Raw genomic sequence first — 63,762 nt, 5'->3', positions numbered from 1 at the left:
GTACTCTATGGGGCTCTGCATAAAAGCCCCTGATTTCTTTCAGTACAGGTTTGTCTCTGTGTCCTTTTCAAAGCTCTGCTCAAGGCATTCTTTTTCTATGGTAAATTCTTGTCCCACTGTGCAGAAACCTCCCAAGGGTAAGAAAATTCCTGATTTCACCCTTTCCTCAAATTCTAGTTTCGTTCTGTGTCCACACATTTTCATGTGTTTTTTCTGCTCCTTGCTGTCTAGCAAGAGTAAAACTGATGAAATTATTTCTGGTTTCATCCTTGAAGCTGGAGCTTGAGGGTTTTCTTTTAACTATGGAATGTGATTAATTCTGTCCTTGAGCCACAGTTTTCTAGGCTATGTCACACTGCCTTTATCTAGAGCATGGCCTGCCCACCTGAGTGCAAATGGGAGCGTGCAGAATTATGTTGGTTTTTAGAGGTGTTGCTTCACTCTTTACCTTTTCTCCCACTACCTGCTGATTCCCTGATAAAGTAAATATTTATGCAAAGTACCTGGAGAAAAGCCCCGTGTGTCACCCATGAGAGTTCATTGTGATCATATAACCTCAGCGTAACTTGATTGAATCGTCCTTTTACATGTTTAAATTTCTGTTTGTTAATCAGACTTGAACTGAAATGCTGCAATTTTACTTTTCACTCGATGCTGAGGGTTCTCCTGTTTACCTGGTTTTTAGTGGATGACTAGTGGTTTTTACTGTCAGATAATGGGTCAGGTTTTTCTGGCATTTTTATAAGTTAAGAGGAATTCTGTAACTTTATAATATAGCAGTAGATGGCGATTGACATTTTGTCAAGTGCTCTTGTCAGCTCAGCAGAAACATGACTCTATTCCTAGCTTGATTTGTGTCCACTTCATGCTACTGAACACTGGGAGGATCTCATAGAGAGAATCTGGAATTTGCTGTTGGGAAAGAGACATGTTCCTGGCAGCAAAAATGGAAGAAGTAATTCATTTTGAAGGTAGCATTACTGCATTAAGGAAGAAATCTTTTTTTTTTTTTTTTTTTTTTTTTTTTTTTTTTTTTTTTTTTTTTTTTTGCATGTCCATGTCTGAACTAAAGGCGTTTGGGAGGAGATGAGTGGGAATCTTAACACTGTCCCAAGGGATCAACAGTTGTGTTTATACTGTGTATGAATCTTTGGAGCACATTTTCATCCACGTCAGTGTTCAAGGCAATGCCCTGGAGCCAGTTTTTGCTGTGCACTGGAAAATGGAGGGCTCTATAAGAACAACATGGTAAGTTCCACAGAGACTCCCCTTCCCCTAAAAAAGGCAAATTCAATGCTTTGCCCTGCTTTCTTTCTGCCTTTTGTGCCACCTGAATCAAGATTCTTAATGGGAGGCATCTTTCTCTGAACAGGGAAGGAGGGTCCTAACTCTGAATGCCTTGTTTGTACCATCCACACCCTGGGGCTTGCCCAGCTCTTTGTCTGTGTCCTGTGTTGGGAGCTGGCAATGAAAAGAGCATTTGAAGGGCTCAAATGGGGCAGAAGGGAGACAATAAAAATATTTCCATGGAAGTTTCAAAGATGATTGAAGGGTAGAGTAATGAGAAACAAGCCAGAGGTCATCTATGCAAGAGGTTTTTAATTGAAAGCTCTAGTCAACAAATTATCTGTTTCAGCTTCTGAACCATGAAGAACAAAACTCTTGAAAGAAGAGATGTCAGGGAAGAACAGTATCAGGGTTGGCTTTGGGCAGCAGCTCTGAAGGCTGGATCTTGGTTCAAGAAATGTAGGATTTTCCGAGCTGTCCATTGCCATGGCAGTACTTCAGCTCCACAAGTCTCAAGACGTTGAGTGCAGTGCATGAGGGTTGATTGTATTGGGGTACTTTAAAAAAACAAAGAAAATATTACAATTAGTTCAGGGGGAAGATATTCTTAGGTAATCAATAAGAGCTCATTTTTGTTGCTTGAAGGGAACTAGGTTGTCCATAGGTGCTGTATAAGAAATCATTGAATGGACAAAGAATCTCTTTGAAGTCATGAAACAACACTGGGTCTATAATACAGAAATGAGAGAACAATGGTGCTTAGAGCTACCCTTTCTCTTAGTGTAGGCATTGCAGAGGATATCAGTGTGTAAAATCCTACACAATAACTGAAGCCACCTTAAACTTCACAGAAAGGGGTAGTAGCGGTTTAGATCAGGTCATTTAAGGAGGCTGAGACTCTGCCCTTGTTTCAGTCCTGAGCTTTGGAGATGTCAAACCCTTTGTGCAAGTGCAGAAGCCCTTGGTTTCGGTGCAGCTCAAAGTGGAAGAGCAGCAATTGTGCATTATTCATTCCCCAAGGGAAAATAAGGCCAGGTCACTTAGAGACAGAATTCCTTTGTTTGCACTCACCGTGAACTTCATAAGTCATGTAGGTGGTGAGTCCACTGCACATAGCAAAGACATCTGCTCCGTAAGAACTGAGGTTGCTGACCAATCCATTGGTGACAAAGGTGATCTCCTTGGTAGGTCTTCCAAAACCGCCAATCATGTTCTAAACATCAAACACCAGCATTCAGCAAGCTCTCGGGAGCTGGGTCCCTTCTAGGCCTAGCACTGCAGTGATGACTCAGGGCTGGGTGTTTGAGTCCAAACTGCCTTTAGGAACACCTTTTAATCCCCTGGGGGCCTGTGGGACCACTGGCAAGCCTTGAAGGCAGCTGCAAAAGCAGAGCTTGTTCTAAGGGAGTCAAGCCTTGAGGCAAGCCATGATCTATAGCTAAAGCTGAATCTTTTAGCTTGCCTTTACTAATAACACTCTGCTGGTTTTCTTCTGCACCCCAGTTGTTCTTGTTCTTTAAAGCCTTGATTTTTTTAAGGACTCAGTTCCGAATCTTCAGTGGAAGCCAGTGCCTACCAAAGGTGAGTATGCTAAATGCTGATACTATTTTTAAAATGTCTGTTAATTTAGTGGGTGGAGCTCATGCTAACATGGTAGTTATTTGCTAACATTTTGAGAAATTATTTAAATTTTCCAGTTTATTGGGATATTTGTTCTTAATCAACTACACGTAAACCAAAGAAATTAAGTTTTTTACCATGCAAGGAGTGGAAGATTATAAAGGGTAACTTACCACACGTCTACATTCTTGGGTCATAAGAGAGTATTAAAAAGAGGTCTGTATAAAAACTCATTGCAAACTATGTGAAAATTACCCAGGATATCTACAACATTAATTAAAAATGAGAAATCTTCACCTTAAAGAGCTTGTTCTTATTGTTAAACCTTTTAAAATAAAATGTAATTCAAAATAAATTGAACTACATAATTAAGTGTGATAGAAATCACTTCTAAACACCTAATGGTTTAAAAGGCTTCAAAAATAGTAGGCTTCCACATCTGTTTACTTTCAAATACTGAGCAACATTCCAAGTAACTCCTCCATTAAATTCTTACCCTCCTCTCTGCAGCCACTCTGACAAGTGCAGCAAAGGTAGGCATCTCACTCCTGTTCATGGTGGAAATGTAGCATGTTCTCTCTGGCATCACTTTTGTTACAATGATACCCTGTAAAATAAAATTGTTCAGTGCTCGCAATTCAGTTTTTTTCCAGCTGTTTAATATTTGAATTAAGTTTGTATTGACACAATAGGAAATGCTGAGAGTTTCTACCCAGTATCATGGACTCAGAAGTGTAGCATAAAGGTGACAATCACAGTCACTGGGCCAGCTGTATGAGCAGCCAGTCTCACTGTACATTTTTTGAAGCCCCCTCTGTGCCACTCACCGTGTTGTAGTTCCAGATGGTTTTCCAGGACAAATGGTTGCTCTTTTGCTCCATAATTGCCTTCTGTGTTTGGCTATTGATGCTTATGCTTTGTGAGACACCAGAGATGGAGATATGGGAGCCCCCACCAGAGATGGAGATGTGGGAACCTCCATCAGTGATGATTTGTTGGTTGTTATCTGACTGTTGAGATAAGAAAGCCACACAAAATATTTTAAGACTATGCAAGTACCTAGGTCTCACAACATATATTTACAAAAAATCCCTGCAAGAAAAGAATAAGTGCTCTGGTATAGGGAGGGATGGCAGTAGAGATGTATTTTAAAATGAGGAAGAGATATTTAAAATGAAAAACAAAAAACAAGGCTGTGGCATTCGGCAGAGGCCAAAAGAATTCGTTTCATGGATTCAGTGGAGCATTGCTACATCTGACAGCTGTCATCTGCTGCCTTTAGAGTTTGATGCATGCTAGAGCACTGGCCAGAGGAAATTTACACTCAAGGGCTTGGATGGAAAGCTCTGCTCTCTCATTGATCTCTTTCAGCATCTGCACCCTCTCAAAAGAGGAGAGGCCTGGCAAGAAGGGCATCATGTTTGGCTTTGGGCAGAAGCTCAGGATCCCCCCATTTGGTTCAAGAAATCTAAGGGCTAAGGTTTTCTCACCGGGAAATTGCCATTCCAATTGCCATTCCAGTTGCCGTTGCCATTCCAAATGCCATTCCAGCTGCCATTGCCGTTCCACTGGTTGTTCCACTGGTTGTTCCAGTTATTGTTGCCGATGCCATTCCAATTGTCGTTCCAGATGCCATTGCCATTCCAATTGTTGTTCCAGTTGTTGTTGCCGATGCCATTCCAATTGTCATTCCAGATGCCATTGCCAATGCCATTCCAGTTGTTGTTCCAGTTGCCATTCCAATTGCCATTCCACTGGTTGTTCCAGTTGCCATTCCACTGGTTGTTCCACTGGTTGTTCCAGTTGCCATTCCACTGGTTGTTCCACTGGTTGTTCCAGTTGCCATTCCACTGGTTGTTCCAGTTGTTGTTCCAGTTGCCATTCCACTGGTTGTTCCACTGGTTGTTCCAGTTGTTGTTCCAGTTGCCATTCCACTGGTTGTTCCACTGGTTGTTCCAGTTGTTGTTCCAGTTGCCATTCCACTGGTTGTTCCACTGGTTGTTCCAGTTGCCATTGCTACTGCAGTACTGCAGCTCTACAACTCTCAGGACATCCAGGGTAATGCATGATCCCAGATTCACCTGGAGGTCTTGGAAAGCTGGAAAAGAAGAGGCAAAATCCCATGAGCTGATGCCTACGACCTTGGCTGGCGTTCTGCAGGGAGGTTTCTTTGGGTTTTGAGGTGGAAGAGCAGCATCTGTGCCTGAGTCACACCCCATGGAAAATAAGGCCAGGTCAGTAACACTCAGAATTGCCATGCTTGCACTCACTGTGAACTTCGTAAGCCATGTAGGTGGTGACTCCGCTGCACATCGCCGCAATCTCAGTTCCATAGGAGTAGAGGTTGTTGACCAGTCCATTGGTGACAAAGGTGATCTTCTTGGTGTGTCTTCCAAACATGCCAATCAGGTTCTAAACATAGAATAACAGCAGTCAGCAAGCTCATTGCTGGGGCCTGGTTCCTGCTAGGCCTATTCGGAGCTTGGGGAGGAGGACTCTGGGCTTGTGTTTGATTCCCAACTGTTTGACTGCCAACTGGGACATCTTTTAATCCCCTGGGGGGGCCTGTGGGACCACTAGCAAGCCTTGAAGATAGCTTCAAAGGCAGAGCTTGTTCTACAGGACTCAAGGTCTAGGGCACTTGAGGGGAAGGGGCAGCACAACAAAGGCACTGAAGGGCTCTACAGAGAACAGGTGTGCCCAGCAAATTGCACAGCTCATCATCCTCCGGATAAGTGGGGGAGAGAATAATGCCAACCCGTTCTTTTGGCAAACCATTCCTACAATAAATTCCTAACCAGCATTACTGTTCAGTGAAAGGAAAGTCTGCCACTAGTGACTACTTGATCTTCTCCAGAAAGAAGAAGCATATGAAGAAATGGGTGAGTGATCTCTGGGGCCAGGAATCTGCTCCTCCTCCTGAACCTTACCCTGCTCTCTTGTGCCAGGCGGGCCAGGTTATCAAAGCGGGGCATCTCGCTTCTGTTCATGATGGAAATGAAGCAGGCGTTCTGTTGCCTGACTTTGGTTGCAATGACACCCTGTAAAAGAAAAGTATTCAGCACTCACAATTCTGGTTTTTCTGATTGTTAAGGTTGGGATAAATTCATCAGGGAAATCATAATGAATTCTGAGTGTTAGTGTCCCAGAATGTGGACTCCTAACACTCAGAATGAAGGAAAAATCGCCATCCCTGGGCCAGCTGTACCAGCAGCCAGACTCCTTAGATGCTTTGGAAGGAGCCCCCTCCGTGCCACTCACCGTGTTGTAGTTCCAGATGGTTTTCCAGGACCCGCTGATGTTCCTTTGCTCAATGACGGCCACACGCCATTGCCTGTTGATGGTCACAATTTGGGAGTGGCCACCAATGATGACCTGAGTGTGATTGAAGATGCCGCTGGGAATCTGCTGAGTCTGAAAAGCCAAGGGAAAGCAGAGGTTTTGCCTTTGAAGGAAGACTGTGATGTACCCACATTTTCTGAAAAATCCCTGCTGCAATAGAAGAAGTGGTGCCTCCCTTGAGCGTGCCAGCACTGCACTCAGTTTTATCCAACGGACCCAGAATCAGGGCTGTGGCAGTGGGGAGAGACCAGAAGAATTCTTTTCATGGATTCAGTGAATCATTGCTGCATCTGAGAGCTGCCATCTGCTGCCTTTAGAGGCTGATGCATGCTAGAGCACTGGCCAGAGGAAATCCCCGCTCAAGGGCTTGCTTGGAAACTCCTGCTCACCCATTGCTCTTTCAAGGCATCTGAACCTTCAGGCAGGAAGCTCTCAATCAGGAGATGCCAGGCAAGAAGGGCATCAGGTCTGGCTTTGGGCAGCTGATCAGGTTTCCCCCCATTTGGTTCAAGAAGTCTAAGGGCTAAGGTTTGCTCACCGGGAAATTGACACTGCCATTGCTATTGCAGTACTTCAGCTCGACAGCACTCAGGACATCCAGGGTAATGCAAGATCCCAGAGTCACCTGGGGTCCTTGGAAAGCTGGAAAAGAAAAGACAAAACCCCATGAGCTGATGCTTGGCTGAAAACCTTGGCTGACCTTCTACAGGAGGGATTCTTTGCGTTTTGAGGTGGAAGAGCAGCATCTGTGCCTGAGTCTCGCCCCAAGGAATAATAAGGCCAGGTCAGTAACACTCAGAATTGCCATGCTTGCACTCACTGTGAACTTCATAAGCCATGTAGGTGGTGAGTCCACTGCACATAGCCGTGATGTCTATTCCATAGGAGTTGAGGTTGCTGACCAATCCATTGGTGACAAAGGTGATCCTCTTGTTCGGTCTTCCAAAACCACCGATCAGGTTCTAAACATCAAAAACCAGCATTCAGCAAGCTCAGGGCAGAGAGGTGGCTCCTGCTAGGCCTGTTCCTCTGCAATGATGACTCAGGGCTGGGTCTTTGATTCCCAACTGCATTTCAGAAGGCCTTTAAATACCCTGGAGGGCCTGTGGGACCACCACCAAGCCTTGAAGGGCAGCTCTAAAGGCAGAGCTCATTCTAAGGGCATCAAGGTGAATGGAACTTGAGGGGAAATGGCAGCGCAAAGAATGCCTTTAAGGACTCCACAAAGAACGGGTTTGCCCAGCAACCTGGACAGCTCAACATCCTCTGGGAAAGTGGAGGAGGGAATAATGCAGCCCCTTTATTTTGGAAAAGCATTCCTACAACAAACTCCTAATCTGCATTACTTTTGAGAGAAAGGAAACTCTGCCACAAGACACAACCTGATCCTGCCCACAAAGAAGCAGCACATGAAGAAATAGCACAATGATTTCCAGGGCCAGGAACCTGCTGCTCCTTTGGAACCTTACCCTGCTCTCTTCTGCCAGACGGGCCAGGTTATCAAAGCGAGGCATCTCATTTCTGTTCATGATGGAAATGTAGCAGGCGTTCTGTTGCCTGACTTTGGTTGCAATGACACCCTGTAAAGAAAGGATTTAGCACTCAAAATTCAGATTCTTCCAAGTATTCATGTTGCATAATATCAGGGTGGAATCCATAATGAACCCTGAGTTCCACTGCCACACACTGTGGACTCCAAACGTTGTGGATAAAGGGAAAATCGCCATCTCTGGGCCAGCTGTACCAGCAGCCAGACTCCATGGATGCATTTTGCTCCATGCCACTCACAGTGTTGTAGTTCCAGATGGTTTTCCAGGACCCGCTGAAGCTCCTTTGCTCAATGACGGCCACACGCCATTGCCTGTTGATGGTCACAATTTGGGAGTGGCCGCCAATGATGACTTGAGTGTTGTTGAAGATGCCACTGGGAATCTGCTGAGACTAAAATGCCAAGAAACAAAAGATATTTTGTCTTTGAAGGAAGACAGTGATGTCACCGAAGCTTCCAAAAAACCCTTGCTACAATGGAAGAAGTGCTGGCCCTGAGGTCATTCCCATTGGTTCCCCCACTCTTTTCTAAAGGACCCCGAATCAAAGCAGTGGCAGTGGGCAGAGGCCATAAGAATTCTTTTCATGGATTCAGTGAATCATTGCTGCATCTGCAGCTGTCATCTGCTGCCTTTACAGTTAGATTCCTACTAGAGCACTGGCCTGAGGAAATTGATGCTCAAGGGCCTAGATGGAAAGCTCTGCTCTCTCACTGCTCTCTTTCAGTGTCTGCACCTTCTCAAAAGCGGAGGTGCCTGGCAAGAAGGCCATCATGTTTGGCTTTGGGCAGAAGCTCAGGATGGGCACATTTGGTTCAAGAAATCTAAGGGTTAAGGTTTTCTCACCGGGAAATTGCCGTTCCAATTGCCGTTCCAGTTGCCATTCCAATTTCCATTGCCATTCCAATTGTTGTTCCAGTTGTTGTTGCCAATGCCATTCCAGTTGTTGTTCCATTGGCCATTGCCGTTCCACTGGTTGTTCCAGTTGTTGTTCCACTGGTTGTTCCAGTTGCCGTTCCACTGGTTGTTCCAGTTGTTGTTCCAGTTGCCATTCCACTGGTGGTCCCACTGGTTGTTCCACTGGTTGTTCCACTGGTTGTTCCAGTTGCCGTTCCACTGGTTGTTCCAATGGTGGTTCCAGTTGCCATTCCACTGGTTGTTCCACTGGTTGTTCCAGTTGTTGTTCCAGTTGCCATTCCACTGGTTGTTCCACTGGTTGTTCCAGTTGCCATTGCTACTGCAGTACTGCAGCTCTACAACTCTCAGGACATCCAGGGTAATGCATGATCCCAGATTCACCTGGAGGTCTTGGAAAGCTGGAAAAGAAGAGGCAAAATCCCATGAGCTAATGCCTACGACCTTGGCTGACGTTCTGCAGGAAGGTTTCATTGGGTTTTGTGGTGGAAGAGCAGCATCTGTGCCTGAGTCACACCCCATGGAAAATAAGGCCAGGTCAGTAACACTCAGAACTGCCATGCTTGCACTCACTGTGAACTTCGTAAGCCATGTAGGTGGTGACTCCGCTGCACATCGCCGCAATCTCCGTTCCATAGGAGTAGAGGTTGTTGACCAGTCCATTGGTGACAAAGGTGATCTTCTTGGTGTGTCTTCCAAACATGCCAATCAGGTTCTAAACATAGAATAACAGCAGTCAGCAAGCTCATTGCTGGGGCCTGGTTCCTGCTAGGCCTATTCGGAGCTTGGGGAGGAGGACTCTGGGCTTGTGTTTGATTCCCAACTGTTTGATTGCCAACTGGGACATCTTTTAATCCCCTGGGGGGGCCTGTGGGACCACTAGCAAGCCTTGAAGATAGCTTCAAAGGCAGAGCTTGTTCTACAGGACTCAAGGTCTAGAAGACTTGAGGGGAAGGGGCAGCACAACAAAAGCTCTGAAGGGCTGTACAGAGAACAGGTGTGCCCAGCAAATTGCACAGCTCATCATCCTCCGGATAAGTGGGGGAGAGAATAATGCCAACCCGTTCTTTTGGCAAACCATTCCTACACTAAATTCTTAACCAGCATTACTGTTCAGTGAAAATCTGCCACTAGTGACTACTTGATCTTCTCCAGAAAGAAGAAGCACATGAAGAAATGGGTGAGTGATCTCTGGGGCCAGGAATCTGCTCCTCCTCCTGAACCTTACCCTGCTCTCTTGTGCCAGGCGGGCCAGGTTATCAAAGCGGGGCATCTCGCTTCTGTTCATGATGGAAATGAAGCAGGCGTTCTGTTGCCTGACTTTGGTTGCAATGACACCCTGTAAAAGAAAAGTATTCCGCACTCACAATTCTGTTTTTTCTGATTGTTAAGGTTGGGATAAATTCATCATGGAAATCATAATGAATTCTGAGTGTTAGTGTCCCAAAATGTGGACTCATAACACTCAGAATGAAGGAAAAATCGCCATCCCTGGGCCAGCTGTACCAGCAGCCAGACTCCTTAGATGCTTTGGAAGGAGCCCCCTCCGTGCCACTCACCGTGTTGTAGTTCCAGATGGTTTTCCAGGACCCGCTGATGTTCCTTTGCTCAATGACGGCCACACGCCATTGCCTGTTGATGGTCACAATTTGGGAGTGGCCACCAATGATGACCTGAGTGTGATTGAAGATGCCGCTGGGAATCTGCTGAGTCTGAAAAGCCAAGGGAAAGCAGAGGTTTTGCCTTTGAAGGAAGACAGTGATGTACCCACATTTTCTGAAAAATCCCTGCTGCAATAGAAGAAGTGGTGCCTCCCTTGAGAGTGTCAGCACTGCACTCAGTTTTATCCAACAGACTCAGAATCAAGGCTGTGGCAGTGGGGAGAGACCAGAAGAATTCTTTTCATGGATTCAGTGAATCATTGCTGCATCTGAGAGCTGCCATCTGCTGCCTTTAGAGGTTGATGCATGCTAGAGCACTGGCCAGAGGAAATCCCCGCTCAAGGGCTTGCTTGGAAACTCCTGCTCACCCATTGCTCTTTCAAGGCATCTGAACCTTCAGGCAGGAAGCTCTCAATCAGGAGATGCCAGGCAAGAAGGGCATCAGGTCTGGCTTTGGGCAGCTGATCAGGTTTCCCCCATTTGGTTTAAGAAGGCTAAGGGCTAAGGTTTGCTCACCGGGAAATTGACACTGCCATTGCTATTGCAGTACTTCAGCTCGACAGCACTCAGGACATCCAGGGTAATGCAAGATCCCAGAGTCACCTGGGGTCCTTGGAAAGCTGGAAAAGAAAAGACAAAACCCCATGAGCTGATGCTTGGCTGAAAACCTTGGCTGACCTTCTACAGGAGGGATTCTTTGCGTTTTGAGGTGGAAGAGCAGCATCTGTGCCTGAGTCTCGCCCCAAGGGAAAATAAGGCCAGGTCAGTAACACTCAGAATTGCCATGCTTGCACTCACTGTGAACTTCGTAAGCCATGTAGGTGGTGAGTCCGCTGCACATAGCCGTGATGTCTATTCCATAGGAGTTGAGGTTGCTGACCAATCCATTGGTGACAAAGGTGATCCTCTTGTTCGGTCTTCCAAAACCACCGATCAGGTTCTAAACATCAAAAACCAGCATTCAGCAAGCTCAGGGCTTGAGGCATGTTCCTCTGCAATGATGACTCAGGGCTGGGTCTTTGATTCCCAACTGCATTTCAGAAGGCCTTTAAATACCCTGGAGGGCCTGTGGGACCACCACCAAGCCTTGAAGGGCAGCTCTAAAGGCAGAGCTCATTCTAAGGGCATCAAGGTGAATGGAACTTGAGGGGAAATGGCAGCGCAAAGAATGCCTTTAAGGACTCCACAAAGAACGGGTTTGCCCAGCAACCTGGACAGCTCAACATCCTCTGGGAAAGTGGAGGAGGGAATAATGCAGCCCCTTTATTTTGGAAAAGCATTCCTACAACAAACTCCTAATCTGCATTACTTTTGAGAGAAAGGAAACTCTGCCACAAGACACAACCTGATCCTGCCCACAAAGAAGCAGCACATGAAGAAATAGCACAATGATTTCCAGGGCCAGGAACCTGCTGCTCCTTTGGAACCTTACCCTGCTCTCTTCTGCCAGACGGGCCAGGTTATCAAAGCGAGGCATCTCATTTCTGTTCATGATGGAAATGTAGCAGGCGTTCTGTTGCCTGACTTTGGTTGCAATGACACCCTGTAAAGAAAGGATTTAGCACTCAAAATTCAGATTCTTCCAAGTATTCATGTTGCATAATATCAGGGTGGAATCCATAATGAACCCTGAGTTCCACTGCCACACACTGTGGACTCCAAACGTTGTGGATAAAGGGAAAATCGCCATCTCTGGGCCAGCTGTACCAGCAGCCAGACTCCATGGATGCATTTTGCTCCATGCCACTCACAGTGTTGTAATTCCAGATGGTTTTCCAGGACCCGCTGAAGCTCCTTTGCTCAATGACAGCCACACGCCATTGCCTGTTGATGGTCACAATTTGGGAGTGGCCGCCAATGATGACTTGAGTGTTGTTGAAGATGCCACTGGGAATCTGCTGAGACTAAAATGCCAAGAAACAAAAGATATTTTGTCTTTGAAGGAAGACAGTGATGTCACCGAAGCTTCCAAAAAACCCTTGCTACAATGGAAGAAGTGCTGGCCCTGAGGTCATTCCCATTGGTTCCCCCACTCTTTTCTAAAGGACCCCGAATCAAAGCAGTGGCAGTGGGCAGAGGCCATAAGAATTCTTTTCATGGATTCAGTGAATCATTGCTGCATCTGCAGCTGTCATCTGCTGCCTTTACAGTTAGATTCCTACTAGAGCACTGGCCTGAGGAAATTGATGCTCAAGGGCCTAGATAGAAAGCTCTGCTCTCTCACTGCTCTCTTTCAGTGTCTGCACCTTCTCAAAAGCGGAGGTGCCTGGCAAGAAGGCCATCATGTTTGGCTTTGGGCAGAAGCTCAGGATGGGCACATTTGGTTCAAGAAATCTAAGGGTTAAGGTTTTCTCACCGGGAAATTGCCGTTCCAATTGCCGTTCCAGTTGCCATTCCAATTTCCATTGCCATTCCAATTGTTGTTCCAGTTGTTGTTGCCAATGCCATTCCAGTTGTTGTTCCATTGGCCATTGCCGTTCCACTGGTTGTTCCAGTTGTTGTTCCACTGGTTGTTCCAGTTGCCGTTCCACTGGTTGTTCCAGTTGTTGTTCCAGTTGCCATTCCACTGGTGGTCCCACTGGTTGTTCCACTGGTTGTTCCACTGGTTGTTCCAGTTGCCGTTCCACTGGTTGTTCCAATGGTGGTTCCAGTTGCCATTCCACTGGTTGTTCCACTGGTTGTTCCAGTTGTTGTTCCAGTTGCCATTCCACTGGTTGTTCCACTGGTTGTTCCAGTTGCCATTGCTACTGCAGTACTGCAGCTCTACAACTCTCAGGACATCCAGGGTAATGCATGATCCCAGATTCACCTGGAGGTCTTGGAAAGCTGGAAAAGAAGAGGCAAAATCCCATGAGCTAATGCCTACGACCTTGGCTGACGTTCTGCAGGAAGGTTTCATTGGGTTTTGTGGTGGAAGAGCAGCATCTGTGCCTGAGTCACACCCCATGGAAAATAAGGCCAGGTCAGTAACACTCAGAACTGCCATGCTTGCACTCACTGTGAACTTCGTAAGCCATGTAGGTGGTGACTCCGCTGCACATCGCCGCAATCTCCGTTCCATAGGAGTAGAGGTTGTTGACCAGTCCATTGGTGACAAAGGTGATCTTCTTGGTGTGTCTTCCAAACATGCCAATCAGGTTCTAAACATAGAATAACAGCAGTCAGCAAGCTCATTGCTGGGGCCTGGTTCCTGCTAGGCCTATTCGGAGCTTGGGGAGGAGGACTCTGGGCTTGTGTTTGATTCCCAACTGTTTGATTGCCAACTGGGACATCTTTTAATCCCCTGGGGGAGCCTGTGGGACCACTAGCAAGCCTTGAAGATAGCTTCAAAGGCAGAGCTTGTTCTACAGGACTCAAGGTCTAGAAGACTTGAGGGGAAGGGGCAGCACAACAAAAGCTCTGAAGGGCTGTACAGAGAACAGGTGTGCCCAGCAAATTGCACAGCTCATCATCCTCCGGATAAGTGGGGGAGAGAATAATGCCAACCCGTTCTTTTGGCAAACCATTCCTACACTAAATTCTTAACCAGCATTACTGTTCAGTGAAAATCTGCCACTAGTGACTACTTGATCTTCTCCAGAAAGAAGAAGCACATGAAGAAATGGGTGAGTGATCTCTGGGGCCAGGAATCTGCTCCTCCTCCTGAACCTTACCCTGCTCTCTTGTGCCAGGCGGGCCAGGTTATCAAAGCGGGGCATCTCGCTTCTGTTCATGATGGAAATGAAGCAGGCGTTCTGTTGCCTGACTTTGGTTGCAATGACACCCTGTAAAAGAAAAGTATTCCGCACTCACAATTCTGTTTTTTCTGATTGTTAAGGTTGGGATAAATTCATCATGGAAATCATAATGAATTCTGAGTGTTAGTGTCCCAAAATGTGGACTCATAACACTCAGAATGAAGGAAAAATCGCCATCCCTGGGCCAGCTGTACCAGCAGCCAGACTCCTTAGATGCTTTGGAAGGAGCCCCCTCCGTGCCACTCACCGTGTTGTAGTTCCAGATGGTTTTCCAGGACCCGCTGATGTTCCTTTGCTCAATGACGGCCACACGCCATTGCCTGTTGATGGTCACAATTTGGGAGTGGCCACCAATGATGACCTGAGTGTGATTGAAGATGCCGCTGGGAATCTGCTGAGTCTGAAAAGCCAAGGGAAAGCAGAGGTTTTGCCTTTGAAGGAAGACAGTGATGTACCCACATTTTCTGAAAAATCCCTGCTGCAATAGAAGAAGTGGTGCCTCCCTTGAGAGTGTCAGCACTGCACTCAGTTTTATCCAACAGACTCAGAATCAAGGCTGTGGCAGTGGGGAGAGACCAGAAGAATTCTTTTCATGGATTCAGTGAATCATTGCTGCATCTGAGAGCTGCCATCTGCTGCCTTTAGAGGTTGATGCATGCTAGAGCACTGGCCAGAGGAAATCCCCGCTCAAGGGCTTGCTTGGAAACTCCTGCTCACCCATTGCTCTTTCAAGGCATCTGAACCTTCAGGCAGGAAGCTCTCAATCAGGAGATGCCAGGCAAGAAGGGCATCAGGTCTGGCTTTGGGCAGCTGATCAGGTTTCCCCCATTTGGTTTAAGAAGGCTAAGGGCTAAGGTTTGCTCACCGGGAAATTGACACTGCCATTGCTATTGCAGTACTTCAGCTCGACAGCACTCAGGACATCCAGGGTAATGCAAGATCCCAGAGTCACCTGGGGTCCTTGGAAAGCTGGAAAAGAAAAGACAAAACCCCATGAGCTGATGCTTGGCTGAAAACCTTGGCTGACCTTCTACAGGAGGGATTCTTTGCGTTTTGAGGTGGAAGAGCAGCATCTGTGCCTGAGTCTCGCCCCAAGGGAAAATAAGGCCAGGTCAGTAACACTCAGAATTGCCATGCTTGCACTCACTGTGAACTTCGTAAGCCATGTAGGTGGTGAGTCCGCTGCACATAGCCGTGATGTCTATTCCATAGGAGTTGAGGTTGCTGACCAATCCATTGGTGACAAAGGTGATCCTCTTGTTCGGTCTTCCAAAACCACCGATCAGGTTCTAAACATCAAAAACCAGCATTCAGCAAGCTCAGGGCTTGAGGCATGTTCCTCTGCAATGATGACTCAGGGCTGGGTCTTTGATTCCCAACTGCATTTCAGAAGGCCTTTAAATACCCTGGAGGGCCTGTGGGACCACCACCAAGCCTTGAAGGGCAGCTCTAAAGGCAGAGCTCATTCTAAGGGCATCAAGGTGAATGGAACTTGAGGGGAAATGGCAGCGCAAAGAATGCCTTTAAGGACTCCACAAAGAACGGGTTTGCCCAGCAACCTGGACAGCTCAACATCCTCTGGGAAAGTGGAGGAGGGAATAATGCAGCCCCTTTATTTTGGAAAAGCATTCCTACAACAAACTCCTAATCTGCATTACTTTTGAGAGAAAGGAAACTCTGCCACAAGACACAACCTGATCCTGCCCACAAAGAAGCAGCACATGAAGAAATAGCACAATGATTTCCAGGGCCAGGAACCTGCTGCTCCTTTGGAACCTTACCCTGCTCTCTTCTGCCAGACGGGCCAGGTTATCAAAGCGAGGCATCTCATTTCTGTTCATGATGGAAATGTAGCAGGCATTCTGTTGCCTGACTTTGGTTGCAATGACACCCTGTAAAAGAAAAGGATTCAGCACTCAAAATTCAGTTTCTTCCAAGTATTCATGTTGCATAATATCAGGGTGGAATCCATAATGAACCCTGAGTTCCACTGCCACACACTGTGGACTCCAAACGTTGTGGATAAAGGGAAAATCGCCATCTCTGGGCCAGCTGTACCAGCAGTCAGACTCCATGGATGCATTTTGCTCCATGCCACTCACAGTGTTGTAATTCCAGATGGTTTTCCAGGACCCGCTGAAGCTCCTTTGCTCAATGACAGCCACACGCCATTGCCTGTTGATGGTCACAATTTGGGAGTGGCCGCCAATGATGACTTGAGTGTTGTTGAAGATGCCACTGGGAATCTGCTGAGACTAAAATGCCAAGAAACAAAAGATATTTTGTCTTTGAAGGAAGACAGTGATGTCACCGAAGCTTCCAAAAAACCCTTGCTACAATGGAAGAAGTGCTGGCCCTGAGGTCATTCCCATTGGTTCCCCCACTCTTTTCTAAAGGACCCCGAATCAAAGCAGTGGCAGTGGGCAGAGGCCATAAGAATTCTTTTCATGGATTCAGTGAATCATTGCTGCATCTGCAGCTGTCATCTGCTGCCTTTACAGTTAGATTCCTACTAGAGCACTGGCCTGAGGAAATTGATGCTCAAGGGCCTAGATAGAAAGCTCTGCTCTCTCACTGCTCTCTTTCAGTGTCTGCACCTTCTCAAAAGCGGAGGTGCCTGGCAAGAAGGCCATCATGTTTGGCTTTGGGCAGAAGCTCAGGATGGGCACATTTGGTTCAAGAAATCTAAGGGTTAAGGTTTTCTCACCGGGAAATTGCCGTTCCAATTGCCGTTCCAGTTGCCATTCCAATTTCCATTGCCATTCCAATTGTTGTTCCAGTTGTTGTTGCCAATGCCATTCCAGTTGTTGTTCCATTGGCCATTGCCGTTCCACTGGTTGTTCCAGTTGTTGTTCCACTGGTTGTTCCAGTTGCCGTTCCACTGGTTGTTCCAGTTGTTGTTCCAGTTGCCATTCCACTGGTTGTCCCACTGGTTGTTCCACTGGTTGTTCCACTGGTTGGTCCAGTTGCCATTCCACTGGTTGTTCCAGTTGTTGTTCCACTGGTTGTTCCAGTTGCCGTTCCACTGGTTGTTCCAGTTGCCATTCCACTGGTTGTTCCACTGGTTGTTCCACTGGTTGTTCCAGTTGCCATTGCTACTGCAGTACTGCAGCTCTACAACTCTCAGGACATCCAGGGTAATGCATGATCCCAGATTCACCTGGGGGATTTGGAAATCTGGAAAAGAGAAAACCCCATGAGTTGATGCCTCCGACCTTGGCTGACGTGCTGCAGGAGGTCTCATTGGGTTTTGAGGTGGAAGAGCAGCATCTGTGCCTGAGTCACACCCCATGGAAAATAAGGCCAGGTCAGTAACACTCAGAATTGCCATGCTTGCACTCACTGTGAACTTCGTAAGCCATGTAGGTGGTGACTCCGCTGCACATAGCCGCAATCTCAGTTCCATAGGAATAGAGGTTGTTGACCAGTCCATTGGTGACAAAGGTGATCTTCTTGGTGTGTCTTCCAAACATGCCAATCAGGTTCTAAACATAGAAAAACAGCAGTCAGCAAGCTCATTGCTGGGGCCTGGTTCCTGCTAGGCCTATTCGGAGCTTGGGGAGGAGGCCTCTGGGCTTGTGTTTGATTCCCAACTGTTTGACTGCCAACTGGGACATCTTTTAATCCCCTGGGGGGGCCTGTGGGACCACTAGCAAGACTTGAAGATAGCTTCAAAGGCAGAGCTTTTTCTACAGGACTCAAGGTCTAGGGCACTTGAGGGGAAGGGGCAGCACAACAAAAGCTCTGAAGGGCTGTACAGAGAACAGGTGTGCCCAGCAAATTGCACAGCTCATCATCCTCCGGATAAGTGGGGGAGAGAATAATGCCAACCCGTTCTTTTGGCAAACCATTCCTACACTAAATTCCTAACCAGCATTACTGTTCAGTGAAAATCTGCCACTAGTGACTACTTGATCTTCTCCAGAAAGAAGAAGCACATGAAGAAATGGGTGAGTGATCTCTGGGGCCAGGAATCTGCTCCTCCTCCTCCTGAACCTTACCCTGCTCTCTTGTGCCAGGCGGGCCAGGTTATCAAAGCGGGGCATCTCGCTTCTGTTCATGATGGAAATGAAGCAGGCGTTCTGTTGCCTGACTTTGGTTGCAATGACACCCTGTAAAAGAAAAGTATTCCGCACTCACAATTCTGTTTTTTCTGATTGTTAAGGTTGGGATAAATTCATCATGGAAATCATAATGAATTCTGAGTGTTAGTGTCCCAAAATGTGGACTCCTAACACTCAGAATGAAGGAAGAATCGCCATCCCTGGGCCAGCTGTACCAGCAGCCAGACTCCTTAGATGCTTTGGAAGGAGCCCCCTCCGTGCCACTCACCGTGTTGTAGTTCCAGATGGTTTTCCAGGACCCGCTGATGTTCCTTTGCTCAATGACGGCCACACGCCATTGCCTGTTGATGGTCACAATTTGGGAGTGGCCACCAATGATGACCTGAGTGTGATTGAAGATGCCGCTGGGAATCTGCTGAGTCTGAAAAGCCAAGGGAAAGCAGAGGTTTTGCCTTTGAAGGAAGACAGTGACATACCCACATTTTCTGAAAAATCCCTGCTGCAATAGAAGAAGTGGTGCCTCCCTTGAGAGTGTCAGCACTGCACTCAGTTTTATCCAACGGACCCAGAATCAGGGCTGTGGCAGTGGGGAGAGACCAGAAGAATTCTTTTCATGGATTCAGTGAATCATTGCTGCATCTGAGAGCTGCCATCTGCTGCCTTTAGAGGCTGATGCATGCTAGAGCAATGGCCAGAGGAAATCCCCGCTCAAGGGCTTGCTTGGAAACTCCTGCTCACCCATTGCTCTTTCAAGGCATCTGAACCTTCAGGCAGGAAGCTCTCAATCAGGAGATGCCAGGCAAGAAGGGCATCAGGTCTGGCTTTGGGCAGCTGATCAGGTTTCCCCCATTTGGTTCAAGAAGGCTAAGGGCTAAGGTTTGCTCACCGGGAAATTGACACTGCCATTGCTATTGCAGTACTTCAGCTCGACAGCACTCAGGACATCCAGGGTAATGCAAGATCCCAGAGTCACCTGGGGTCCTCGGAAAGCTGGAAAAGAAAAGACAAAACCCCATGAGCTGATGCTTGACTGAAAACCTTGGCTGACCTTCTACAGGAGGGATTCTTTGCGTTTTGAGGTGGAAGAGCAGCATCTGTGCTTGAGTCACACCCCAAGGGAAAATAAGGCCAGGTCAGTAACACTCAGAATTGCCATGCTTGCACTCACTGTGAACTTCGTAAGCCATGTAGGTGGTGAGTCCGCTGCACATAGCCGTGATGTCTATTCCATAGGAGTTGAGGTTGCTGACCAATCCATTGGTGACAAAGGTGATCCTCTTGTTCGGTCTTCCAAAACCACCGATCAGGTTCTAAACATCAAAAACCAGCATTCAGCAAGCTCAGGGCTTGAGGCATGTTCCTCTGCAATGATGACTCAGGGCTGGGTCTTTGATTCCCAACTGCATTTCAGAAGGCCTTTAAATACCCTGGAGGGCTTGTGGGACCACCACCAAGCCTTGAAGGGCAGCTCTAAAGGCAGAGCTCATTCTAAGGGCATCAAGGTGAATGGAACTTGAGGGGAAATGGCAGCGCAAAGAATGCCTTTAAGGACTCCACAAAGAACGGGTTTGCCCAGCAACCTGGACAGCTCAACATCCTCTGGGAAAGTGGAGGAGGGAATAATGCAGCCCCTTTATTTTGGAAAAGCATTCCTACAACAAACTCCTAATCTGCATTACTTTTGAGAGAAAGGAAACTCTGCCACAAGACACAACCTGATCCTGCCCACAAAGAAGCAGCACATGAAGAAATAGCACAATGATTTCCAGGGCCAGGAACCTGCTGCTCCTTTGGAACCTTACCCTGCTCTCTTCTGCCAGACGGGCCAGGTTATCAAAGCGAGGCATCTCATTTCTGTTCATGATGGAAATGTAGCAGGCGTTCTGTTGCCTGACTTTGGTTGCAATGACACCCTGTAAAGAAAGGATTTAGCACTCAAAATTCAGATTCTTCCAAGTATTCATGTTGCATAATATCAGGGTGGAATCCATAATGAACCCTGAGTTCCACTGCCACACACTGTGGACTCCAAACGTTGTGGATAAAGGGAAAATCGCCATCTCTGGGCCAGCTGTACCAGCAGCCAGACTCCATGGATGCATTTTGCTCCATGCCACTCACAGTGTTGTAATTCCAGATGGTTTTCCAGGACCCGCTGAAGCTCCTTTGCTCAATGACAGCCACACGCCATTGCCTGTTGATGGTCACAATTTGGGAGTGGCCACCAATGATGACTTGAGTGTTGTTGAAGATGCCATTGGGAATCTGCTGAGACTAAAATGCCAAGAAACAAAAGATATTTTGCCTTTAAAAGAAGACAGTGATGTCACCGAAGCTTCCAAAAAACCCTTGCTACAATGGAAGAAGTGCTGGCCCTGAGGTCATTCCCATTGGTTCCCCCACTCTTTTCTAAAGGACCCCGAATCAAAGCAGTGGCAGTGGGCAGAGGCCATAAGAATTCTTTTCATGGATTCAGTGAATCATTGCTGCATCTGCAGCTGTCATCTGCTGCCTTTACAGTTAGATTCCTACTAGAGCACTGGCCTGAGGAAATTGATGCTCAAGGGCCTAGATGGAAAGCTCTGCTCTCTCACTGCTCTCTTTCAGTGTCTGCACCTTCTCAAAAGCGGAGGTGCCTGGCAAGAAGGCCATCATGTTTGGCTTTGGGCAGAAGCTCAGGATCGGCACATTTGGTTCAAGAAATCTAAGGGTTAAGGTTTTCTCACCGGGAAATTGCCGTTCCAATTGCCGTTCCAGTTGCCATTCCAATTGCCATTGCCATTCCAATTGTTGTTCCACTGGCCATTGCCATTCCACTGGTTGTTCCAGTTGTTGTTCCACTGGTTGTTCCAGTTGTTGTTCCACTGGTTGTTCCAGTTGCCATTCCACTGGTTGTTCCAGTTGCCATTCCACTGGTTGTTCCACTGGTTGTTCCACTGGTTGTCCCACTGGTTGGTCCAGTTGCCGTTCCACTGGTTGTTCCACTGGTTGTTCCAGTTGCCATTCCACTGGTTGTTCCAGTTGTTGTTCCAGTTGCCATTCCACTGGTTGTTCCAGTTGCCATTCCACTGGTTGTTCCACTGGTTGTTCCAGTTGCCATTGCTACTGCAGTACTGCAGCTCTACAACTCTCAGGACATCCAGGGTAATGCATGATCCCAGATTCACCTGGGGGCCTTGGAAAGCTGGAAAGGAGAAAACCCCATGAGCTGATGTAGAAAACCTTGACTGATGTTCTGCTGGAAGGTTTCTTTGGGTTTTGAGGTGGAAGAGCAGCATCTGTGCCTGAGTCACACCCCAAGGGAAAATAAGGCCAGGTCAGTAACACTCAGAATTGCCATGCTTGCACTCACTGTGAACTTCGTAAGCCATGTAGGTGGTGACTCCGCTGCACATCGCCGCAATCTCAGTTCCATAGGAGTAGAGGTTGTTGACCAGTCCATTGGTGACAAAGGTGATCTTCTTGGTGTGTCTTCCAAAAATGCCAATCAGGTTCTAAACATAGACAAACAGCAGTCAGCAAGCTCTTTGCTGGGGCCTGGTTCCTGCTAGGCCTATTCGGAGCTTGGGGAGGAGGACTCTGGGCTTGTGTTTGATTCCCAACTGTTTGACTGCCAACTGGGACATCTTTTAATCCCCTGGGAGGGCCTGTGGGACCACTAGCAAGCCTTGAAGATAGCTTCAAAGGCAGAGCTTGTTCTACAGGACTCAAGGTCTAGGGCACTTGAGGGGAAGGGGCAGCACAACAAAAGCTCTGAAGGGCTGTACAGAGAACAGGTGTGCCCAGCAAATTGCACAGCTCATCATCCTCCGGATAAGTGGGGGAGAGAATAATGCCAACCCGTTCTTTTGGCAAACCATTCCTACACTAAATTCTTAACCAGCATTACTGTTCAGTGAAAGGAAAGTCTGCCACTAGTGACTACTTGATCTTCTCCAGAAAGAAGAAGCACAGGAAGAAATGGGTGAGTGATCTCTGGGGCCAGGAATCTGCTCCTCCTCCTGAACCTTACCCTGCTCTCTTGTGCCAGGCGGGCCAGGTTATCAAAGCGGGGCATCTCGCTTCTGTTCATGATGGAAATGAAGCAGGCGTTCTGTTGCCTGACTTTGGTTGCAATGACACCCTGTAAAAGAAAAGTATTCAGCACTCACATTTCTGTTTTTTCTGTTAAGGTTGGGATAAATTCATCATGGAAATCATAATGAATTCTGAGTGTTAGTGTCCCAAAATGTGGACTCCTAACACTCAGAATGAAGGAAAAATCGCCATCCCTGGGCCAGCTGTACCAGCAGCCAGACTCCTTAGATGCTTTGGAAGGAGACCCCTCCGTGCCACTCACCGTGTTGTAGTTCCAGATGGTTTTCCAGGACCCGCTGATGTTCCTTTGCTCAATGACGGCCACACGCCATTGCCTGTTGATGGTCACAATTTGGGAGTGGCCACCAATGATGACCTGAGTGTGATTGAAGATGCCGCTGGGAATCTGCTGAGTCTGAAAAGCCAAGGGAAAGCAGAGGTTTTGCCTTTGAAGGAAGACTGTGATGTACCCACATTTTCTGAAAAATCCCTGCTGCAATAGAAGAAGTGGTGCCTCCCTTGGGAGTGCCAGCACTGCACTCAGTTTTATCCAACGGACCCAGAATCAAGGCTGTGGCAGTGGGGAGAGACCAGAAGAATTCTTTTCATGGATTTAGTGAATCATTGCTGCATCTGAGAGCTGCCATCTGCTGCCTTTAGAGGTTGATGCATGCTAGAGCACTGGCCAGAGGAAATCCCCGCTCAAGGGCTTGCTTGGAAACTCCTGCTCACCCATTGCTCTTTCAAGGCATCTGAACCTTCAGGCAGGAAGCTCTCAATCAGGAGATGCCAGGCAAGAAGGGCATCAGGTCTGGCTTTGGGCAGCTGATCAGGTTTCCCCCATTTGGTTTAAGAAGGCTAAGGGCTAAGGTTTGCTCACCGGGAAATTGACACTGCCATTGCTATTGCAGTACTTCAGCTCGACAGCACTCAGGACATCCAGGGTAATGCAAGATCCCAGAGTCACCTGGGGTCCTTGGAAAGCTGGAAAAGAAAAGACAAAACCCCATGAGCTGATGCTTGGCTGAAAACCTTGGCTGACCTTCTACAGGAGGGATTCTTTGCGTTTTGAGGTGGATGAGCAGCATCTGTGCCTGAGTCACACCCCAAGGAAAAATAAGGCCAGGTCAGTAACACTCAGAATTGCCATGCTTGCACTCACTGGTAACTTCATAAGCCATGTAGGTGGTGAGTCCGCTGCACATAGCCGTGATGTCTATTCCATAGGAGTTGAGGTTGCTGACCAATCCATTGGTGACAAAGGTGATCCTCTTGTTCGGTCTTCCAAAACCACCGATCAGGTTCTAAACATCAAAAACCAGCATTCAGCAAGCTCAGGGCTTGAGGCATGTTCCTCTGCAATGATGACTCAGGGCTGGGTCTTTGATTCCCAACTGCATTTCAGAAGGCCTTTAAATACCCTGGAGAGCCTGTGGGACCACCACCAAGCCTTGAAGGGCAGCTCTAAAGGCAGAGCTCATTCTAAGGGCATCAAGGTGAATGGAACTTGAGGGGAAGTGGCAGCGCAAAGAATGCCTTTAAGGACTCCACAAAGAACGGGTTTGCCCAGCAACCTGGACAGCTCAACATCCTCTGGGAAAGTGGGGGGGGAATAATGCAGCCCCTTTATTTTGGAAAAGCATTCCTACAACAAACTCCTAATCTGCATTACTTTTGAGAGAAAGGAAACTCTGCCACAAGACACAACCTGATCCTGCCCACAAAGAAGCAGCACATGAAGAAATAGCACAATGATTTCCAGGGCCAGGAACCTGCTGCTCCTTTGGAACCTTACCCTGCTCTCTTCTGCCAGACGGGCCAGGTTATCAAAGCGAGGCATCTCATTTCTGTTCATGATGGAAATGTAGCAGGCGTTCTGTTGCCTGACTTTGGTTGCAATGACACCCTGTAAAGAAAGGATTTAGCACTCAAAATTCAGATTCTTCCAAGTATTCATGTTGCATAATATCAGGGTGGAATCCATAATGAACCCTGAGTTCCACTGCCACACACTGTGGACTCCAAACGTTGTGGATAAAGGGAAAATCGCCATCTCTGGGCCAGCTGTACCAGCAGCCAGACTCCATGGGTGCATTTTGCTCCGTGCCACTCACCGTGTTGTAGTTCCAGATGGTTTTCCAGGACCCGCTGAAGCTCCTTTGCTCAATGACAGCCACACGCCATTGCCTGTTGATGGTCACAATTTGGGAGTGGCCAGCAATGATGACCTGAGTGTGATTGAAGATGCCGCTGGGAATCTGCTGAGACTAAAAACCAAAGGGAAAAAAAGATATTTTGCCTTTGAAGGAAGACAGTGATGTCATCGAATTTTCCAAAAAACCCTTGCTACAATGGGAGGATTGCCGGCCCTCAGGTAATGCCAATCACTTTTCTCCATGTTTTCCAAAATACCCAGAATCAAAGCAGTGGCAGTGGGCAGAGGCCATAAGAATTCTTTTCATGGATTCAGTGAATCATTGCTGCATCTGCAGCTGTCATCTGCTGCCTTTAGAGTTTGATTCCTACTAGTGCAGTGGTATGAGGAAATCCATGCTCAAGGACCTGAATGGAAAGCTCTGCTCTCTCATTGATCTCTTTCAGCATCTTCATCCTCTCAAATGAGGAGATGCCTGGCAAGAACGGCATTAGGATTGGCTTTGGGCAGCAGCTCAGGATCCCCCCGATTGGTTCAAGAAAGCTAAGGGCTAAGGTTTTCTCACCGGGAAATTGCCGTTCCAGTTGCCATTCCAGTTGCCATTCCAGTTGTTGTTCCACTGATTGTTCCAGTTGTTGTTCCAGTTGCCATTCCACTGGTTGTTCCAGTTGCCATTCCAGCTGTTGTTCCACTGGTTGCCATTCCACTGGTTGGTCCAGTTGTTCCAGTTGCCATTCCACTGGTTGTTCCACTGGTTGTTCCACTGGTTGTTCCACTGGTTGTTCCAGTTGCCGTTCCACTGGTTGTTCCAGTTGCCATTCCAACTGTTGTTCCAGTTGCCATTCCACTGGTTGGTCCAGTTGTTGTTCCAGTTGCCATTCCACTGGTTGTTCCACTGGTTGTTCCACTGGTTGTTCCAGTTGCCATTGCTACTGCAGTACTGCAGCTCTACAACTCTCAGGACATCCAGGGTAATGCATGATCCCAGATTCACCTGGGGGCCTTGGAAAGCTGGAAAAGACAAAATCCCATGGGCTGGTGCCTAAGACCTTGGCTGACGTTCTGCAGGGGGGTTTCTTTGGGTTTTGGTGTGGAAGAGTAGCATCTGTGCCTGAGTCACACCCCAAGGGAAAATAAGGCCAGGTCAGTAACACTCAGAATTGCCATGCTTGCACTCACTGTGAACTTCGTAAGCCATGTAGGTGGTGACTCCGCTGCACATAGCCATGATGTCTGCTCCATAGGAGTAGAGGTTGCTGACCAATCCATTGGTGACAAAGGTAATCCTCTTGTTAGGCCTTCCAAAACCACCAATCAGGTTCTAAAAAACAATAACTATCTTTCAGCAAGCTCAATGCCAGGATCTGGTTCTTGCTTGTTCTGTTCCTAGCAGTGGGATGATACCTCATGGCTGGGTGTTTGGGTCTAATTTTTTTTTTTAGGGACATCTTTTAATTCCCTGGGGGGCCTGTGGGACCCCTGTCAAGCCTTGAAGGCAGCTCCAAAGGCAGATGGTTCTAAGGCCATCAAAGTGCAGGTAGCCTGAGAGGAGTGGCAGCACAAGGAAATCACTGATGTGGAGAAGAGGCGTGTGGCCACTCTGTGGAGCCAGAGCTCCTTCCAAGGCATGTGCCCTGTTATTTCCCTTGCCCCTCTTGGGCACCCAGGCTGTAAAATGGAAAGCCAGCATGAGTAGTCTTATCCTGCAGCCCATTCTAACCTGGAACCACAGAGGGCAGCAGCAAGTTTGGGCAGATACATTTCCTGTCAGACTATTTTCAAATGGTGCTTAGGGCCCCTCACTGAGAACTCTGTGTGCTCAAGTAGGACACTTCTTTCTGAAAGCCCCCTGTGAGCTTCATTTCAAATCCTTTCTCCTTTCCTCCTGGAGTGCTTTGTTGCCCAGTCCAAGGCATTGCCTGCTTTCTGGCACTTTCCTCTGAGACCCTTGGTTCCCTCTGCCCTCTCAGCTAGAGCCAGAGGCCTCCTGTTGTGGCTCATCCCATGAATGTGAGAGAAAACCTGAGGAATGGGGAGATGTTCTCTCACGCCGCAATTAAAAAGGGAGTCTGGCCGTGAGCAGCTACAAGGCTAAGTTCTGAGATGACCCATGGATATTGGTAGTGAAAAGTCCATGAAGGACTTTGGGATCCTGCCTTGGCAATAGGATTAACGCCCTTGAAGGGCTCCTCAGAGCAAGGGTTTGCCCAGCAAGCTGCACAGCTCAGTATCCTCAGAGAGAGTGGAGCTGGGTGAGGGAATAACACAGTCCCTTTCTTTTGGAAAAGCATTCCTACAATTAATTCCTAATCAGCATTACTGTTGATAGAAAGAAAACTATACCCCTGGAGACAACCTGTTCATGTCCAGAAAGAAAGAGCTCATGAAGAAATGGACCAATGCTCTCTGGGGCCAGACCCTGCTACTCCTTTGGAACCTTACCCTGCTCTCTTCTGCCAGACGGGCCAGGTTATCAAAGCGGGGCATCTCATTTCTGTTCATGGTGGAAATGTAGCAGATGTTCTGTTGCGTGACTTTGGTTGCAATGACACCCTGTGAAATGAAAATAATTTAGCGCTCAAAATTCTGTATCTTCCTGCAGTTTACACTCGATAAAGTCAGGATGGAAAGCATAACAAATTCTGAGAGTTTCTACCCTGCATTGTGGACTCCAAACATTCAGAATAAAGAAACAATTGCCATCCATGGGCCAGTTTAACAAGCAGGCAGTCTCCTTGGATGTATTGAAACAAGCCCCATCCTTGCCACTCACCGTGTTGTAGTTCCAGATGGTTTTCCAGGACCCGCTGATGTTCCTTTGCTCAATGATTGCCACACGCCATTGCCTGTTGATGGTCACAATTTGGGAGTGGCCACCAATGATGACCTGAGTGTGATTGAAGATGCTGCCTTGAGTGTTGTTGAAGATGCCACCTGGAATCTGCTGAGACTAAAAAGCCAAGAGAAAGAAAGAAGACATTTCATTTTTGAAGGGAGAGTGATGTCCCCAAAGCTTCTGAAAAATCCCTGCTTCAGTGGAAGAAGTGCAACCCCTTGGGAAGTGCCAGCCCTGGGCTCAGTCTTTTCTAATGGACCCAGAATCAAGGCTGTGGCAGTGGGCAGAGACCATAAGAATTCCTTTCATGGATTCAGTGAATCATTGCTGCATCTGACGGCTGCCATCTGCTGCCTTTAGAGGTTGATGCATGCTAGAGCAATGGCTAGAGGAAATCCACACTCAAGGGCTTGCTTGGAAACCACTGCTCACCCATTGCTCTCTTTCAGCATCTGCACCCTCAAGCAGGAACCTCTCAAGAGAGGAGATTCCAGGCAAGAAGGGCATCAGGGTTGGCTTTGGGCTGCAGCTCAGAATCTCCCCCATTTTCTTAATGACAAATAAGGGCTAAGGTTTTCTCACCTGTCCATTGCCATTCCAATTTCCATTCCAATTGCCAGTGATATTCCAATTGCCATTCCAGTTGCCATTGCCATTCAAATTGCCATTCCAATTACCATTCCAATTGCCGTTGCCAATGCCATTCCAGTTGCCATTGCTATTGCAGTACCTCAGATCCACAGCTCTCAAGACATTGAGGGTAATGCAGGATCCCAGATTTGCTTGGAGTCCTTGGAATACAAGAAAGCATGAAACAAAACCCCATGAGCTCATTCTAATGACCTTGGCTGCCCTTCTACAGGAGGGTGGTGGTGTTGCTCAGAGCACACACAGGTATGAAGAATTTCTGCTCTGGGAATGTTTGATCTGTATGAGGGACAGATTCTCTTGGAATCCCCAAAGAGCACTGGCTCTGTGGCTCAGCCAGGAATGCTCACCAAGACCTGCTCTTGAACACCCTTAGGGATTTCCTGTGCAGAAATTGGGGCTCTATTGCACTTTGTTCTGAGAGTCCCAATGGCTGGGCATTGCATGGTGAGGCTGCTGCCAATCCATGGGCCCAGTCACATGGGCTGTGACATTCTGGAAGAATCCTACCATGTGTAGTTCATTAAACTCTGGGGAATGGGATCATTGCCCCAGGGGAAAAATTACAGAGGAGGAAAACCACTTGGTTTAGTGTTGTGAAGCACAAGGGTTTGCCAGCTGCCTGGGTCAACTGATTAGCAAGCTCTGACCTGAAGGACAATGGTTCCTAGAATAACCCTTCTTCCTGACTGCGTATTACAGGGAAGCTGAGGTGTGGGCCAAAACACTTATTAAGCTTCCCAGAAAGGCAAAGTAATGTTTTGGTTTGTGTCATTTATGGGGGCTGTGACCCTGCACTGTTCCAGTCTCGATCTGCCAAGGTGCCAAACCCTTTGTGCAACTGCTGAAGCCCTTGGTTTCTGTCTGCCCCAAAGTGGAAGAGCAGCATCTGTGCCTGAGTCATGCCCCAGGAGACAAAAAGGCCAGGTCAGTAACACTCAGTATTACCATGAATTCACTCACCATGAACTTCATAAGCCATGTAGGTGGTGACTCCGCTGCACATAGCCGCAATCTCTATTCCATAGGAGTAGAGGTTGTTGACCAGTCCACTGGTGACAAAGGTGATCTCCTTGGTAGGCCTTCCAAGAACACCAATCAGGTTCTAAACATCAAAAACCAGCATTCAGCAAGCTCAGTGTCAGGAGCTGGTTCCTGCTTGAGATATTCCTAGCTCTGGGAGGATGACTTGGGGCTGGTTGATTCCCAACTGCTATTAGGGACAATTTTTAATCCCTTGTGGCTTGTGGGACCACTAGCAAGCCTTGAAGGCAGTAGCAAAAGCACATGGGTTGCCCAGCAAGCTGCAGAGCTCAACGTCCTCAGAGAAAGTGAAGTTGGGTGAGGGAATAATGCAGCCCCTTTCTTCTTTTGGCAAAACATTCCTACAAGAAATTTCCAATCTACATTACTGTTGAGTGAAGGGAAATCCTGCCACTAGACATAACCTGATCCTCTGCAGGAAGAAGAAGCAGAAGGGGAAATGAGCTAATAAACTCCAGGGCCAGGAATGTGCTACTCCTTTAGATTCTTACCCTGCTCTCTGCCGCCAGTCGGGCCAGACTATTAAAACTGGGTATGTCAGTTCTGTTCATGATGGAAATGTAGCAGGTGTTCTGCTGTGTGATTTTGGTTGCAATGACACCCTGTAAAATAAAAGTATTTAGCATTCAGAACTCAGTTTCTCCAACTGTTGAGGTTGCAAAGTTGGGATGGAAGCAGTAACAAATACCAAGAGTTTCTACCCCACGTTGTTTACTTCAGATATCAGAATACAGAAACAAGCCCCATCCCTGGGTCACCTTTTTGACAATCCCACTCCCATCCACTCACCCTGTTGTAGTTCCAGATGGTTTTCCATGATAAAGTTTGGCTCTTTTGCTCGATGATTGCCACCCTTGTTTGACTATTGAGCTTCACGCCTTGTGAGATACCGGTGATAGTGATTTGAGAGTCTCCACCAAAGATGATTTGCTGGTTTCCATTTGTCTTCTGAGACTGGAAAACCAAATGGAGCACTTTTAGATGGTAACATTAGTCAGTGTTGTCTCCCTTGCTTTTAAAAAACCCTTGGTACAATAGGAAAAGTTCTGTGCCCCCCCTCTAAGAGCCAGAAGTGGCCTCAGTATTTTCAAACAGACCCAGAATCAAGGCATTGGCATTGAGCAGTAGCTGTAAGAATACTTTTCAAGGATTCCATGAATCATTGCTGCATCTGACACCTGTGATTTGGTTCCTTTAGAGTTTCATCTGTTTGAGAAGACTTCAATTCTTTTCCTTCAAAGTGTTGGAGAAAGAATCAAGGAGATTTCATGAAGCAGGGAATAGAGGCAAAGTAGCCATGCATGTAGAAATTGTTCATTTGTACTCACGTAATCAGCAAGGGCTGGATTCAGGACGAGTCCTAGAAGGACTGCAGTCCAAATCTGAAATGAAAACCAAATACAAAATGTAACTGCAGCTCTGGCTGACAAATCTGGTTATGGGAGTCCTCCTTCCCTTTTCCTAATCTGATGTTCAAGGGTCCTCCTTGGATCCTTTTTTTGGTTTCAACCTGGGATTGCATCAGTGCCCCCAAAGGGAGGCAGCCTTGCTTTACCCCAGGGGCTGAGCTGCTCCTTCTGGAGGAGCACGATGTCCCCAGAGAAATCCTCAGTGCTTCAGAGAGGCAGGAGCCTTTCTGAGACATAAAGGAATGGGTTTGAATCAAAGTTTCAGTTCATAAGGTAGAAAAGCATGCATACTTACAGTGAGATGCATCCTGACTGCAGAGCTGATGCTCCGGCAGGTAGAAAGAGCAGTGTGAACCCTCCACCTTTTATATGTTTTCAGAAATCATAGTAAAAATGCTGAGTGTGCAATAACATTATTTTGTCATTTGTTTCCTTGTCATTTGTCCCTGAAAATTATTTCCTGGTGTACTTGATAAACATGGGGATTGTACTTTTGAACCTTTTGACCTCCTGAGTCTGATAGTTATCAATAGGAATTCATTTGCAGTGAAAAATTAAATATGTTTCTAGTATTTTTCTAACATGTACTATTTACTTTTGAAATTCACATCAAACTTAAGACCGGAGATATCCTAGGGCTTAAACAAGAACATAAAAAGCTTTGCATTAGACAAAATATGTGAAAGCCTTTTTACCTTCCAAAATATACTGTATGTTATCAGGTCACCATAGCACCCACTAAAATGTGGCACTGAGGGTTGAGGCATCTGTGCCTCTGTGGACTTGTCAAAGCAGCCCTGAGACATTTACACCTTTCCAGCTTTATTGATTTACAGTTGTTGGCAGATTTTTCCTCTTAAGTGCATGAAGTTAAAGCAGTTTTGTGAGCAGCTGCACCTTGCTGGCAGTGTTTTACTCTCCTGGGGACAGTATTGCAGCAGGCATTGTAGGAGGTATAGCACCATTTTCTTCCAGTATTGATGAATAATTACTCAAGGCAGCATGTGAACTCTCCCTGAGAAGTTGTACTGGAAGAGGTTTAAATGCCAAAATTGGGATTTTGCAAGAACATTAGTTTTGCAACTTGTCTTTGGAATTGCTTCTGCTTTTTCAAAGGATTTGTAAAAACACAACACAGACCAGTTGATGATAAATTTTACTGAGACTCAACAGCTTCCATACAGAGCAGAAGAAATATAAATGATTGAAAATATGATCAAGAGAAGATTATCAAGGAGAAAAATCTTTCTAATGGGTACACAGTTCTATGAATTTTCTTCTGCAGACTTTGTCAGGAGTAACCACAGTAATAACAGGCAGCTCATTAATGTTAAATTTCAATCATGAAATATCTCACTCCAAGAAGCTTCATCCTGATGAGAAGTTCGATCCCCTTAAAAAGTTTGATCCTGAAAGAAGAAGAAAAAACCAATTAGATTTGAACTGAGAAAATATGAAGGTAAAAATGTAGCTGAAATGCTTCCAACTAGTTGCCTAAAAATTCCAGATTGATGTCAAGAGCTAGAGCCCAGAACCTTCCTGAGAATGGCTGGGCTCCAGGTCACTCAGGAGAGTGACAGACCTGCATTTCCCGAGCTGTGTGTGCATGGATGTATACAAAGCCACAGCAAACACAGGATCTCAGTCAGTGACATGCTCATGTTTGCTTGAATCTTTTGTACTCCTGTCAACCTGTGCACATTTTGGAGCTCCAGGGCCGTCAGTAGCAGACTCACCAGGAGCTGGGTAAGCGAGGTAGGAGGGGATTCCTCTGCACAGGGCTTGGATGCGTTTCCCATACGGGCTCAAGCTCTGGAGTCTGTTCCTGGAGATAATGAAGCGATTCTCTCTGGTCGGCAGCTGGTAAGGCCCAAGTGCCTGAGCATCAGAGAAACAGCCAGAAAACAGCATTGAGGAGAACCAAAACTGGAGTTCAGAACTGGCAAAGAATATCGAGAGCAGCCTGCCAAGAAGCACCTGGTGGGTGAGAGGCTGGGCATGACCCACCAAGGTGCACCAACAGCCCAGGAACCCCTCAGTGCTTGGCTGACCCCAGCATGGGCAGCAGCTCCAGGGGGATTCTGCCCCTCTGATCAGGTGAGACCCATCTGCAGAGCTGCCCCCAGCCCTGGGGCCCAGGAAGGACCTGGAGCAGCTGGAGAGAGCCCAGAGGAGACACCAGCATGATCAGAGGGATTGAGCAGCTCTCAGGTGAGCAAAGGGTGAGATGATTTGGATTGTTCATGCTAGAGGAGAGAAATTTCAGGTGACCTCATCCTGGCCTTCCAGTACCTGAAGGAGCCAGCAGAAAAGACTGGACGAGACTATTAACAAGGGTCTGGAGTGAAAGGACAAGGAGAAATGGCTTCCCACTGCCAGAGGGCAGGGTTAGATGGGATACTGGGAAGAAATTCTTCCCCATGCGGGTAGGGAGGCCCTGGCACAAGTTGCCCAGAGAAGCTGTGGCTGCCTCCTCCCTGGTAGTATCCAAGACCAGGCTGAACAGTAATTGGTGTTGTTCCTGGGCAATGCAACTTTTGAAGGAACTTTTAGAGCGACTCTGCCCTGCTGAGAATGTTTCTTCAATTCTTGGAGCCTTTTCTCCTGCTCCTGTGTGTAGGAACAAATGCTTTTCACTGACAATCTTTTGCCCCACTTTCAACCACCATCCTACCTTGTCTCCTGGAGGTGGTGTAGGAAAGGGTTTGCCAAGCCAAAACCTCTTGCTGGTTGTAGCAATGATGCAAGTGTTCTTTGAGAAAACCTTGGTTGCAACGTAGCCCTGTTAAACAAAAACCCCTTTTTGTTGCAAACAATATATGGGGAAAGAGAAGTGCGTTGCTAGAGAGAGGTGCTGGTTAGAAGAAAGGCTTCCTACAGTGCAAATAGTCATGGGGAAAGAAAAATATTGGTCCTTTCAATTATATTGTTTAGGCAAATGTGTCATGGAGGCCGACAAGAGACTTTGCTAAAAGGTAAATTGCCTCCTCCAGTAATGCCACGTGTATGGTGTGTTCTGCTGCTGAGGGCAGGTGAAGGAATTTGCTGCTGAAAAGCTAATGCAGCACACAGTGGCCAGCAGAAACAATCCCAAGGCTGAAGGAGCACATTTTCAAGCATGTCATCTAAAATACAATGAAATTTTTTTTATGTTTTGGTGGTTTTTAGAAAGTGTTTGTCTCTCTTGCCATTTTTCTTGTGCCATGGTGGCAGCTACTTACAGTCTCGAAGTCCCAGATGGTTTTCCAGGGCTCAGACCCATCCCTTGGGTTTGTGCTGACCGTGATCCCAGAGTGGATTGAGTTTTCACTGGGCTGCCCATTAAAGTTGTTCTCCATGTTCTGATTTTTGGAAAAGATTAAAGAGGTAAGGATTTAGCTTCCCGGATTCCCAGCAGTGTTTCTCTCTATAAAGCATTAGCTGCAGTAGCTGTGTTTTGGGAAATCACTGCTCTTGGAGATGAGGTTAAAGAGGAGATGATTTCTTGGCTCAGAATGAAGATGGGAAGCCTTTACTTTCTAAGTAATCAAAAGTATTCCTTACTGTTCTTTTCCCCGCGGGATCTTGCTGGCACCAGATTACTTACAGTATTCTACTGTATTTTGTGGTCAGATCAATCATGTTAATATTTATTTCTCTCCACATCATTTATTTCAGTGTTTATGCTTATCTGAGGACAGACTTCCCTGATTCCATGTATGGTAACTTTCTTTCCCCCCTTGATACACCAAGCATGGAAATAATTTCTTAGTTATCGTCGAAAAATTAAAACGCAATTTTCTTCTAAGTATCAGACTTTAAAAAGCAGCTTCACTTCCAGAAACCCATTTCTCAGAGGTAAGAGCTAAAGCCAGTTGTTCTTGTGGCAGTGGTGAGTAGCTGTGTGTAGCTCTATACTTACAAGGTTGGCAAGAGCAGGAGCCAGGAAAACTCCAAGGAGAGAAGCAATCACAACCTGAAATGAACATTTGGAATTCAAAACTTGTCAAGATCATCAAGACGTCAAATTATTTGCTGTCTTAAAATAATTTTGGCTTCCTGTTTACTGTGTGTACAGACTCAGCACTTTCTGCAGTGGGGTGCAATTGAAGAGGATTGAAATATGCAGGAGAATTATTTGTTGATGATTTCACAGAACACATGCATAGAAATGGCTCTTAGCCCCAGCACTGCACCTTGCCCAGGCAAGAAGGGAGTTCTGAAAACTTGCCCAGCCCCAATTCAATAACTTATTGGAAAAAATGTGCTCTCAAATATTTTCTAAGTAGGAGTGAGCTTTTCACCTCGAGCTTTTGATGTCAGACATGGAGCAGATCTGAGAAATGTCCATGTGCACCTGTTGTGAAGAACTGGAATATGGGTGCACATTCCAGCTCTGTGCCTGGAACACAGCAGCAAAGGCACCTGAGCATCTTCACAGTGATCTCATCCTCCAAATAGTGGACTAACAGTCTAAAGGGAGGCACAGGCACTTCTGTTCAGAAAACTGGGACATCAAACATTTGTTACCCCTTTATAAAGCCACAGAGTTTCAACAACCGACAAGCTTGCTGTGCTCGGGTTTGTCCGAACCACTGCTGAAAACTTTTGGAGAAATTTCCTATTTATGATGAAAAATTCTTTTCAGATAACTATTGTGAACAATTATTCTCTTGAAGACAATCCTGTGAGCATTGAATTGGTCCCAGATTTTATCTCCTTCAAAGGAGGATTTTGATGAAAAAGGTCCAAGTCGGACTCAGAGTATTTAAAAGTAATGCTTGGGAATTTTCCCTGCACCAGTTTCAGGCTGCTGTATATACCTCAGTGTCACCATCCTGCACTTGGAGTCTCTCGTGTCACACTCTCAGCAAACAGCTGAGCCCTAACTTTATGTGACTTGCTGAGACTGTTGGTTTGCCTCTGAGTGGTGAAGGAGAGAATCTTGTCCTGTGGACGTGTCACGAGTGTGTGTCGCCCCTGGAACAGAGCACTTCTCTCTTTCATGTTTGAGCATGTGGAGCTCCATCCCTGCCAAATGGAAGATTTCTCCCCTGCAGTCCCCACCCCTTTGGCATTTTCCCTTTGAAAATGCCCTTTGGCATTTTCACTTTGTCAGAAATCACTAAGAGTTCACTCAGTGCCAAGAAAAGCTCAAAACTATTTAAAAGCTGCCCAGACTTAAGAGTTTTATGAGAAAGTGATAGGTATACTTACAGGGAACTCCATTTGGATGGTAGGCCCAGCCAGCTCTGCTGCTAATTGATGTGTACTCTTACTTTTTATACATAATATCCCAAAGTTAAATCTGAAAATGGGTTTGCCTTATTGGCAGGTGCCCTGTGTTCACAGAAGCATGACGAGTTTCCTGGGGAAGTGCTCTGATAAGAGGAGGCTTTGATACCTGGCTGATTGAATTGGTGGCATACAGGGAGGTGAGAGAAAAGTGTTCATGGTAAGCTCAGTGTATTGAGCAGCCACTTGTAAATGGAAAAAGAAATTATAAGCAGGAGCAGAGCAGAGATTCCCAGTAAACTTGCAGTGATGCTTTGTGCCAGTGTGTCAAAGGACTCAGCCTGAAGTTGTGCCTCTGACTAAAAGCACCATTCAAAGCAAGGGGTGGTGATCTTGCTGTGTTAAAAATATTAAGTCTCTGTTTGTCAGATGTGGCCATGAGTCTTCACAGAGCCCCTTCAGGAGAGTAGCATCTGATTATGGACTAAGGGCTGATTTGAGAAAGGAACCATAAATTTGAGGTGGCAAGGTTCACCGAGGGATCCTGAGCCACAGCTTTGTAAGATAAGCTTCACTCTGCCTGAGGACTGGCCAGGGTGAAGTTAGAGGGGTTCAAACCCTTCTTAGACAGCTCCTTCCTTCAGCTACCTCATATTGGAGGGTGCCTCTAGGACTGTGGTGCTTGGGTTTAGACACATACCTGCTGATTTCAGGGGTGTTCCTGGGAGATGTGTGATGAACTGTGGACAAAAGGTCTCCAAAAAGCAAGGCTTGCCTGTTGGAATTATATTAAAGGCTTTGCCTGAGACAACCAGCTTGGGCTGTGTCACAATCACATTAATTAGGCAAATGCTTTTCAGAAATTAACCTTTAGTTTTTGTCCTTGTCTGATAGGATCAGCAGAGTTCAGTCAGTGCAATGCAAGGTGCAGATCATGGCTATTGTTGTAGTTTTCCTGCAGTAAACAACTGCTGCTCTCTCCTGCTGCTCTGCCCTTACCTGTGCCTCAGCACTTGGATGCTGAGGGAAACAGGAGCTGCTGCTTCTCAAGTGTTCTTCAAACAAAATTGCTACATGAAGGCATAAGCACTGAGGAAAAGGTAAATTACCCTTTTATTTTAAACTTGTGGTGCCTGAACCCTGTTAGAGTCCTGCTGTGAAATACTTGACTGTTGAAATCTATTCTGAGTATTTCTGACATACCTGAAATCTTAAGATAAAGAATCTTTTGAGAAGAAGGGACAGAGCCAGCTTTAAAGAGAAGTGCAACATCAGCCTAATTAGTCTAACTGGGTTTAGCAGAATTTTATATCTGTTTATGTGTTTTCTGATATATTGCTTAGCAGCACAGCATTGTTACACTTGAGATAACATTTTCTCATGTGGACTTAGGTGGCATAAAGCAAATGTGTACAATTTCCTTTTTTTCTTTTTCCATTGAGGCCTGTTTGCTGAGAGATATTTCTGTACAATCTCCTTCTCCTTTTTTTTCTGATAAGAGAAATTACAGAAATGTGTTTGCTGTTAGTTTGAGTTCTTGTTTTATTGGGAGGGAACCAGCCTTGATTATGACCTTCCAGCAGCAAGCAGAGTGTGATTCATCCAGGTGCCAGCCCTGGCTGGTGCAGGATAGCAGATGAGGAGGAGTCCAGGCAAGGTCAGAGTCCCCTGGGAGCACCAGAGAACATTCTCAGGGCGACATCCTGGCCGTTGGCATTCTCACAAAACACAGAAATCAGTGGGGATTCTGAGGGGGAATCCCCGTCCTGCCTTCTGTTTGTGACCTTGTGCACAGCACAGAGCCTCTGGGCTTTGGTGTCACTGCCTGGCGAGCTGGGCAGGCCAGAGGTGCCCCAGGCTGTCCTGTGAAGCACAGCTCCTGTTCCCAGCTCTGTCACTATTTCAGTCCATGTTCCTCTGGATTTTGGTGTCACTGCCTGGCGAGCTGGGCAGGCCAGAGGTGCCCCAGGCTGTCCTGTGAAGCACAGCTCCTGTTCCCAGCTCTGTCAGTATTTCAGTCCATGTGCTCTGCCCATGGGGAAACTGCTCAGAAATGAGCAGCACCTCCTGCCAGGAGTCCCTGCACACAGAATGGAATGGAATCATAGAGTCCCACAAAGGTTTGAGTTGGAAGGGCATTAAAGATCCTCCAGTTCCAGCCCCTGCCATGGACAGGGGTGCCACTCACTGTCAGGTGGCTCAGGGCTCCATCCAATATTTTCAGTGACAGAAATGGCTGAAGAATTGCTCTGTTTGTTGGCTGACATTGAAGCCACCATGGCACAGGTGTTTCTTCCCAGCCTTTCTCTGCAGACTATCAAACAGGCTGTTAGGGACTGTGTTTCAGAAGACAAAATGCAGTTTGTGTGAATATATAAATAGCAGTGTTATTCCCGATGACATTTAATTCTAGACAATATCCTGTTAAATATTTAAAAAAATAGAACCAGCAATACTAAAGTTTAAACCAGTGAATAATGGCCATTTGCAGAGTGATTGATTTACTGAGACTTACTGAGTGCTTTAAATATATCTGGGTCAGGTTATCTGTGCCAACCCAAAATTCAGATAGGAGGCTTACGACATGTAGATATGGACTTGTTCGAGTCATGAAGGAAAGTTCTGTCAAGTGTTTCCCACACCTCCTGCAAGATATAAAAGTTGAAGGTCTCTGGGATTTCCTTGCCTTCTTACCTTCTGCGCCTCTTGCTCTCATTTGAAAGAAAAATGAAGAGATTTGTGAGTATATACATTTCTGTTGGACTTTTAATATTTAATAATGTAAGTTCCTCATTTTTAAAAACAAAAGGATAGAGAAGATGCTCAAGTAAGTGGTACAATACAGTGGCACAATAATATGATCTTGGGTAGAAAGAGGAGAACTTGCGTTTCTTGGGTCAGCAAAGTCAGTGGAAGCCTCACTTGAGCAAAGAATGCAGAATTTGGTACAGTTCAGAAAGGGAGTTTGGTTATGATTAAATGATTGCAGTTATAGAGGCAAATCAAGAGGTAACATGGCATCAAGGAGGGACTTGTGAAAATTGCAGAAACGCCATGGTTAAGTTATTCTGCTTTTTCAGCTACAGGCAAAGGAGAGCCTGATAGCAAATACTTGACAATGAGGAACTGCAGTTGTTTTCAGCTAATATACATGCTAAGTGGGGGATTTTTCAAACTGATGCTCAGCTCCTTCCCTCAGTTCATGGACTGGGTGTTTTTATGGCACTGCCTGGTGTTTCTGACAGTGAGAATTCTGCTTCCTTTTACAGGCTGCAGCCCTCATTTGCCTGGGAGTCTTTTGGGCTCAGACTTCTGCATTGAACGTGAGTAGAGGGACGAGCCTTGTCCTGCACATGGGTATTTAAAGTGTGTTGGATCCCTGGGCAGGGGGAATAGAACAGGAAGAAAACCACAGTAAAAACTAAAACCAACAAGTTGTTTATTGTCAAGTGTAGAGAAAAGGAGCTTTTGCCAGAGGTTCTGTACAGGTGCAAAGTAACGAGTCAGGGGGACAGAGCCCCCTTAGCTCAGTCAAACATTTGGAGACTGGAGCAGTCCCTGCCAGTCCCTGCTGCCCAGAATGACTGGGATGTCCCATGCAGGTTTTCCCCAGCCTGCAGAAGGGCCTGTTTTATAACTCACCTCCATCTCAAGAGCCTCCTCAGACTGCTCCAGGGTTCTTAAGGGAATTGGTATTTACATGAGCATAAAGCATTGGGGGTTGTTGTGCCTGCTAAAGATGGAAGCCAGGTGATGAACACTGATTCTGTGCTTTTTACCAAAGACCTTTGTGCTGCACGATCCCATCAGCAACTATGTCACTGGCACCATGACCATCCACAGCGAGGAGCAAATCGTCGATGTCCACGTGCGCTCCGGCGTCTACTCCTCTGACACCATCTTTGACTACACACATGTGAGTAAATCCAGGGATCCATTTTTGACTACACACATGTGAGTAAATCCAGGGATCCACCCCAAATTAACCCCTGAGGATGTTTTTAAAATCAGAAATTATTTTAGAGTATTCTCACCACATCTCGTCCCTGAACACTGTTTCTTTGAGGACTCCCAGCACCTTTCCTCCTCCCTTCTTCCTCCCTTCTTCACCTGTACAATGGGGCAGTTTAGAAGACTTGTAATGAGACTTGTGGTGGCAGTTCCTGGAAGTGAAGAAGGTCCCTGGGCTGGAGGTGGGGATGGACTGCCAGCACTCATGGGCAGCAGGAATCTGTCAGAAATGATGCTTCCAGTCTCAGGGACAAGCACCAGGACAGGCTGGCTCCATTCCCCAAAGGAGAGAAAGGAACTGCAGTCATCCCACAGCAGAACCTCTGCAGCCACTAGCTGTTCCTTCCAGGTTGCCCCAAAGAGTAGAGAGCACCAGCTAATGTCAGCATTATTTAAATAATTTCTGATGATTTAACCTCCACTCTTTCCATCCCAGGGGTACATTGCCACCAGGTTGTTCTCACGAAATGCCTGCTTTATCATGAAAATAAAGAAGGAAATCATCCCAGACCTGCAGGAGATTGGACGTCTGGCTTTTGAGAGAGAGGTGACTGTGGGGAACCCTCTGCTGGCAAGGGAGGGATGGGAGCAGTGTGCTGTGAGAGGGACCCTCCACTCGGCCCCCAAGGCAGCTCAGGAATGACTTGTGCTGTCCTAGCAAGGATGCAGCTGCTCTGACAAGACACAGCTTGAAGGGAATATCATGCAGAGCATTCTTTTAAGATAAGGAAACATCATGGCTCCCCTGCAGTTTTACAGAGGGTTGTTCAGGTGTCTCAAGCTGTACAATCCCCTGTTCTTGGCACTGATGTCATTTGGCCATTTCCAAGTGATCACAAGATAAGTTCAGGCAAACTTTCCCTTTATTCATTGTCCTGCTGATAATTTGACCTTGACATTGCTTGAAATTTATTTCTTTTCAGAACAGAAAGTAGAGATCAAATTACTTTGATCAGATTTTGACTTCCTTATTCAGGCTGAGGTTTCAGAAGGAGACTGGAAGTATTGCCTGGAGGTGAACTGGAGTTCTGGCCCAGTAGCAGATTTACAGCAAAACCTGGTGCCAATAATGTAACTTATTATGGCAGCAATAGAGCTCAGGCTTGCTGTGTTGGCACAATTAATATCCAGTGAATTTTGTTACTGAATAGATTGAAATTATTTTTTAATTTAAAAGCATGAAGCTCCTTTATCTAATGTTCTTTTGTGAGGCACAGGAAGGTAATTTTGGGTTTGGGAGCCTTCGCAAAGGGCGTGCCAGTAGAGAGAAGCTAAAGCTACACTTCTGATGGTGTTTAACCTTTTCTTCTCAGACCATGAGGGATGTATACTCTCCCAATAATGTGTGGGCCCTGTTCCAAGCTGGCAACTCCAGGCTGGGGCATCTTAAAGACTGGGTTCTCTACGGGAAGCACATTGAGAATCTCTGCACAGGGCTGCCTCTCTACGAGCTGGTGGCCACCGAACGTAAGTCACAGGCCAGGGCATTGTGGCACTTCCTCCCCCTTGAACCCAAATCCTCCTGCTACCCTGGAGCTGTGCAGGCATTTCTCCCCCTTGAGCTGCACCACAAATGTTCTGCATGGTTCTGAGACAAACAGAAGCCTTGAATGGGGCCATAGTTGGGGGTTGAGATTTGTGTGTTTGAGACTTTTCCTAGCTGGATACAGGGATCCCATCGGGTAAGGAGATACTGAGATATATACTGATATAAATACTGATACCATCTTCCTTTTCTTGTGATTTTTTAGCACTAACAAATGACGATGGCTGTGCCAGTGCTGGCATTCCAAGCATTTTGGGACTTAAAATCTGTGAAGAACTCATTGCAAATGAATATTGACATTTCTGTTGCAAGGAAATGCCTTTTTGCATGTTTTAGTGATGGTAACCATGTTCTCCAGCTGGAACAGAACTTGGGTATGAGGCTCAACCTGCCTATGCAAAGCTTTGATGCATAACAAGCCTATGACATACAAATAAATAGAAAGCTTTAATAAATAAATAGAATGCTTTGTCTGTTTCTTCTACCCAACATCAGAACACAATGGCAGTGGGCCTTGTGAGTTGCCCTGCAGAAAAGACAAATTTCCCCAAATTTCCCCCTTGGTCCATTCCTGTGCTGGGGCTGCAGCATGGCCCAGACATTGGTTTGTGCTTCATAAAGAGAAGAAACAGAACCAGATTAGATTTTTCCAGTGGAGAACTTCACTTTGGCATCAGCATCCAGGTGTTGGCTCACCTTGTGTAGCGTGGCTGGGGGAGGGAGCAAGGAGCTGAGTGAAGGTAAAGGGGGGGAGCAGATCCACACGTTTGCAGAGCAGCTTGAATGCTGCAGGGCCAGTGGGAATTTGCAGCACTTTGAGTGAGTGCAGAGATTTTCCAGCCTGGCCAGAGGACACTGCCCCAGCCCTAAGAGATTTGTGCTTGCAATAAAGTTTTCCTTTCACACAATGGCATAAAGAGCTGGGACCACTTGGTGAGTGTCCCAGGTGTGCTTTGTGCCAGGAGCTGATGGAAATCCAGGATGGGGCCACCTGCCTGCTCTGGGGCAGATCCCAGAGGATGGCTGAGCTCTCTCAGCCTTCCCTCCAGGCTCTGGAAGGGCTGTGTATGTTTAGGGGATGAACACTGAATGTTTACTGTTTATGGGAGCCTTGAGTGGCTGCCAGAGGGCAAGAACTGGCCCCAGGTCTGCAGTTGGTAATTTTCAAATCACACTCCTGGTCAAACCATTGGCTATTTAATAAAAGAGCATTTCATCACATGGTGAAGCTTTTCTTTTAGATTAATTGTATTCATGACAGGCTGCAGGTTCTTGTGGTCCAAAAAAATGTTTCTAGAGGGTCAAACTTTGTTAATTAAATCCAGGAATAGTTGGATTTGTGGACCCTGCAACCAGCCTCAATACCTCATTATCTGCACCTCTCGGGGTGCAGCCCCCAACAAGAGAGGAGGAAGCACAGGAAGACCCATAAACGACACATCCCATGTGGTCATGCTCTGATTCCCACAGTTTTCCAGAGAAAAACTCTGGAAAAGTTTTCCCTCTGCTCCCAAATTGCTGCTCTGAATTCACAGCCCTTGAGCCTCCCTGTTGGTATCACCCACAACCACAAAGATCATGCTAGAAAGGGCTGCAGAGGAAAATAAATTTATTCTCTATTTAAAATAACTAATCACAGGGCAAACAGGAATGTACAGCCAGCTCTGAACAAACCAGAGAAAAGGACTTAGGCAGGAGAAAGAAGTTTGATATTCTATTTATCGATACTGTATTTGCCCTTGCTATTTCCTGCCATTTCATTCTTTGTTGACTAGGCCACAGTTTACAATATGCTTTATGGACCTGTCTGGGATTATAATAAATCTGTTTTTCTTATCTTGCAGGTGCTTGATATTAAAACTGGACTACAGGGAAAGCCCAAAGAGGTAAAAATTGGAGCACAGCCCGACCCTCTGGCGGTCCCCTCCTGTCAGGAGCTGTGCAGAGCCACAGGGTCACCCCTGATCCCCCTTTTCTCCCTCTGAGCCCCTTCCCAGCTCCCTCAGCCCCTCCTGGGGCTCCAGACCCTTCCCAGCTCCATTCCAGTCTCCAGACATACTCCATCCTCTCAATGCCCTTCTTGCCATGAGGGCCCAAAAGCTTATTAATATAATTAATATATTAACATATTAAACTTTTAATTCTATCAATCAGTTAACCCAGAGATGCTCTGTGTGATGTGAAACCCCTGCTGGCCTGGAGCCCATCAGGTATCAGAATCTTTGGGGGTCCCTTGCTGGTAGAGGATCTTTGTGCTTTGTGATCCATTGGGATTCTTCTGGCACTGTGAGGTTTTCCAGGGAAATGGGTGGAAAATTCCCAGTGGTTTCCATGGGAGGCACCCAGAGCCCAGCAGCCAATCCCAGGATCAATGGTGGAGTTGTGTTCTCAGGGCACAAAGTTGTGTTCCCAGGGCACAAAGCCCACGGCTCGTCCCGATAACCACCCAAGGTCAAGGTGCAGCAGGACGAGGTGGAGCTCCTTGGCACTGAGCTGGCACAAACTGAGCTCCTGGAGAGCAGCAGAGCCCCAGGAATCTGCACAGGAGAGAGACAGGGCACAAACTGAGCACCTGGAGAGCAGCAGAGCCCTGGGAATCTGCACAGGACAGGGACAGGGCACAAACTGAGCCCCTGGAGAGCAGCAGAGCCCTGGGAATCTGCACAGGAGAGGGACAGGGCACAAACTGAGCTCCTGGAGAGCAGCAGAGCCCTGGGAATCTGCACAGGACAGGGACAGGGCACAAACTGAGCACCTGGAGAGCAGCAGAGCCCTGGGAATCTGCACAGGACAGGGACAGGGCACAAACTGAGCACCTGGAGAGCAGCAGAGCCCTGGGAATCTGCACAGGACAGGGGCAGGGCTGCCCTGCTGCCTCTGGAACCCAGAGCTGCCACCAAAATGAAAAGGGAGCCAGTGCACGAGCTTAGAGCCAAAAACACATTGGCTGGAAGAGCCTGGAGAGGGAGAAGGTGTCAGGATGAGATTCAGGATCTTGAAAGCTCCTGATGCTCCCAAGAGCTCCTCTCCACCAAATAGCACCTTCTGGTTATTATCTAACTTCATCTATCCCATTATCACATTATCTAACTTGCCAGCCAGGCATGTTCTGTGAAAAGCAGGGAATTGATTTGGTGTGGAATATTCTGAGCTGGAAGGGACACACTGGGAGCTCAGTGGGAGGGTCTGGCTGTGCCTCAATGAGAATCTGTGAATGTCCTGGCCCACGAGCCAGGGCAGATCTCCAAGGAATACACCCCAGCCCTGGTGCAATTATTCCTTTCCACTGGAGAGAGATTCCCATTGTCCACTAGATGGCAAATGGTAACAGCAACCTCGGCCCTCGGGACCGTGAGATGGGCTACAAACAGCGACTGCAGGCTCAAAAATAAAATAGATTCAATCCTCTCACCCTGTTCCCCAGGAAGTAAAATCTGAGTGGGGATACAAAGCATTAGAATTCATTCTTCCAGGTTTTCAATCCTGTGGGATGTTTATTTTCACTTGTAATTACGCCCCAATTGGTGACTAACTGATTTTTTGATTTCTTAATGATTTTAATATTTCTTTCTTACATATTTAGATATATTTATGAAAATATAAAAATAAAAATAAAATATAATATAAAATATAAATATTATATTTAGAATTCATATAATACTATTTGTTATATTATTAACAATTAATAATATTAATAATATTATAAGCTACATTTTTAGTATATAAATATATTTCTATTTATATACTTTTCTATATTCTATTATATAATGAGACACTGCCTTTGCATGGCCACATCCTCTGCTGGGTTTGTGTCTCTCTCACTCCTGCCATTCCTTTTCTCTGCCCTTTTTTGCAGCTGACCACGAGGCAATTCCCACTTTATTTAATTTTCTGAGGGTGTGTGCCAGGAGAGGATGGTGATTCAGACCTACTCAAGGTTGCTCCAGCCGTTTTTTGTTGGGTAGAAAACCAAATGTAGCATAAAGTCAATCCTTTTGCAGCAGTGCTGAAAGAGGAGAAAACATCTTTTAAAAATCAGTTTGGAATTGCTGGGATTGGAGCTGATGTGGGCACCAGGCTGCTGTGACAGCTCCTGACAAACCAAGCCACGGATCCACGAAATTCCCAATTTTGTAGAGACATTGAGGAGCTGCTGCCCCTGGACCCTCGTTTGCTTTGCCTCTTGTGAGCTGTTTTTTAACAGGTGCCAAGGAAAAAAAAAGCCATTTGGGTGTGCTGGTGAAATTCAGAGAGGAATCAGGTCTTCAGTTTGATTTTCCAGGTGAGGAGCCTTCAGCAGCTGCCCTGTGAGCTCTGTGCCCTGACCAAGCCCAGCTCCTCTGAGCACCCCAGAAAACAAAGCTGCAGAAGCCAGGGGGAACAGAACATATTTGTAATTTCTGCTGCAATTGAAGTCAAAATTAGTGAGGTGTCTGAGCCAGTTTCCCATAAACAAAAGGATGGAAAAGACAAAATTCGATATTCAGCTGCATGGCAGTCATAGCAGAGAGAGGCCTCTGACAACCTTAATTTACCCAGTATAATCCCAGTCACAGAGTTACAAAAAATAGAATATAATACACTTTCATCTTTGAATTTTTAAGGCTAAACTTTAAAAAGTATTTTTAATGAATCAATCTTCTCTACTGCTATGCACAATTTGCTTTCCCTTTCTGATTCCAGCCCTAACATTAAATAAACAGAGCAAATATTAGACATGCTTGTCTAATTTTTCCTCATGTTTTGCTGATGTGATTACAAGCTGTTGACTTAGTCATTAATATCTCATGCTGAGATATCAGCTAACACTGCCAGAAAATATTCCATCTCTGCTTAGCACTCAAGTTGTCCGTTTAGTAATTCCATGTTATTAATCAAAATTGTCAGCAAAATAATTTCTGCTGACCCGAGTCTGTTTTTTTCCCCCATTGTTGAAGATTTGGACTCCTCGGTTCTCAAACCCAAGGACAAAATTTAGAGATTATTCCAAATAATTTTGTTCATTTAGAGCTTTTAAATGGAGCTCTGACTAAGAAAAGAATGGAATCCCTCAGAAAACCTGCTTGGACACGGGGCTGACAAGGAGAGGGAGGCTTCTGAAAGGTTTTGCCCTGCAGTCTTGTTTGTGTCAGTGTCACTGAGCTGCTCAGAGTTTCCTGGAGTTTGACACCCACATGAATACCAAAGCACCACAAAACAACTGTGTGATGAGAGGAAGAATTTCAAAAATGTAAAATTAAAACTTTCTCTTGACCTTTTTCTGTCAAACTCTTCTGTGGAGGGAGTGTGATAAAAAGCCTGCAGAGTCCAAACCCCTGGGATTAAACAGTAGCTCCTCTGTTTATTAGCACTGCTCTCACTCTGTGTGAAGATATCAAATAGGAATTGATTTATTTTTGACCATGACTCACCAGGTTTGGATTAACTGGGAACTAAATTAATAAATTGTGTGACCATAATAGGTATTACATTTTTAATATTATGAGAGACTGCATCCATATTTACCAAGGCATGTACCTAGCTCATGGGAGGGGAGACAAATCAAGAGATTTTGAGACATTTCTGATCCCATAAATGACATAATGATAAATTATATCATTAAATGGGCTGGGCAGTGAACTTGGTGAGTGCTACAAATTTCCCAGTCCAAAGCCCAATCATGGAAGTGGCAGCTCCTCCAAATATCTGCAGGAGGAGCAAGGACAGCAGGAGCTGGGAGCTCCAGGGCCTTTTACTGCACGTGACTGGCAGGACACTGACAGCAAGGCCATGAACAGCTCCTTTTTCCAGCTCTTTTCTTTCTGTTTCATTTCCTCAGGCTTTGCACTGGTATGGATCTCACAGCTTCTCCTCGTGTCCCTGTGCTGCTGACCCTCTGGAGCAAATGCAGGAGGATGGAGGATGGAGTCCCTGCCTGGAGCTTCTGCACCTCAGCAGGATGGAAGGAGGGGAAAAGGGAATTTCCAGAGGCACTGCAGGTAGTTTGTGTGCCCTGCAGGTTTGTGGGGTCCCCACACGAAGCCAGAGGTGCTCCAGGCCAGGAGGAGCTGGTGGCACACAGGGAAAGGAATTCCCTGGGCCAGGAGGAGCTGCTGTCCCTCCGTTTAAGGAATTCCTGTCCTTTCCTTCTCCCTTTCCCTCTTCTCCCTGATTTTCTCCTTGATCACACAGGCTGTAAGGCACTGCCATATTTCTCCCCCCACACCCTTTCAGTAAATACCATCCTTTCATTTTCCAGTGCCATCTGAAATGGGATAGAGCCCCTGGGAAGGGCCCATTTATGGACAGGGAATCCAGAGCACAGCCATGAACCAAGGCATACAGGAATAAGGACTTGGGCAGATGCAGGAATGGAAACTAATTTTAGTTATTCCATTGCAAGCTCATCACACTGTCAGTGTCACACTCTCCTTTATCTCCCATCTCACACCCAGCAGTTACCTCATGCCACAGCTATCTCCTGACAGGAACCGTTGTGGGGCATTTTTGCAATAATTCCATCCCTGTATTTTGGAAAACCTCAAATCACATGCTGTGGTTGCTACAGCACGTTTGCATCCCTCTCCTGCTTCCCTGCAATGGTGTGACTGAGGTCCCTGATTAGGGAGCAGCCTTGAGCCAAAATTCCTGAAAAAATAATATAAAAATAAAGGACCAGAGAAACATTTTTACACATTTTAAAAGAAGCCTACTATGCAGTAACAATTTAATGAAATTTTGAAGGTGCAGACTGCTGAACCAAAACCCACATGTGGGGAAATCAGATGTGACAGTATGAAACTGGCAGATTTTTATCCCCTGGGGAACTATTCATGCCCAGAAAGCCCAGGGGGAACTGAAGCAAACATTGATCCCCTTCTCCTGGAGAGGTTCCCCCTCTGAGGCTGCTCTGAGCCCCTGGCTGAGGGCAGGTGTTCCTCCCTCCCAAAAACCAGCAAAGGAAGGTTGAGGATGCTTCAAAACCACTTCACATTCTTCTGAGGAGCATCTCGGCCTCTGGAGCTTAAGGGACCCCTCTGTGACCTCTCTGCAACCCAAGCTGCCCAATGAGCACCTAGTGCCAATTAAATGGGGTCATTAGATTAATTTTTAATTAATGGTTCAGTTGTGATGCTTATTAATGTTCCCTCAGCTACCTCAGGTGATCTAGTTAGCATTGATTTTTTGGAAAGCAACTTCTTTCTAGGATATTGTAAATTGCAGTGCATATGGAGGGGGGAAAAGGAGAAACCATCTCAGTGACATGAAATAAATCCCTTCTGTTACACAATTCAACTCAGAAAAAAAAAAAAATAATTATCAGAGTGTTAAAATCATCAGCCTGCAGCTTAAGGAAACAGGAAGCTGCTTTCATATCAGAGCTGCTTTTCTATCAGATGTGTTCTCTGGGTATCCCTCATCTGGCAGATCCCCAGCAGGGTCTACATGGAATAAGTCAGGAAACCCAGCACAAGCTGCTTTGTGTTCAACCCCTGCACTCTGCCATTGTTCAAGGACTTTTTATCAAAGCCAGAGCGGAAATGCGAAAACACTTGGAATGTCTGAGCAGGAATTGTGCTCCTAATGAGCCACTGAGGCAAGAAGGCTCTGGTGGGTGAGCAGCTCTTACAATGATCTCTTTAATTGAATAATATCTGCATATATATATATATACACACACACATATATATATATATATATATATATATATATATATATAATCAGTGAATTTTTGAAATTAATATTGAAGCATTGAAAAATGCTTCAATATTGAGCATTGAAAATGTTCTGGAGGCATTTTCACCCTCATGACGAATGTCCTGTGTCACTGGCTGTGATAAGCAGCCCCAAAAACTTTCCTTTACAGGACTCACTGCTGTGCTGCATTGAAGAGTTGAGGCTAAGCCAGCTCTCAGGGGTTTTAATGTTAACCTCACTTCCTGTGGAAGTAAAGATCTTAATTTGGTGATGAATCATCACCAAAAAGAAGACTGCACTTTTCTCTTAATTAAAAGAAGCCAAAGACCAAACTGCTCCAAGATTTCCCCAAGATTCCTGTGCTCAACTCTGGAAAGCCAAAATATGCAAAGATCAGATTTGATAAAGCTATGGAGGATTTCTAGATAGCCATGAACTCCACAGTGAAGTCTAAATTAATCTTGCTAAGCTCAAATATCTAATGTGGTGTAGCAGTAACCTCAGTAACACCCTTTTCCTCTAGCATTAGGTTTCCCACATTCAGAAGAAGAAAAGTTGAATAAAATGAAGTTGAAATGCTATGTCAGTGTCTGCCTCCACAGCAGCCACGCTGCACATGATTTTCACAAAAATATTGATATTTAAATAAAAACCTAGAGGATGAATTTAAGACAGGCATGCCTTGAGCATGGTTCTCATTGTTGTGGCTGTTTGTGAAGGATTTGGGCAAATGACAAAGGAAGAAAATTGCAGAGATGGGGCAGCAAATCACTGGATGTGCTCAGACAAAAAGCAGAGTCCAGCAGGGCAGTGGTTTAGTCCTTGGGTGCAGCTCTCAGTGCCTGCAAGGCAAAGCTCTGCAGCACGAGCAGAAATGCCTCTTTATCTTGAGTGCTGAACCCCTCGGGGACAGGCAGCGAGCTCTGACCACGCTGCCAAAACAAGAGCACTTTGGAAAGTCTGTGGAGAACATGGAGGTTTAAGTGGAAATTGTTATCTCTGAACCAGACCAATTTTTGCTCACTTTTTGTTGAAATTTGCACACTAACACAAAAAGCGCCATTAATTTTAGCACATGTTTTTGCAGAGTCATTTCTGTGTTTTTCACACTGTGTCCCTGAGCTGTTTGGATTGATGAGAACTGAAATCAGAGTCACCTGTTGGCCTGTGTGTGTTTTCAATAATTTTTATTTAGCAGTGCTGTGACCTAATCAAGTACAACCGTGATTTGTCAAGTCACATGTAAAAGATTAATGAAATAAAGATTTTTTGAATCGTTTGCGAATGGATGCACCTCAAGTTGGAAACGACCCAGAAGCATTACCAAGGCCAACTCCCTGCTCCTTGAGGGATGTGATTCTCCTTGCTCACCCTGAGTTCTTCTCCTCCACATCCAGGGCCTGGTGGTACCACCAAAGCTCTTCTCCCAGGCTTTGCAGAAGAACAGAATTTTTTCCCAAAGAAATTCCTTCTTAATGCAAAGACCTGACTCTAAAACAGTTTTGAGCAGGTCAGAGGGAGCTGTTGTTTGCCCTTGGTGTGAGGTGGGTGCGTTTGGAGAGAGGCTCTGTGGGATCCTCGCGTGCGCTGCAATCCGCGCGGATGGAAACGGTTCACGGACAGCAGCAAAGTCAGCTACCGGAGGGAGAGAGGAAGGGCAGCTCCTCTCTGAGGAGAAACTTGTCCTATCTCTGCGAGTCCCGCTCAGAATGTTTACAAAACGCTCATTAAGGGAGAGGGGATGGCGAGATAGCAACAAATCTGGTGAGCAGCTTCCACTGGCCGAGATAAGGGAGGCAAGGCGGCCATAGAGGAGAGCGAGATCCAATTACTGAGACCTGGTTTTGGGGAGGGGGAAGGGGCAGACAGACAGGACGGATCACAAGCTTCAAGACAAGAGCTTCCAAACTTGTCATCCCTCTGTGACACAGCCCAGCGGATAAAACCGCCACCGAGCCCGCACCAGAGGCAGAGCTCGTTGAGCGCGGTTGGAGGCGAAGCCATGGATTCTGTCGTCCTCCAGCTCTGGGCTGTCCTCTCCCTCCTGGTCCACCTTGCAGCCTGCAGTCCCATCCTGAGCCTGGAGCACTCTTCCCTGGAGGAAGACATGCCTCTTTTTGATGAGATCCTCTCCGAGCAAGATGGGGTTGATTTCAACACGCTGCTCCAGAACATGAAAAATGAGTTTTTGAAGACGTTGAACCTCTCCGACATCCCCCTGCACGAGTCGGCCAAGGTGGACCCTCCAGAGTACATGCTAGAGCTGTACAACAGGTTTGCCACAGACAGGACATCCATGCCTTCTGCAAACATCATCAGGAGCTTCAAAAATGAAGGTAAGAGCTGCTCATCTCTGGGGGAATGGATAGAGAGGGGCGTCCTTAGAGCCAGTGGGAAATGTCCTGACCAGGTACGGAGCATGAAAAGGGAAAAGGCCTTTGGTGAGGATGGCCTTGGAAATCAGCAGCTGTGGCAGGGCTGCCCAGACCCCAGCTCTGGTGAGAGACTCCTTGTCCTTGGCTCTGGAGACTGGAAGGTTTTGTTGGGGGAAGGTGTGTCTTTAATATCGGGGCAGCACCAAGTGTAATTTCAGTTCATCAATTTCTTTATCCCCAAAATGATTACAAACATCATTTGTAATCAGCTGATCAAATTTTTAAATGGATACCTTAAGTAATATTTGAATTTAAGGCAAGACGCATTTTTACACACTGTTCAAAGTGTATCTTCAAGTGAAATATTTTAAAATTATGAGCTTAACCAGGTACAGCTTTCTGTTAATGCCTTGTCACTGTTGATCCCGTGGCATTTGTAAAGTTTTCTTCCTTTGGATCGGCATACAGTCCAGAAAATACACAAAAGTAAGTGAAGAGGAATTTTGGATAACCAATAGGTTTTACTTTGGGGTACCAGACTATATCCTAATAAAAACAAACAAACAAAACTTGAAGAAACCAAATTATCACAGAATATTGTGAGTGGAAAGGGACCCACAAAGATCATCAAATCCAACTTTCAAGGGAATGGCCCACACAGGGATCAAAGATATAACCTTGGCATTATTAACACCCTGTGCCATCTCCCTCTCTTTTTTCCTGTTTTTCCTTCCACATTCCACTGAGTTCAATGACAATGAGATAAGGCTTCAGCACTAATATTCAATAATATGCCAATACCTGTTTAACCAACACATTAAACTAAATAAACATTTTTATACTAAAAACGTTTTTCAACTGAACAATTTCAAGTATTCATCAATCCACATGGCAAATGCAAGTGCTTTGATTCATGTCCAGTTACCATGGGGCACACGTGGCTCTTTGAGCTGCCACAGGGCCTCTCTCACCCTCTGTTCATTAATTAATGAAGTTAAAGACATTATTGCTTTTTCCTCAACATTTTCAGTTCCAAAGTCATGAGCTGTGAGGAGAGGTGGAGTGGAAATCACTTGAGTTTTGCAGGGCAGTGAGATGCCAGGGGAGAATCCCAAAGCTCTGTTCTGCTCCTGGCTCCTACCAGGCCCAGGCACCCTTTAGAGCAGTGAATTTCTGCTGTGAAGAGAATCTGCACTGTGATTTAAAGTTCCTTTCCATCTCCTTTTCTCCAGTGTGGAGAAATTTCTTGGAGGGTTGGTGGCAAACCAGTGCAGGCAGTGGTGGCCAGTGGCTCACCTTGCCTTGCTGTGTGCGCTCAGCAGCAAAGGCACACTCGTGGGAGGTGTTCGCATTTTGTGCTATTTGAAAAAGAAACAAACAAGCACAAAGATTGTGCTATTTGAAAATGAAACAAACAAGCACAAAGATTGCCAAGTACAGCGTGGTAAAGGAGAAAACACCCTGTGGTTTAGTGATGCCAATCTGAAATAATTCCACCTGCAGAAATTCTGGTTTGCATCACAGAAATGGCACAGACTGACCTTTGCCAGGTGGTGGTGGCAGCTCCCTGCTGTCCTGCTGTGCCTCTTGCAGAAGTTCTGCAGCAAATGGGGAAAATTCACCTTAAATTTCTGCCCTTTCAGGTTTTCTCTCACGTCTTCCAATCCAAACCAGCAAGATGCAAAGTGACACCTCTGATGGGAGCAAAGCTTCACAAATACATGCAGTTTAAGGACTGTACAATTCATGTTTTTTATGTGTCCTCAGAATCTGGATAATTAAGAACCATTCCTTTCATGCTAAAGAGCTCTTTTGATAGAGAAATTAATTGCTTGCAATGAGAAAGACAAGGAGAAACAGAGCTTGGAATTGTTTTGTTCACCTGCCTGCTGAAAACTGGCAGAAATCCCAGTTTCATAATTATCCATTAAAACCTTTATTATAGAAATATAACAGGGGGCATGGCTGGAATTAGCTCTTTGTTTTAACCTGTGGACCATAACAATTTCAGTGTAAATGGGGCTGTAATCAGTGTTTAATACTTGAAATAATGTTTTAAGGGAAATTCTTCTTTTCCTATGGACTCCAGATCTCCCTTCCCAACCCTCCCAGGGGTGCACTGGAAAGAGCAGCAGGTCTGGACCCTGTGGACTTCCCAGAGAGAGCAGAGTCACATCCTGGCTGTGTGAGAGCTGCTCACCTGGCTCTGAAAGCAGAATCCCCCCTCTTTTTATTTTATTTGTGAAGAGATGAAAATGCAGAGCGGAAAAAAAAAAAAGAATAAAATAAAAAAGGCAGGTGCCTCAAAGCCTCCAAACTGGAGTCAAACAGCACAAGTCACGTGCTGAAGTTCATGGCTTGCCTAAGTGCACTGGTGGAGCATGGCCAGGCCTTGTGGCTTTATCAAAGTCATTTTTCTACAAACACAGAAAAATTGGGGAAGGCAGAGATGAAGGGAGCGACAGGTCGCAAACAGTTTGCCTTTGCATGAATTATAGTTCCAGCCTCTGTGTCCCAATCTGCCTCCTGGGCTGGGAGGAGGCAGCAGATCCTGCTCTGGGGGAAGAAATGAATGCTGCTGTGCAACCAGGACAGGCAGCCCAGGTGACACCAGGCATTGTCCCTCTCACCTGGGCGGTTGCTAAAGGTGCCCAGGGGCCTGGCTGAGTGCAGCTGGTTGCTCAGCAAAGCCCATGGCACCTGTGGCTGCCAGGTCACCCTGGTGTCACCACCCGCCCTGACTAATGTAAAGCATCTCTCAAAGCAGCTTTTCCTCCCCAAGTGCTTGGCCCTCTCCATGTCTGAGGGGTGTTTGAGCAGCAGGGAATTCCTGCTAGCACAGGAACACTGCAGCACACACATTCCTTGTGTTTGCAGATTGCATGTCGTTCACTTCATGTTGGCCTCAGTGCCTGCCCCAATGAATGTTTTCCCTTTGTTTATTAAGTAGTTGCTGTGCAGCACCCTAGAAGTGATTCCTATGTCATTATTAGGTAGCACATTTTTAATATATAAACCTTCCAGTTGGCAAGGAAGTCCCTGGAAAGCCTGGGGCCAGAAGGAGGATCACTAAATCCAGGTCTGTAGCAGGTGTGGCACCTTGCAGTCCTTACACATCTAAAATAACTTCAGCCCTTTTTCCAAGCACAGCTGTGGGAAGTGCTGAAAGAACATTTTCCTGGAGCTGTCCAGGTGAAACCCAGCATGCTGGATGACCCTCAGTGTGTGTGTTTGTGGATGCGTTGACTCTCCTAAAACATTCGACTTTTGTCCCTTGCAGACTTGGATTCCCACCCCATAGGCGTGACAGGAACCCGGAGGTACCCGCTGCTCTTCAACGTCTCCATCCCTCACCACGAGGAGATCACCATGGCAGAGCTGCGGCTCTACACCCTGGTGGAGCGGGACCAGAGGCTCTACGAGGGGCTGGACAGGAAGGTCACCATCTTCGAGGTGCTGGACAACATCCCCCTGGGGGCCGGGGAGGACAGGAAGATGGTGGCCCTGGCCTCCAGGCACATCTACGGCACGAGCAGCGAGTGGGAGAGCTTCGAGGTGACCGAGGCCATCCGGCGCTGGCGCAGGGCAGGGCTGACCACGCACCGGCTCGAGGTTCACATCGAGAGCAGGGAAGGGGAGGAGCACAACGGGGAAGGGAAACTCGACATCGACATCAACTCCGAGGCCAAGCACCTGCCCCTGCTGGTGGTGTACTCCGACGACCAAAGCAACGACAGAAAGGAGGAGAAGGAAGAGCTGAACGAGATGATCGACCACGAGCAGTTCCTGGGCCTGGAGAACCTGGAGGTTGGCAACTTCCACGACCAGCCCGGCGAGGAGGCGCTGCTCCAGATGCGCTCCAACATCATCTACGACTCCACCGCCCGCATCCGCAGGAACGCCAAGGGCAACTACTGCAAAAAGACTCCTCTCTACATCGACTTCAAGGAGATTGGCTGGGACTCCTGGATCATCGCCCCGGCGGGCTACGAAGCGTACGAGTGCCACGGCGTGTGCGCCTACCCCCTGACGGAGCACGTCACGCCCACCAAACACGCCATAGTCAAGACTTTGGTTCACCTGAAGAACCCCCAGAAAGCCTCCAAGGCCTGCTGCGTGCCCACCAAACTCGACCCCATCTCCATCCTCTACTTGGATGCAGGGGTGGTCACCTACAAGTTCAAGTACGAGGGCATGGTGGTGTCAGAGTGCGGCTGCAGATAGTAGGAGGGAACGCGCACGCGGGGAGGGCACGGGGGGAGTATTTAATGATTCAGTCTGTAAATTTGTACATTTGGGATTTGCTATTTAATGAGGTTATTTAATGAGGCCTGTACAGATAATTGTATGTTTCCTGCCACGGGGAATGGGCATGTCGTGTAGGGATTGTATATTTTGTTCCTTGTCTTCCTTCTCGCTGCTCTTCGCTGTCCAGATCGCGACCGAGCCTCTCCTCCTGCCAGGGCATGGAGCTGATCACTGGATTGTTTGGGAGGGCTCCTGGTGCCAAAAAGGCACATCCAAATTCACGGAAATAAAGGCATATTTTTGTACTTTATGAATGTTGATTGGCATCTCCAGGGCTTTCCAGAGCTGTTAAAGATACGAGAGTGATGGGCAATTACACCTAGATTGTTCAGTCTTCTGTAATATCTTCATAAAGGTCTTTACATGCTCTTTTTTTCCTTGATTTATCTCTGTAGATCTTACATCCTGATCACTCTCAAGCTCCTGAATCACTAAGGCACAAACAAGGTGTTTGTTTTCCTTTTTTCTTAATACTTTCTTCACTCTTTCCCTGTTTCAGTCAAAGGCAACTGGCAGGGAAGATTTGGCATCTGGAGCAGAAGGGCACCATTCCCTTTCCCACCTTTTTTAGGAAAGCAGGTGGCCCAGGAGCAGTGCCAGGCAAGGGCCAAGGCGAGAAATTCCCCCTGTGCAGGTTTATTACAAAATCACTCTGAGGCAGCTCTGGCTTTGCTGCTGCAGCAGCCGTGGCTCTCAAGGGCCAGAGCTTTAGGTGGCAGAAGGAAGTGCAATAAATTTCCTCAACCCTTGGAATTGCACCAGCTAAAATTGTCCTTGAAATTCCTCCCAGCTAAGAAGCAGCGCCCGTTCCCAGCCAGCAAATCCCCTCAGATGCAGCTGCACAATCCAGCTGGGATGGCCCAGCAGTGCCAGGCAGAGCAGCAGAGCCCTTGGTGCCACACGGGCATCCTCCCTCTCTGTAAGTGCAGAATTGTCCATTCCCAGGGATATTCCTCCCCCCAGACTCTGCAGATGGAGTCACATGCCATGTTTCCACCACTCTTCTGCGACAAATCGTGGTGATAAGGAGGTGTCAGAGCTGAGAAACAATAGACCCGTCACTTTATTTATACTAAGCTGCAAATTTGTCAGATTCTTGGGAAAGTGTAAGTGATGTTGACTCTTTTAGCCTGTACCAGAGCCTACTGTACTGTCCCTGCATCTGTTTTACACTTTTAAGGGAAAGTTATCTTCCCTAGGAGTGATAAGGGTCTTTGAAAGAATCACTGCAACACTTCATGGGAATGAACACCCGAGACTTTATCACGCACCAACTAAACCCAATTTCACCCATTTTCACACATACTCCTCTGTGCTTCCCATAATTTATTGACCTATTTATTGACTGCCTGCCTTTGTAATATAATGTAGAATACAGAATGTTTTATTTTTGTGCTTGTGTGTAATCCCACTTGGATAAAACTGATCCTACTTCACACGGAATCTCTCTGTTGAGTTGTGTGGCACAGAGAAGGAGGCTGCTGACTTCTTGGATACTTGTAAGCTCCACATGGCTCAGTTACCCCCTTGCCTGCAGAGCTGCTCCCTCACTGCAGTGATTTATTTCAGTGGAGTTCTGGAGTATGGGCTCATCAATTTACAGCTCCTCTTGTGGGGGTATCACAGCTCTAAGTGCTCCGCTGTGTAGTTTATTGTAGAGTTTTGCAGTGTGCAGATAGTGGCCTGCACCCCGGGCTGTGATATTGCTTTATTGCTCACCCTGTGAGTGAGTGACAGCCCTGACAGCCCTTTCCCCGAGGCACTCTGCAATCAGAGCTCATGGCACGATGCAGGAATTCGGGGAGGTGTGACATTTGCTCTGCTGCCATCAGCTGCAGCAGCCAACGGTTGAAGTGTGACCACACAGACCCTTTCAAAACCATCCACGATTCTTCTGAAGCCATTTGCCAAGACAAGCCACTCACCTTGTTAGGAGTGATAATCCAGCATTAGGGAGATAATCCGACATTTGCTTTTATCATCTCATTTCTGCGGGCGCTGCCGTGGCAGAGATCTGCCCTCCCTGCCTCCCCTGTCCTTCCCTGACTGCACCAGTGGCTCTGCAGGGAAAGCTGAGCCTCAAAACCAATAAATAACCCCCTGCAATGCCCATAAATCTGTGAGGTCTCACTGTAAATCCTCAAGGCACCACACGGCAAAGCAGAGCAGTGCCTGCCCTCAGTGTCTGTCAGGGATTCACTCTCTGTCCTCGTCCGGCAGAGATTTGCTGGAGCGCAGCAGAGTCTGTGGAGTGTTCAGGTACAGAGCAAACACAGCCATGTGTCATTTCATCAGCTGGGTGTGTGTGAACTTCTACAAGACCAGTAAAATTGTCAATAAATATCAATGGTGGTCCTTCAGAACTAGGGGCAGCCAGCCTGCTGATATAACTTCTCTTCATAAAGACATGAGGACTGTCCTGCTGATGGAGGAGGATTTCAGCCAGAGTTTGGGGTGAAGGAAGTAAAGCTGTGTCTCATTGTGCTGTTCTGGGAGAAAACTGAGCTTCTCTTGAATCCTTCAGTACACCTGAGATCAGAACTCCTGTCCTGCGAGTGGGGTTTCATTTATCAGGGGCGTCTGAGCAAAATCCTCCCTTTGCCCTTTTCAACACAACCATGCAAAGGCATTTCTTGGACGTTCATGCAGTTCAGTGACAGAGATCAGAGCAAGAAAACCAGGGGGGCAGACATTTCCTAAAGAGCTTTCCCCAGGCAGCAAATCAAGGCTGTTTCTGCAAGTTCAGAGTGCTTTAAAGCCCCTGTCCAAGCAGACACAACACTCACAAATAACAGGGTGAGGGTGTGACAAGAGCCAGGGCTGCCGAGCTGGGAGTCCCATGAGTCCCTGAGGAACTGTTCCCCTGCACGTTTTCATTTTCTTTGTTTCTATGCTCCTTCCTTCCATCCATCCATCCACATGAGTACTGTGACTTCTGTTTCTAAAAGGCTTTATTTGTCACATTAAATTCTGGTGTGCATCGATTCTCCTTTCATTTCTGATCTGTTTTATCTCAGCATATTAGCAGACGTTCGATTTAAATCTTCAATTCAGTCTTAATTTTAGAAAGGTTTGGGAAAACAGAACCTATTCCAAGTTTCTCCTCCCTAAAGTTACTGCCCTGCCCTTCTGAGGCTGCTCAGAGAGCAAGGCAAACCAGAGGCAGAATTTCCAAAGGAAAATGGGAATTTTGACAGCCCCGGGTAGTTGGGTTACCCACAGCACAATGGCAGAGCTGGAGTTTGGGATTTTCTGTGACACACACTGAGCCAAAGCCCTGCAAAATCCACTGGGATTTTAGAGAGGAGGAAAAAAAGGAATAGGGAAAAAAAAAAAAAAAAGAAGAAGATTTCGTGGCACTTGAACATCTGCTTCAAACATTTGAAAAACTACAGCCCAGGGCTAATTTAAACTTCCTTACAACCCAGTTCAACATTTGGAGTGCAAACACTGTTAATAGGATGGGAACTGGGGTGGTGGTGATTTGCTTACTATATTGGGAAACAAAACCAGAACAAAACCAGCTTGAGATAGAGCTTTTGTTTATGTTGCTGACCCATCTGTCTTCATTAATGCATTATTTACAGGAAAAGTTAAAAAATTAGCTTCTGCTCCCTCTTCAAGTGCAGCAGCAACAAATAAAGGCTGAATGGTTCATTTGCCCTCGACTAAAAATGGAAATTCTTATCAGCACTCCTTGGAGGAAGAGGTTTATGATGTGCAGAGTATTATTGCTGGGTATTGGTGCCTTTGGCCACAGCTGGGTGTTCTGAGCCCAGCAAGGGCAGGGCAGCCAGGGAGGGGCTGTGGCACAGAAAATAGAAAACAGCCCCAAAATATCTCCCTCAGCTTACCCAAACTCCTGCTTTGACACTGAAAGGAGAAATCTGAGGGTTTTCCCCTGTAATTGTGGGATTTTCCTGGGTGGGATTTCCTGGTAATGGTGGGATTTTCCTGGTTAATGGTGGGATTTTCTGGCTGTCATTTCCTGGAAATGGTGGGATTTTCCTGGTTAATGGTGGGATTTTCTGGCTGTCATTTCCTGGTTAATGGTGAGATATCCTGGTTAATGGTGGGATTTTCTGGCTGTCATTTCCTGGAAATGGTGGGATTTTCCTGGTTAATGGTGGGATTTTCTGGCTGTCATTTCCTGGGTCATGGTGGGATTTTCCTGGTTAATGGTGGGATTTTCTGGCTGTCATTTCCTGGGTCATGGTGGGTTTTTCCTGGTTAATGGTGGAAAGGTTTGGGGCTGAGCCCTGGCATGGCCCAGGAGCCACCCAGGTGTCTCTGGCCCTGAGGAGGGGTTCAGTGGGATTCTGTTCCCAGCACAAAGTGATCCCCCTCCTGCTCAGCATTTCAAGGGCTTAGAAAAACTTTTGGTTGTATTTTTTAAGTAAAGGCAGGAAATAGGAGGGATAAAAGCAATCAACAAGGCTGCAATAAAGGAAACTATACCAGAGGAATGGATTTCCGTGGCACAGAGCAAAGCTTCCTGAACAGGAAGGTCTTGGCTTGTTCCCTATCTCACAATATTTTGCTTTCTGTGATGACCAACAGAGACAACACTGTGTGCTTTAGTTTAGCTGAGTTTAGCTGGAATAAATGCTGCAGCAGCATTTATTCAATATTAACATTGAGGGATATTCAATAATAACATTGAGGGATATTCAATAATAACATTGAGGGATATTCAATATTAACATTAGGGATGTTCAATATTAACACTGAGGAATATTCAATATTAACATTGAGGAATACTCAATATTAACATTGAGGAATATTTAATATTAACATTAAGGAATATTCAATACTAACATTGAGGAATATTCAATACTAACATTGAGGAATAATCAATAATAACATTGAGGAATATTCAATATTAACATTGAGGGATATTCAATATTAACACTGATGAATATTCAATATTAACACTGAGGAATATTCAATACTAACATTGAGGAATATCCAATATTAACATTGAGGGATATTCAATAATAACATTGAGGAATATTCAATATTAACATTGAGGGATATTCAATATTAACACTGAGGAATATTCAATATTAACACTGAGAAATATTCAGTACTAACACTGAGGAATATTCAAGACTAACATTGAGGAATATTCAATATTAACATTGAGGGATATTCAATATTAACACTGAGGAAAATTCAATATTAACATCCTAAGGAGTCTGAAGGGCTGAGGGATGCTCCTGCAGCTCTCCAGCTCCCCAGACAATGTCCTTCAGCCCTGTGTGACTGAGCCTGTCCAGGCTGGGAGCTTCACATGGTGTTGAAAATGAATGTGTCGAGTTAAGTGAGAAGGTTTGGACACAGGGTGGTCTCTGCAATCAGGTACAGTAGCTGGCTAGCAACAGCAGCTAAACAACAGCCCAGCCTGCCAGGGAGCTCAGGTTTATGTTGGCTTTGCTGTAGCAACTCCTTATCTGCCAGAGATTAGAGCAGTTCCCATCAGTTGTTGTGGGATTTGGTGGAATCCGTTTCCTGAGCTGTCACCAGGGCTGGTGGGGATGCAAAGCTCGGGGAGGGCAGAGCTGCAGCTCTGACCCAGCTCTGGCTGCTTTAGCATGGCCAGGCTGGATCAAAATTTATGTTAGAATTAGCTGGACTGAAAAACTAATTGTGTCATTAAAATGTATACAGTTTTATAAGGTTTAGATTAAAATTTGTTAGATTAAAATTTAGGTTAGATACAGGGAAGGAATTGTTCCCTGTGAGGGGGATGAGGGCCTGGCACAGGGTGCCCAGAGCAGCTGTGGCTGGGGTGGCACTGGGTGGCACTGGGTGGGCTTTGAGTCCCTCCTGTTGATCCACAGGAACGTGAGCCCACACTCCTGGAGCCCCAGGGGCTGATGCAGAGCTGGAAAGAGTTGAAATTCTCCAATTTTGACTTTCGGCAGTTGGTTGCTGCTAAAACAGACACAGAACAGCACCATGCAAGTGCAGTCTGCAATTCCAGATATTCCCTGGAGCTTTGCACCAAGTTTGGTGTTATCCTGGCAGGGAATGAGCTCCCTCCTTGCCCCTCGGCATCTCTCGTTCTCTGCCCATCGACGATTCACACCAGCTGCAAATTTGGCCCAATAATATTGATTGTGTGTCTTGTGCTTCCTCTGCGGGCCCTAATTAGTGCCTTGGAGATAATGAGCAGGGAGTGAATGGCAGGGGAGCGGGGCTGCCCCTCTCCAGCCCTGACACTGCTCAGGGCACAGCACTAATGAGCTCCCAGAGCTGCATTAACCCTGCTCTGGCTCTGCCTGGCCTTGCCCACGGCCGCCCCTGGGGCCTGGGAGCCACTGGGACACAGGAAAACCTCTGGGAATGAGGAATTGCAGCTCTCTGCCCTCTGCCAGCCGCTCTCCTGCCATGCCCACCCTGCTCCTGCAGCACTGCTCCCATGGGTAACCCACTGTCCTCACCCACGGCCAATGGCTCAGCTGCAATTTCACTTCTAAAAGCCATTTATTTTAAAAGCCATGTGCTTGTGAGTGAGCAGGAGAGGGTCAGGGTGGCTGGCAGCAATTTAATCTGCATTTCCACAGCTCCCTGTGCCATCCCTGACCCCACAGCAATGCCTGTCCCCTGCCAGCAAGGGGACGGACCCAGCCCTGAGGAGATAATGAGTCTCTAAACAGTGTCCCACGTCTCCTGCAAAGTGTAAATGTGATTTATCCCCGTTTCACACTTTACAGAGCTTTCTTTCCCCTGGATAGGAGGGATACAGCAAGGGAGCAGCACGTTCCCAGTTCCCCAGTGGAAACATCCCTTCCCGGGGTGTGACAACACTCCAGTTTCCAGTGGATGCTTTGACCTTTCACTCCTCAGCGCTGCCTGGAGCCGCTGCGTTGGGAACAACTGTCCTTGGGGTGCTTGGCTGACCTCCTGACTCCTTTTGGAAAGGCATTTCCATGGAGCTCTCAGCACTTCAGACCAGCACTAGACCTTTAGTGGCATCAGAACTGTGGATGGATGTGAAGGGAACACTTGACAGCGCTCAGAAATCCATCCCTGGAGCTCCAGGCAGGGGAAAGGTGTCGCTGAAAAGGCTCCAAAGCCCCCGGTGGCCTCGGGGATGAGTGTGGATCTCACCCAGAGCACGTGGAGCTCAAGGGGAGCCTCTGGGCTGGATGGCAGCCTGGGCCAGCCTTTATCAGGAGATGAGGAAGGAGAGGCTGCCAGGGAAAGCAGAGATTTACCCCTCACATGCTCGGGTGCAGCTGCCAGGCCAGGACTGAGCCAGAGGGCAGAGCTCTGCCCCCCTGGCTGGGGAAATCTCTCCTGGTGCAGATGACAGGAACCTGCCCCAATCCCAGCCCCTCATGGGGACATTGTGTGGAGAGGGCTGACATATCACATCGTGGTTTTACACATGATAAAGCCAATTTTCACAGGCTGCTGATGGGCCCTCGGCCACCCCGGGGTGCAGGGGGACGTTGGGGACAGGGCTCTGTGTGAAAAGGGCTTTTTGTGAGCTCGGCGTGTTTCCATCTCTGTTCACCTGGTGGATCTCTGCTCTTTCCTAAAGGCTGAGCACACCCTGCAGTGCTGCAGAGGCAGCACCAGCTCTGCTCTGCCCCACAAACCCCACCCAAAGCCATGTTTGAAATTATAAACCTCATTTATCGAGAACCCCGGCACTGCTCGTGGGAATTACCTGCTGGGGAAGGTCTTGGAGAGCAGAGGGGGAGCTCCTGCTGCCCTTGGTGGGGAGATTTTGGCAGCGTGGACCCTCCAAAGTCAATGCAAGGAGTAAAATCCTCCAAGGACTGGAGCACAGCAGCACCCAGGGCCTGCTTGAACCTCCCAGCTCCTAAATTCACAGGGTTTGGGTTTGGGATGAGGATTTTCTCCAAGGAAGAGCTCATTTGGACAACTCTTAGCCCCTGCTACCCCACGTGCTCCCTGGATCATCAGGACCCTCCTTTTTTTCCAGGTTATTTTTCCTGCAGGCCACTGTGGCTTCATAAATCCTGGTGCTGCAGCAAGGTGGCAGGAAAGCACAGGGAAAAGGGACAGAGGGACAGCTGCCCGCCTTTGGGACACTGTTCCCTGCCCACCTGGGTGAACAGCTGCTGGTACACCCAGCCTGGCGTGTTTTCTCCCCAAAACCAGCCTGGCCTGGGGGTCTCCTTCAGCTGCCACGTAAAGGAAGGGAGGAGGGGCTGCATCACTCTGGAATTCCGGGGAGAACAGCACGTTCCATGTTCTCCCTGCTCTGGGGCTGGACGAGGCTCCTCACCACGGCTGGACACTTCCTGCACG

General features: G+C 46.8%; 4 protein-coding genes across 4 annotated transcripts; 2 read left to right on the top strand and 2 right to left on the bottom strand.

The window, feature by feature from the left end:
* Positions 1-20,884: 20,884 nt before the first annotated feature.
* LOC131568168 (uncharacterized protein DDB_G0287625-like) lies at positions 20,885-23,338 on the bottom strand. Its single transcript, XM_058820089.1, has 6 exons — positions 23,293-23,338; positions 23,143-23,234; positions 22,513-22,665; positions 22,186-22,296; positions 21,526-21,667; positions 20,885-21,348 (listed from the first exon to the last, which is right to left on the bottom strand). The coding sequence occupies exons 1-6, from the start codon at positions 23,336-23,338 to the stop codon at positions 20,885-20,887; spliced, it is 1,008 nt and encodes a 335-aa protein (XP_058676072.1).
* Positions 23,339-23,377: 39 nt separating this feature from the next.
* LOC131568167 (gastrokine-1-like) lies at positions 23,378-25,814 on the bottom strand. Its single transcript, XM_058820088.1, has 6 exons — positions 25,810-25,814; positions 25,585-25,703; positions 25,314-25,416; positions 24,365-24,500; positions 24,046-24,156; positions 23,378-23,554 (listed from the first exon to the last, which is right to left on the bottom strand). Exons 1-6 carry the CDS (start codon positions 25,812-25,814, stop codon positions 23,378-23,380), a joined length of 651 nt encoding a protein of 216 aa, XP_058676071.1.
* A 12,452-nt stretch (positions 25,815-38,266) lies between these two features.
* On the top strand, positions 38,267-41,559 carry GKN2 (gastrokine 2). Its single transcript, XM_058820323.1, has 6 exons — positions 38,267-38,295; positions 38,826-38,879; positions 39,341-39,472; positions 40,004-40,114; positions 40,881-41,034; positions 41,319-41,559. The coding sequence occupies exons 1-6, from the start codon at positions 38,284-38,286 to the stop codon at positions 41,408-41,410; spliced, it is 555 nt and encodes a 184-aa protein (XP_058676306.1). The 5' UTR covers positions 38,267-38,283; the 3' UTR covers positions 41,411-41,559.
* A 9,233-nt stretch (positions 41,560-50,792) lies between these two features.
* On the top strand, positions 50,793-55,486 carry BMP10 (bone morphogenetic protein 10). The gene is made up of 2 exons (XM_058820309.1): positions 50,793-51,126; positions 54,446-55,486. The coding sequence occupies exons 1-2, from the start codon at positions 50,793-50,795 to the stop codon at positions 55,387-55,389; spliced, it is 1,278 nt and encodes a 425-aa protein (XP_058676292.1). The 3' UTR covers positions 55,390-55,486.
* Positions 55,487-63,762: the final 8,276 nt, after the last annotated feature.

Source organism: Ammospiza caudacuta, chromosome 26 (genome assembly GCF_027887145.1).
Source record: "Ammospiza caudacuta isolate bAmmCau1 chromosome 26, bAmmCau1.pri, whole genome shotgun sequence".
NCBI classification, from domain to species: Eukaryota; Metazoa; Chordata; class Aves; order Passeriformes; family Passerellidae; genus Ammospiza; species Ammospiza caudacuta.
The sequence above is the reverse complement of the archived record's forward strand: the minus strand, read 5'-3'. Positions and strand labels throughout refer to the sequence as shown.

Coding starts and splice junctions, on each gene's coding strand:
- LOC131568168 (XM_058820089.1), bottom strand. CDS start 23,338: ATGCTGCTCATCCACCTCAAAACGCAAAGAATCCCTCCTGTAGAAG. Junction 23,235..23,292: donor AAGAATCCCTCCTGTAGAAG/GTCAGCCAAGGT, acceptor TTTCTTTTCCAG/CTTTCCAAGGACCCCAGGTG. Junction 22,297..22,512: donor CCATCTGGAACTACAACACG/GTGAGTGGCACG, acceptor TTTCTTTTACAG/GGTGTCATTGCAACCAAAGT.
- LOC131568167 (XM_058820088.1), bottom strand. Junction 24,157..24,364: donor CCATCTGGAACTACAACACG/GTGAGTGGCACG, acceptor CTTTCTTTACAG/GGTGTCATTGCAACCAAAGT. Junction 23,555..24,045: donor GTCTGGCAGAAGAGAGCAGG/GTAAGGTTCCAA, acceptor TTTGATGTTTAG/AACCTGATCGGTGGTTTTGG.
- GKN2 (XM_058820323.1), top strand. Junction 39,473..40,003: donor CCATCTTTGACTACACACAT/GTGAGTAAATCC, acceptor TTTCCATCCCAG/GGGTACATTGCCACCAGGTT. Junction 41,035..41,318: donor CGAGCTGGTGGCCACCGAAC/GTAAGTCACAGG, acceptor GTGATTTTTTAG/CACTAACAAATGACGATGGC.
- BMP10 (XM_058820309.1), top strand. CDS start 50,793: ATGGATTCTGTCGTCCTCCAGCTCTGGGCTGTCCTCTCCCTCCTGGTC. Junction 51,127..54,445: donor CAGGAGCTTCAAAAATGAAG/GTAAGAGCTGCT, acceptor TGTCCCTTGCAG/ACTTGGATTCCCACCCCATA.